This window comes from Macaca mulatta, chromosome 10 (genome assembly GCF_049350105.2).
Source record: "Macaca mulatta isolate MMU2019108-1 chromosome 10, T2T-MMU8v2.0, whole genome shotgun sequence".
Lineage (NCBI taxonomy): Eukaryota > Metazoa > Chordata > Mammalia > Primates > Cercopithecidae > Macaca > Macaca mulatta.
Genome location: NC_133415.1, coordinates 90,213,429 through 90,285,517, shown reverse-complemented (window position 1 = coordinate 90,285,517; position 72,089 = coordinate 90,213,429). Strand labels below are relative to the sequence as shown.

At 55.1% G+C, this 72,089-nt stretch overlaps 1 protein-coding gene across 1 annotated transcript; it reads right to left on the bottom strand.

Annotated features, from left to right (window-relative positions):
* Positions 1-22,059: 22,059 nt before the first annotated feature.
* On the bottom strand, positions 22,060-60,189 carry SRC (SRC proto-oncogene, non-receptor tyrosine kinase; the record flags this gene model as incomplete). The annotated part of the gene is given in 13 exon segments (NM_001261334.1): positions 22,060-24,285; positions 24,576-24,707; positions 24,863-25,016; positions 25,758-25,834; positions 27,094-27,273; positions 29,833-29,988; positions 31,364-31,513; positions 33,419-33,522; positions 33,703-33,801; positions 41,528-41,627; positions 43,275-43,532; positions 44,891-45,058; positions 60,113-60,189. Coding segments are annotated over 11 exon segments (1,611 nt in total). The 3' UTR covers positions 22,060-24,076.
* Positions 60,190-72,089: the final 11,900 nt, after the last annotated feature.

Genomic DNA, 72,089 nt, shown 5'->3' with positions numbered 1-72,089 from the left:
GAGACTCAGACCTACCTGCTCCAAATCCACACTCCATGCCCCTCTCTGATGTCCTCCTGCCCTCTACTGAGCTGGAAGGCTTGGGGAGACACCGAGGCAGAGATGGGGCAGAGCTGGTTCGGGGTCAGAGTGTAGGTTGGGAGCCTCATGAGAGTGCGGGGCTCTTATGGGTCACCCATCCCTCTGCTCACCATTCCCACCCCCACTCCCCGGAGCCTCTCAGCCATACTGTGAGGTCACCACAGGCCAGCGGAGGGGCCCCAGGCGGAGTCCAGGCCTGCAATGACAAAGCCCAGGCCAGGGCAAGGGGGCAGGGAGGACACAGGACTTCAGGGAGATGTTTGGGGTTCAGAATGGCAGGAAGCAGGACACTCCGGCTTGGGTGGCAGAAGCCAGGGGTCAAGCAGGGGTCTGTCCCACTGCGTGCTGACAACAGGTAATTGGTGCTCCCACGACACGGCCCACTTCCCAGCCCCTACGAGGTAGAGCAAGGGGGAAGCTCCTCCGTGGCCAGTCCCCCGGTCCCCTGCCCCCTCATCTCCCAGGCCACACGAGGAAAGCTCCCGGAAACAACCGTTTCCTGCTTCCACTCGCTGCTGGGAGCTACGTCCTCTGCCTACACTGCCCCCCTCCACTCCTTAAGGCTCTGTGCCATTCTTTAGGAACCCAAAGACAAAGGGATGGGGACAGGAAAAGGGACTGGGGGCCACAGGCATGCACCTAGCACAGTCGTCCCTGCATCCCAAAGCGGGCAGAGGAGGAAGGAGAGGGGAGGGAGGGCAGAGAACGCGGGGTCTCTTTCTGTCTCTCTCTCTCCCCGCAACTATTTCTTTCTAGCTTCCCCCCCACACACACACACACACACGCACACACGCGCGTGCGCACTCACACCCACACACACACACACACACACACGCGCGCGCGCACTCACACCCACACGAAGGCAGAGAGGTAAGAGACCCTCAAACACACAGACCTTCCCGACAAAGACATTCAGATGCGCTGACAGACACACAGGGGCGTCCCAAGTGGGGACACTCAAGTGTTTCTGAAGGTATGAATAAGAAAGTAGCGAGTGGGATAGAATCTGCAAAGAAAGAGCGAGGGAAACAGTGCACAGACACAAGGCAGAGATAATGAAAAGCCCCCCAAAATGTCGGCGGCAGCTCCTCTCTTCCTGGGAGGTGGGAGCACCGGGGATTTTTATTTGTCTTCCTCTCCACATTCTTTTTGGTATTTTCCACCTTTTCTACAGGGAACACATATGACATCTGAAACCAAAGGAAAACAATAAATGTCATTTCTGAAAGAGAGGAAATGTTCACGGAGGGGAACAAAGGCTGGCAGGGCTGCAGAGAAGCGGCGAGGGGAGGCGGGAGCACGTGCAGCCTGGCTCACACCCACCCACCCACCGCGCACACACACCCCTCAGCACCCACACTCACACACACCACACACACACACACACACCACACACACACACACACCACACACACACCACACACACACACACCACACACACACCACACACACACACACTCACACACACACACATACAGCCCATTCTTCAGGCTCACAGCAGGAGCAGCGAGAGTGAAATTCCAGAAATCTCCAGGAAAAAGGGTGGAGAAGAGGAAGAAGGAGAGGCAGCCAGGAAGGTTGGAGGTGCAAGGACAGACAGACACACTTGCCCACCCCGGCACAGGCACACCTCAGAGGGACACCAGCAACAGGCACCAGCACCCCTGTTACTCCTGTGGTGCTGGGTGCAATGTTCATGGTTTTTCTTTTTTTTATTATTACAAAGGTAATAAACTTTCTGTGCTCATGGCAGATAATGAAAGACATGATGCTCCATTTTTGAATGAGCAAAAGAACTTATGAATGGGGGTGACCCGGGGGAATAGAGGGAGAGCGAGCTATGAGGAAACCGCAGAGAGGAAGAGAGGGAGACAAAAGTCAGTGGAGGGCCACACACACACACACACACACACGCACACACACACGAGGATGCAGCGAAGGGCAAGATGGCAGTTCACAAAGGCGCAGAGAAAGGGAGGTGGCAGAAAGACAAGCTCACACACAGGCAGAAGGTGTCCAGGGAGCCAGATGTGTGGACACCCTGCCCCCCATATGCACCCCAGGATCTCCGGCAGAGCAGGGACAAAATCCAAGGAACCTTGAGAGACAGCAGGAAGCACGCTCTCCCACAGACACACACGGCCCGGCCCGGCGTCTGCAGAGTGGGGTTTGTGAATAAATGAAAGTGGATGTGTGTGGGAACCCCCAGGGTGAGGGCAGCATGGTGACAAGAAAGGTGCCCAGAGACAGAGGGGTTCAGAGACAGACCAGAGAAACGGTGACAGCCTGAGAAAGGCAGAGTCCCTGAGAGGAACAGAGAGAGGGCCAGGCAGAGCCCAAGGGAAGAAGGGGTGGGCAAGAGTGTGCAAGGTACACACACCTGTGCACAGGGGCCTGGGCTGCAGACCGACCTGGGGCCTACTTCCCGGCCTATACCCAGGGGCCCCTCCTCTTGGGAAATGGAACCCATGGAGGCTTCTATCGTTTTCTCTGTATTTTCTAAACATCCTGTCATGACGATGGAGTGTTACCTTCGCAATCGGGAAAAAAAACGTGTGCCTGGGAAGAAGTAAGAAGATAAAGAAACAAAAATGTCGCAGAGAGTGAATAGAGATGAAGTTACAGAGAACAAGTGAGGGGAGGCCATCAGACGCACACGCACACGCACACAATTCGCACACATGCACATATATACACACAAAAACATACACACATACGCTTGCATACACATGCACACACACAATACACACATGTATACACACATACACACATGCATACACCTACATACACACATATACATACACATGTGTTTGCACACGGGGAAGGAGAAGCAGGGAGGCTGTGGGCAAGGAACAAGGAGGTGCCGGCAAGGTGGGGTAGGCCTCCAAGGCGCTGAACCCCAAACCCCAAATAGGCTGGCACCCACTCAGAAGGAGACTGGGGTGCGTTTGGGAAGACCTGCTGCTGTGTGCAGGCTTCCGGGGTTAGGTTGGGCTGCAGCCGGGTCCCCTTGAACCTACCTCGATCTGGGGGCAAGTCTGGGCTGAGCTGGAGGCTGGGCAGGGAAAGGGTCTCCTAGAGGAAGGTCCCAGAGCCCAGGAGCACAAAGCGGGGCCCCTGGGGGAGGAGGAGGAGTTTGCAGAGGGGGAAGAGGGCACGGGGTACACGGGGACCCAGTCACCAGGCAGAGGACAAAGGCTGAACACAAGGACAAAGCCTTGGAGGAGCAGAAGATCCTGGTTTGAGACACAGAGACAGATAGTGGTAGAGACAGAGGACAGAGGAGGCAGGGGCCAGGCGGGGCCTGGGCGTGGGCACCTGCAGGACTTGGGACGAGCGCCGCTCTGGGTTTCTGACCCTGATGGGAGCAGAAGCAGCGGCCACAAAGGAAGCCAGCAGTGTCCTTACAGAGAGTTGGGGTGGCCGTAGAGAGGGAGGTGGGGATTGAGAGCTGTCGGGGGTGTGGAGGGTGGAGGGGGAGTTCAGGAGTCCTCATGATGGTTTGTGGATGGGGGAGGGACAAGCCAGCCCTGGCCTGGGCAAGTGGGGTGAGGGTGGGACTCTCCAGCTCTGGGACCACAGACCAGGTGTGATGAGAGGGTGGGTTTAGCTCTGTGGTCTCCTGGGGGACATGGGGGATGTGGGGATCCCTCAGGATGGAGTCCCAGGAGCAGTGAGACCACAGCTGGAGGCACAAGTGAGAGGACACGACCCCAGGATGGAGCCCCCCAGGCCCCCAGCAGGGTAGGAGCAGAGGGAGGGGAAGGAGACACACTCACAGACACACATAGACACACACTCAGAGACACACAGACACACAAACACACTCAGACACACAGACACACATAGACACACACACTCAGAGACACACAGACACACACACACACTCAGACACACAGACACACATAGACACACACACTCAGAGACACACAGACACACACACATTCAGGGACACACAGACACACATAGACACACACTCAGAGACACACAGACACACACACACACTCAGACACACAGACACACATAGACACACACACTCAGAGACACACAGACACACACTCAGAGACACACACACATAAACACACAGACACACTCAGAGACACACACAGACACACTCAGAGACAGACACACACACATACACACAGACACACTTAGAGACACACACAGACACACATAGACACATTCACAGACACACAGACACACACAGATACAGACATACACTCAGAGACACACACACAGACACACACAGATGCACAGGAGGCCAGAAGAAGCGGGAGAAGACAGCCTGAGAGAGGAGGAGGAGGAAGGGAAATACGTGGCATGAGCAGAGTCAGACATGGCACATCTGGAAAAATTGAGAAGGGAGGAGAGAGGCCAAGAGATGGAGAGAGAGGGAGAGAAGAGCAGGAGCCGAGAGAGACAGAGAGAGAGGTTGAGAGACAGAGAGAGATGCTGAGAGATGGAGAGGGAGAGACTAAGAGATGGAGAGAGACAGAAAGAGACTGACAGATGGAGAGAGACTGAGAGATGGAGACAGGCTGGGAGATGGAGAGAGAAAGAGAGAGGCTGAGAGATGGAGAGAGACAGAAAGAGGGGGTGAGAGATGGGGAGAGAAAGAGAGGCTGAGAGATGGAGAGAGACAGAGACTGAGACATGGAGAGAGACAGAGAGAGACACTGAGAGATGGAGAGAGACAGAGACTGAGACATGGAGAGAGACAGAGAGAGGCTGAGAGATGGAGAGACACAGCCGGAGAAGAACGGGAGCGGGTGGTGAGTAGCAGGCACTGGGAAGCTGCCCACCACCTCCCTTCCCTCCCTCCCAACCTCTGTCTCTCTGACAGCCAGGGCAGATTTCAGCAACGCCTTAGAGACACAGAACAGGCTGGAGGCAGGGGAAGAGCCAGAGAAACACACGCACACACGCACACACACACGCGCACACACACTCATACATGCGCGCACACACACTCATACATGCGCGCACACACACTCATACATGCGCGCACACACACTCATACATGCGCGCACACACGCGCCCGGCCAGCACACAGGAGCGACTCGAGGGCTGCTGCCTGAAGGAGGGAGTGAATGCAGTGACTCACAGAATGAGCACAAAAGCAAGACCCCACAGAGAGGGGGCAGGCGGGGGTTCTGGTGTGTTGTGTGTGTGTGCCTGTGCGTGTGTGTGTGTGTCTCACATGCTCAAAGAATGACAATGACCTCCAGGGCTAGAGCAGAGAGAAAGCAAAGAGTACAGTGTGGTGAGACAGACGGACGGACAGACAGACTGAGAGAGGGTGCTGGCTGGCACTGTGGCACACACACAGGGCAAAGTATTTGATGCTCCAAAGGAGCAATGAAGCACCTAATGCTCCAGTGGAGGAAGGTGTGGCGGAAAGACAGTCAGACAGACACACACAGTGGGCAGGAAACTGGCCGCGGGACACTCAGAAGAGGAGGGGGAAGACAGAGAGGGAGAGGAGGAGGGGCCGAGGGGCCAGGACACACGGCCCCTTCTCTCATCCCCCACGAGTCCCTGTCTACAGCCGCCTGGGGGGAAGCTGTTCCTGGGTACAGGGGACCCAGAGCCGGGTGACTCACGGCCTGACCTGATGGACAGATGGACACCATCAGCACACAGTGGGGCAGGAGCGTTCCTGGAAGCCCCTTCCCTCAGGAAGCCACGGTGGCAGGGGAGACACTAACTCTGCTTAGGGGTGGGAGGGACGGGGAGGGGCAGGCGGGAACAGTCCCCCAATCTGCAGGGGAGGTGACTTGGAGCCAGATGCCCGATCACCAGGGCAGGTTGGGAAGGGACACCTCATGCAGAGAAAATGATGGCTGCAAGGGCCAGGAGGGGTGAGAATGTGTGTGGGGGCGGGATGCTGTCCGAGATGACAGGCCATCTGGGCGGCTGGTGACAGAGAAGGGGTAAGGCTTGAGAGGCAATGGGGGTTGAGGCGTGCAAGGGTTTGACGCCCAGGCTAAGGCCTGGGATGGAGGGAGCCCAGGAGGGGTTGAAGCAGCCAGGGACACATGGCCAGACATGCTGGAGAGGCAGCCACAGGCTCCATGTGCACACTGGGAAGGGGAGGACAGAGCTAGGCATGGCCTCCCTGGGGACTGGGTGAACGAGAGGGGAAGGATTTCCGCTGCATCCTGGCCAGATAGAGCTCAGAGATTAGATTGTTCATTCAGTCGAGCCCCTTCTACATGCCAGGCACAGTTCCAGGAGCTGGAGACAAGACAGACATGGGCCTGCCCTCATGGGGCTCACAGCATAGTGACAGAGACAATAGCGTGAGAGACTGAAAGTAAGCCAAAAATCAACGTGTAAGAGGATGGCAGGGAGTGATCAGTGTTATGAGGACAAACAGCAGCGTAGGGGGAAAGAGAGTGCCAGAGACCCATTCAAACAGTGTGGCCAGGTAGGACCTCTCTGGGGATGGGCAGTTCAGGCAGCAGGAACGGCCTGTGTATCGAAGGCACGGCAAGGGCAGGGTGACTGCAGCACAAGGCGTGGTGGGGTCTGCAGGCTGCCGAGGAGGGCGCAGGCTAGAGCCAAAGGGCCTTCCCTGAAGGTCGAGTGAGGGCCTTGGATCCACTTCCGAAAGGTGGGGCTCCTGGAGGAAGCTCCTGGAGGGTGAGGACTGAGGAGCATATCAGGACCCTGCCCGGCTCTGCCCAGCCCTGCCCTGTAGGAGTTTGTGGGTGCAGGGCTCAGGTACATCTCAAAAGTTCCAGACAAACTCTCTCAGTGGCAGGAAGGCCACCAGAGGGGTGAGGGTGGGAGCTCCATGGCACAGACACAGGCCTGACTCATGCAGGAAGGGGAAGAAAGCTCCAGAAAGGCTCAGAGGGAGAGAGGGAGGGGCTGGAGAGCTCGGAGCAGCGAGGGAAGGCCCCCCACACCACCAGGGGCTCCCAGATGACGCACACACCAGCCCCACGCGGGGAGAGGGTCTCAGCTGTGCTCTGTGACGCAGGCCGCGCGCCAGGCAAGGCAGTGACAAGCAGACCCTGACAAAGCCCCCAAGAGGGGTCTCAGGGAAGAGGAGGGGGAAACGGACAGAGAGAGGGGAGTCGTGATGCCTCCAGAGCCCCCAGAGAGGGAAAGAAGGACACATGGATGGGATCACCCAGACAGACCCTTGCACTCAGGGAGCTCCCCCAGCTCATCTCTGCACCCAGGAAGGACTGGCCGGCAGCCCCACACACTGAGACAGACACACAGACAGCCCCCCACAAACAGCTGCCATGCTGCAGGCCTCCCTTCACATGGGCAAAACCGGCCAGCCAGAAACCCACTCCAGGACACACAGACCACCACACACACCCCAACACAGAGAAACACACACACACACATCAGATGCCAGGACTGCCCGACAGCAGAATGCATACACACACACATCCCTCGCGGACACAAAGACAGACGGACAGGCAGACCAGATACTCAGCGCCAGCGCTCAGAGACAGACAGACAGACAGGCACAGGCCTGCAGCCCCTCTCTCAGACAGGCTGAAACACCCCCCTGCTGTGGAAAGAGTTGGGCGGAACAACAGGAGGCAGGAGGAAGGAGCGGGGGTCACTAGAAGAGAGAAGTCACAGCTGAGGAGGAGCGTATGAGCCTATGACCTGCAGCCCAGCGGACTCCACTGGCGTCTCCCCACCAGACCAGGGACCGGGGCCGCGGATCTGCCTCTGTATCCCTAAGTCTGCCCCCTGGGGGTGCTGGGTCGTGAGCATCTACCAAAGCCACGACCAAATTTGCCTGCTGTGAGCCAAGTGCAGGCCAGAGCACTGCACGGGCTGCTGCACTGCAGGAAGTGGCAGGTGACAGAGACTCCAAGGAGGGGACTAGAGCACACAGCCCAGGAGGGGACATGAACCCCAAGGCAAGGTACTGGGGTGGAGAGGAAGGGATGGAGCGAGACCCACTGGGAGACCACATGGACAGGACGTGGGCGAGGAGGGAAAGGGGACCAGCCCGGGCTCTGGGCTGGGTGCCGCCAGGTAGTGGGCACATGAGGCAGGACACCCCAGGCTTTGGAGAAAGAGGGGTGGGTGAGTCCATTGTGAGCTGCCCATGGAATGTCCGGAAGGTTGTATGCAGGGAGGCCTGGAACTCAGGGGATGGAGGTGGGGTGGTCCCTACAAAGGGGGAGCTGACGCCCAGAGTGGGGACAGTCACCAGGCGTGATGGGAAGGGAGAAGAGGACGAGGAACAACAGCATGTTAGGAGTCCTCCGGAAGCAGGGCAGGCTCAGGGGACCAACGTCAGATGCTGGAGAAGTCGAGGAAGATGAGAGCAAGGTCATGTCTGCAGGGAGGTAGGCGAGGTGCTGGTGTCAGCCATGTGGGAGGTCCGGCACAAATCGCAGCTGGAGTGAGTGAGAAGGAGGTGCGGACAGAAAGACAGCTCAGGATGGGGAGGGGAGGGATGGGGTGGGGGCTTGAAGCGGGTAACGGGTTGCTCTGCAGTGGGAGAGATGGACCATGATGAGGGGACAGGTCTGGGCTCAGCTCAGAGATCCTGGCTAGAGACCCGATGTTGGCAGCTTATGTGTGGAGCAAAGGGAGTTGGCAGAAGGGAATGGGGGTGATGCCAGGGGCAGGAGGAGGTGGCCAGAGCTGGCATGGAAGCGGACAGGCCGGCACATGCCCAGGGTGAGAGCCAGCCTGCGCCCACCCCTCAGAGACAGTGAGGGGAGGAAGGAGGGGTGGGAGAGCCAGAGAGAGACACAGGGCTGGGCTCCCCTGGAACAATCTCGAAGAAGCCCCCAGGAGTGGGAGAGAAAGGGAGGAAGGCAGAGGTGGGGGGAAGGAGAGCGAGCGGGGAGGTGGTGGGTGAGCAGGGAGGTGGTGGGCAATCGGGGAGACACACACACACACACACACACACTCCTACAGGGACGCACAGAATAGAAGCAGAATTCAATAACAACTTGGAGAGGGAGCGGAGCGGGAGAGAGCAGGCAGGGAGGGTGGCGGGGAGGGAGGTAGGCACACGCGGAGCCGAGCCGTCTTAGGAGGTGTTCAATAACCGCTGATGGAGTGCAGGAACAAAGACGAGGGGCTCCCAGAGGGAAGCAGCAGCTGAGAAAGTGGCAAGATAGACAGACAAAATGTCACGCATACACAGTGAGAAACACCCCGAGCCTCGAGCGGCGGGCGGGAGGGAGCCTGCCCTGGGGCCCGGACGGTCTGTTTCTTGCTCAGGGTGCTGGAGCCACAGGTGCAGACACAGGTGAAATTCATCAAAGCTTTCCATTTCAGATTTATGTGTCTTACGATACGTAAGTGAGATCCCAATTCTTTAAAATGAGAGGAAGAGGATAAAAGGTGGAGGGAAAGATGAATGCGTCAGACAGGGACAGGAACACACACACACACAGGTACCAATGATGCCCAGGGAAGAACAAAACCCGACCAAGTCAGAGGAAAAAGGAAATAAAATGGAACCTGACCAGGAGAGAAAGACCGACTCCTAGACCCCCACATGGAAAAGGAGAGGCCCCTGGGAGACCTGAAATGCAGGTAGGGGATTTACAGGGCAGGAAGGAAATCGCCTTGAGCTAGAAGGGGGCAGAGGAGAGTGGCCAGGGGAACGGCCTGGCAGCGGTGATCTGCTGAGGTGGAGTGAGGCGGCAGGAGGCCCCCTGATAAGGGAAGGAGCCAAGCAAGATGTGGAGCCCAGAACGGGCCTTGAAGGGTTTGGGGCCGGGTGATGGGTGAAGGGCCCAGGAGGCAGCTTTGTTCTCAGGTCTCAGTCCAGAACCCACAAGAGGGGAGAGATGGAGATGAAGGGGAGAAGAGGGTGGGCGCTGAAATGGCCCCGCAGGAGGGTGCAGGGGGGCGGGTGAGAAGAGTGCAGGCCCAGGAAAGGGGTGGGGAGGTAGAAAAGGGCCCACAAATAACCCTTGGACAGACAGATAGATGGTTAGATGGATGGATGGACAGAGCACCCTCTCTTATCCGCAGAGCGAAAGCAAAGCCTCAGAGATGATGCAGAAAGAGACAAGGGGAGGTTTGGGGGAAGTGGAGAGAGAGAGACGGATCCCGGCAGGTGTGCAAGGGTCAAGATGGAGCCAGAGAGAGCAAAGGGGAGAGGAGATCTCTCTCTCTCTCTCCCCTCTACACCAGACACACACACATCACACACCACACACACACCCCACACACCACACACATACCACACACCACACACACACCACACACCACACACACCACACATACACCACACACACCACACACACACACCACATACACCACACACACACACCACACACACCACACACACACACCACATACACCACACATATACCACACACCACACACATACCACACACCACACACACACCACATACACCACACACACACACCACACACACCACACACACCACATACACCACACACATACCACACACCACACACACACCACACACCACACACACCACATACACCACACACATACCACACACCACACACACACCACACACCACACACACCACACACACCACACACATACCACACACACACACACACACCACACACACACCACACACACCACACACACACCACACACACCACACACACACCACACACGTACCACACACCACACACACCACACACCACACACACACCACACACACACCACACACACCACACACACACACCACATACACCACACACACCACATACACCACACACATACCACACACCACACACACACCACACACCACACACACCACATACACCACACACATACCACACACCACACACACACCACACACCACACACACCACACACACACCACACACACCACACACACACCACACACACACCACACACCACACACACCACACACACACCACACACACACCACACACACCACACACACACCACACACCACACACACACCACACACCACACACACCCCACACACACCCCACACACACCCCACACACACCCCACACACCCCACACACACCCCACACACACCACACACCACACACACACCCCACACACCACACACACACACCACATACACCACACACACACCATACACACACCACACACACCACACACATACCACACACCACACACACACCACACACCACACACACCACACACACACACCACACACCACACACACCACACACACACCACACACATACCACACACCACAAACACACCACATACCACACACACCACACACACACCACACACACCACACACACACCACACACACACCACACACCACACACACCACACACACACCACACACACACCACACACACCACACACACACCACACACCACACACACACCACACACCACACACACCCCACACACACCCCACACACACCCCACACACACCCCACACACCCCACACACACCCCACACACACCACACACCACACACACACCCCACACACCACACACACACACCACATACACCACACACACACCATACACACCACACACACCCCCCACACACCACACACACACACCACACACACCACACACACACCCCACACACCACACACACACACCACATACACCACACACACACATCCACACCACACACCACACACACCACACACACACCCCACACACACCACACACACCCCACACACACCACACACACCACACACATACCACACACCACACACATACCACACACCACACACACACACCACATACACCACACACACACCATACACATCACACACCCCCCACACACCACACACACACACCACACACACCACACACACACCCCACACACCACACACACACACCACATACACCACACACACACCACACACACCACACACATACCACACACCACACACACACCACACACCACACACACCACACACACACCACATACACCACACACACCACACACCACACACATACCACACACCACACACATACCACACACCACACACCACACACATACCACACACCACACACACACCACACACCACACACACACCACACACACACCACACACACACACCACACACCACACACACCACACACACCACACACACACACCACACACACCACACACACACACACCACATACACCACACACACACCACACACACACCACACACACACCACACATCCACACCACACACCACACACACCACACACACATCCACACCACACACACCACACACACCACACACACCACACCACACACACACACCACACACACCACACACACACCCCACACACCACACACACACACCACATACACCACACACACACCACACACACCACACACATACCACACACCACACACACACCACACACCACACACACACCACACACACACCACACACACACCACATACACCACACACACACCACATACACCACACACACCACACACCACACACATACCACACACCACACACATACCACACACCACACACCACACACATACCACACACCACACACACACCACACACCACACACACACCACACACACACCACACACACACACCACACACCACACACACCACACACACCACACACACACACCACACACACCACACACACACACACCACATACACCACACACACACCACACACACACCACACACACACCACACATCCACACCACACACCACACACACCACACACACCACACACACACACACCACACATCCACACCACACACACCACACACACCACACCACACACACACACCACACACCACACACACCACACACACCACACACACCACATACACCACACACACACACACACACACCACACATCCACACTACACACACCACATACCACACACACCACACCACACACAACCACACACCACACACACACACCACATACACCACACATACCACACACCACACACACACCACACACCACACACACCACACACACCACACACATACCACACACCACACACACACACCACACACCACACACACACACCACACACACCACACACACCACACACCACCCACACCACACACACCACACACACCACACACACACACCACACACCACACACACACCACACACACCACACACACACACCACATACACCACACACACACCACACACACCACACACATACCACACACCACACACACACCACACACCACACACCACACACACCACACACACACCACACACCACACACCACACACACAACACACACACCACACACACACCACACACACACCACACATCCACACCACACACCACACACACCACACACACCACATACACCACACACACACACCACACATCCACACCACACACCACACACACCACACACACACACCACATACCACACACACACACCACATACACCACACACACCACACACACCACACACATACCACACACCACACACACACCACACACCACACACACCACACACACACCACACATTCACACCACACACCACACACACCACACACACCACACACACACCACACACACACACCACACACACCACACACACCACACACATACCACACACCACACACACACCACACACACCACACACACACCACACACACACACCACACACCACACACACCACACACATCACACCACACACACCACACACCACACACATACACCACACACCACACACACCACATACACCACACACACACACACCACACATCCACACCACACACCACACACACCACACACACACACCACATACACCACATACACCACACACCACACACACACAGGACACACACCACACACACACCACACACAACACACACCACACACACGCACCACACACACACACCACACACACAACACACACTACACAACGCACCACACACACACCACGAACACAACACACACAACACACACACGCACCACACACACACCACACACACCATACACACCATACACACACACCACACACACACCACACATGCCACACACCACACACACACAACACACACCACACACACACCACACATGCCACACACCACACACACACAACACACACCACACACACACCCCACACACACCACACACACCATACACACCACACACACACACACCTGTGTGCACAACTCACAGGAGCTGTTCTGTATGTGTGGACCCAACGAAAATGTAAAGGAAATCACCCCAGGGTGGGAGTGAAGGATCAGGTACGGTGGCAGAGACGATGCCCTGACAGCTTGTCACATACTGGTTCACGTGCACAGACCTATGAGCTCACACACATACAGCCAGGGCAGATTTCAGAGCGCCTTAGAGACTGGCGAGAACAGGTGGGAAGGAGGGAGAAGTGGAGACACGCGCACACACACACACACACACACACACACACACACACAGGCCAGTACACGGGAGAGATGAAGGGGTGTTGATCGAACTGAGGGACAAGTGCAAGGGACTCAAGAATGAACACAAAAGCCAAGGCCTGCAGAAAGGGGGTCAGGCAGGGGCTGCTCTGACCCTCCACACACACACACACACACACACACAGGTATGCACATTCTCTCACACACACACAGAGGCAGGAGCAGCTGCTCCGAGATGAGTGTTTTGGGAAGAGCTGTGAAACTGAAAGAAACAAACCCCCAGCCGATGGCAGCGACCCCCACACTGGAGCAAGGGAGGCAGCTGCTGCCCACGCCAGAATCCCACCGACCTGCAGCCACAATGGGCAGGAGCCTCGGGGAACAATGAGGAGCCAGACCTGTTAGCTGCACATACACATGTGCACGCCTAGGAGGACCCTACGAGTGTGTGTGTGTAGGGGGTGCTTAGGAAACGAATGGGAGATGGAGTCATGGCCAAACCTGTTGGAAAGAGAACAAGAACACAGACACACTCATTCATACACATTCACACGCGCACACTCACACACACTCATACACACAGTCACACACACACAAACACACACTTATGTACACACATACACATGCACTCACACGCACTCAGGCACATACACTCACATGCACACATACACACACACATACACACGTATACTCACACAGGCACATACACTCACATGCACACATATACACATATACACACATACATACACACATCCACATACACACGTATACTCACACATGCACATACACTCACATGCACACATATACACATATACACATATACACACATGCATACACACATCCACACACACACGTATACTCACACAGGCACACTCACATGTACACATACACACACACGTATACTCACACAGGCACATACACTCACATGCACACATACACACACGTATACTCACACAGGCACATACACTCACATGCACACATATACACATATACACACATACATACACACATCCACATACACACGTATACTCACACATGCACATACACTCACATGCACACATATACACATATACACACATGCATACACACATCCACACACACACGTATACTCACACACGCACATACACTCACATGCACACTTTCACACACACACCCCACACACACATACACGACTTTTCAGCCACTTCCTAATGGGAACAACTAATTAGTGCCTGAATGGGTTTGGCTAAAACCAAGAGGCAAAGATAGAAACAAAGAGACAAAGACTCAGACAACAGAGAGAACAAAATAAAACAGAGCCAGAAAAAGACGCAGAGACGGAGCCAAAGACAGGAAAAGAGAGAGAAGGAGACAGAGAACGACCCAGAGAGAGAAGCGCGCCCTGGCCACCGGGGATGCCTCATGGGAACGGCTCAGTCAGGATTTTATGAAGGAGCAAGTGAATGAATGAAAGAAAGAAAGGAGGAGAGGCCTCAATGGGTGGGAGGGGCCTCAGCACAGCCCTCGCTGGATGCAGGCAACAGTAAGGGACCACAGGCCGCGGCCACGCCACACACATGCCATGCTGCACACACACTGCACCACATCCACACCACCCAAACCACACAATACACAACCATGCAACACACGCACCACACACCGCAGACCACACTCACAACTGGACTGCGGTAGAGAAGGTGTGGGGATGGAGGGGACACACGAAGGGTGAGGAAGGGGGGACCCAGACCTGAGCATGCCACGTGCACATGCGTACACACACACTCACTCATACACGGACACACACACACAAATGCAGGCAGCCCAGAGAAAAGACAAAATGCCAGCAAAACCCCAGAGAGGAGAGGGAAGGAGACGGAAGGCCAATACAGGAGAGATAGGTGCCGGCTGTGCACTTGTCATCCTCTCTTGGTGTCTGTCTGTCTATATGTTGGCCTGGCCCTCTCTCTCACTCCATCCCATACACACACACACACACACACACACACGCACACCGTGCTGGGCAGGAGCAGCTGCTGCATGGTGTTCTGGGAAGAACCAAGGGAGAGAGGGAAAACAACCCCACCCATGGCAGTGACCCCAACGCTGGAACAAGGTGGGGCGGGCAGGCAAAGGGTCGGGAGCAGGAAGCATGGCCCACCCTGGAAAGCTCACAGCCTGCAGATCTGGGAGGGCAGGAGACCTGGGGAAAGATGAGGAACCAAGACCCCTGCTCCCTGGCAGACATGCCGACGCACACAGGGACAGGTGTTTGTTGCAGGAATGAATGAATGAATGAATGAATGAATGAGAGGACTCCGGAGAAAGAGACAAACCTGTTATGGTGAAAGAGACGAACACAAGCCAGGCACAGTGGCTCATGCCTGTGATCCCAGCACTTTAGGAGGCTGAGGTGGGTGGATCTCTTGAGCCCGGGAGTTCAAGACCAGCCTGAGCAACATAGTGAGACCCTGTTTCTATTTAAAAAGAAAATAGCCAGGAATGGTTGTGCACGCCTGCAGTCCCAGCTACTCAGGAGACTGAGGTGGGAGGATCACTTGAGCCCAGGAGGTCAAGGCTGCAGTAAGCTGTGATTGCACCACTGCATTCTGGCCTGGCAGATAGAGCAAGACCATGTGTCCAAACAAACAAACAAAAAACATAGACAGATGGACACAGAGATGAAGAGGGAGGATGTGGCATGCGTGCGCGCGCACACACACACGCACACATACATACACACACACGCATCGTCTTGCTTTGATGCACTCACACAAGGACAAACTGCAGGAGCAAAATGAAGACGACAGACACAGAGAGGGCAGAAGGTGGGCAGCATCCACAGCCTGCCCGGCACGGCATTCGCCCAGGCCTGGCAAGACGAGGGACCCAGTGAATCTGTAGCCCAGGCACCATACTTTTGGGACCCCAAGAAAAGATTTCAATTTCTTTTAAAATCAGAAGAAAAATGAACTTTTAACTCAAAGAAAATGTTTCAGTATGTCCTATTAATATATTCATGTTGATACCAATGCTATCGTAACATGTAATTTTTAATTTTCTTTTCTAAGGAAAGGGCAAATGTGCCTAGGCCCACAAAAGTCCAAATGGGACTCCAGGTGGGTGCCCAGCCTGCGACAAGACCAAGGTCAGGACAGATCTCACTGCAGGGAGTATCAGAGACAAGGGAACCCAGCAAAGGGGGTTATCAGGGGGGCTTCCCAGAGGAGGTGGGATTTGCAGGCTGAAGAAAGGAAAGACGTTGGCCAGGCGCGGTGGCTCATGCCTGTAATCCCAGCACTTTGGGAGGCTGAGGCGGGCAGATCACGAGGTCAAAAGATCAAGACCATCCTGGCCGACCAACAGGGTGAAACCCCGTCTCTATTAAAAATACAAAAATTAGCTGAGCGTAGTGGTGCACACTTGTAGTCCCAGCTACTTGGGAGGCTGAGGCAGGAGAATTGCTTGAACTCAGGAGGCGGAGGTTGCAATGAGCCAAGATTGCGCCATTGCACTCCAGCCTGGGCAGCAGAGTGAGCCTCTGACTCAAAAAAAAAAAAAAAGAAAGGAAAGATGTCAGGCAGAGGCACCGTGAGCAACGCCTGCATGGTCGGGATCAGGATGCCACAGGTCAGCCGGAGCCAGGCCAGAACGGCAGGTGAGGGAGACACAGGGCTCTGAGTGGGGCCAGAAGTGGGAAGAGGAAGTGAAAGCCACAGCAGAGTGTAAGTGAGAGACAGCTGAGCCACCCAGGGCACGTGGCTCTGTGCTGGAGGTCCCCCTGCAGACACAGTGGGAGTGGACAGGTGAGTTGAGTTTTCGGAGGTTGCAGGTAAGATGTCCAGGGATGGTTGCCAGGGAAACTGTCCAGGAGGCAAGCCTTGAGGCTGAGGCTGGACCAGGATGGGGAATGAGGAGAAGAACACCCCAGAGGCCAAGTCCAGGGGCCTCTGGGACAGGGGAAGTGAGCAAGCGATTCATGCACAGACACACATGTACACAGATGCACACAAACACTGACATGGCGGCAAGAACAGGAGGGAGGGAGAAGGGGAAGTCAGGTGGGAGGTAGATGGACAGACACAAAGGCACAGAGATCTGGACACATGGACACAGGCACATGTGCCCATACACACAACCTGGGGGTGGAACAATCAAAGAAAGAGATGAGCATTTAATGAGACCACAGCAAGAGGCAGGCGAGAGGCAGAGGCTGACACACAGACGGACAGATGGACACAGCCCCAGGATCCCAGGAGACACGCTCCAAGGGCTGGGTGGGAAAAGCAGCAGAAAGGGGAGGGCTGCGGGGAGTGAGAATCGGGATGGACCTCACAGACGACAAACAGATGGACAAAAAGTTTCTGTGCCTATCGCTCCCTTCCCACCCCCAATTCCAGCCCCTCCGTCTCCATCCCCTTTTCCTGTCTGTCCTGTCTGAATCTCTGAGTCTCTGCTCATCTCTTTTTCTCTCTATGAACCACAGCGTTTCAGAGCCTCCGAGAGAAAAATGGGAAAAGAAGACAGAGATGATAGAAAATGCAGAGAAGAAACTCTGTGTGTGTGTGTGTGTGTGTGTGTGTGTGTGTGTATGCGTGTGTGTGTGCATGTCTGTGCGTGTCTGTGCATGCGTGCACCCAGCATGAAGTCTGGTCTGGAGAATGTAACTAGGGTGGGAGGAAGAGAGGGGATGAGAGAAGCAGAGGATGAACAAAGAGACTTTCGAAGCTCATAGGACGAAGCCTGGGAGGCCACAGGAGCAGGGACACGCATATGCCGCACACCCCTACACACACCACCCACCACACACCCCCTGCACGCACCCTAGAGACATGCCCCAGACTCCAAATGGGAGGGGCGGCGCAGGGGGTGTGAAATGTGGTTGGTTGGTTTGTGTTTTCCTCTATCTTTCCTACTTTGCCAGAAAGAGTATATATTATTTTTTGTCATGGGGGAAACATTTTTTTTTCTCAGAAAGAAAAAAATGCATGCAGAATTAACAGTAAAACCAACTGAAGGCAGAAGAGGAAGGTTGAGGGGACATGGAGCTCTAGGGTAGCATTTCCCCTGGAGACACCTGGACACTACACAGGGCTGAAGGAGGGGACAGTGGGGCCAGGAGACTATGGCCCAGGCAGAGTGGATGACATCTCTTGCCTCTACACTGCATCTCTGTGTGTCTCTCTCTGTCTCCCTTACACACCGAGTACAGTACAAGCCAACTGGATACAGGCCCAGAGTGAGGAGGTCCCAACCAGAGAAGGAGCCAGAGACAGGAGGGGGAGAGAGAGAGCAACTTTCCCACCTGCCTCCCCTGAGTTACCCATGTGGCCAGGCCTGGGATCATCAGGGAGAACGTCACCCAGTCCCTCAAGTGCTTGTTCTAGTGGGCAGGCTGACAACCTCTGCGGATTCCAGGGCATCAGGGAGAGCTCCCAGGGCCGGTGTGTGGCCTCAGAGATGTGCTCTGCAGGATGAATAGGAGTTTGCCAGGTTGTACAGCGGGAAGAAAGGGCATTCCCAGCGGTGAAAACAGCCTGGGCAAAGGCATGGAGGTGTGGGAGGGCCTGGGAAGAGTCAGAGATGGGAAGAGGTGGATGGGGAGAAAAATGTGAGAGGCAGAAAGGGAGGGTGGGGACTAAAGAGAGACAGCATCCAGGCAAAGAGGAAAAGAGACAGAAATTAGCAACAGTGAGACAGAAAGACACATAGAGAAAGAAAAGGAAAATCAACCAGGCGCAGTGACTCACGCCTATAATCGCTACACTTTGGGAGGCCGAGGGGGCAGATCACCTGAGCCCAGGAGCTCAAGACCAGTCTGGGCAACTAGCAAGACCCCGTCTCTACACACACACACACACACACACACACACACACACACACAATTAGCCAGGGTATGAGGGCGCGCACCTGTGGTTCCAGCTACTCGGGAGGCTGAGGCAGGAGAATGGCTTGAGCCCAGGAGGTGGAGGTTGCAGTGAGCCACTGCACTCCAGCCTGGGGACAGAACAAGACTCCATCTCAAAAAAAGGGAGGGAGGGAGGGGAAAGGGAAATAAAAGAAAAGGAAAGAGAAAGAAAGAAAAAAGCAAGGAAGGTGGGGTGTGGGATTTTTAAAACTTACATATTAGGTACAACGTACGCTACTCGGATGACGAGTATACTACAAAATTCACCCGTATATAATTTATCCATGTAACCAAAAACCACTTGTAACCCCAAAAGCTATTGAAATTTTTAAAACTTAAAAAAGAAGAAACAGGAAATTGATGTAAGGCCAGAGAGGGCTGAAGAGGCACTGACAGACAAGAGAGAGGAAGACAGAGAAACGCTCAGACGGACAACGAACAGGAGAGAGGCCCCGCCGTGGCGGGTCCCGCCTGTGCCGGCGCGGGGGGTTGGGGTTGGACCCTGCCACGCCGCGCATGCGCACTCCTGACCTGCCGCGGCAGCACGGGCGAGAGTTTTGTCCCCGGCGTGCTCGCACGTGGCCCTGCGCCCCCGGGCACACGTGGGTCCCGCCGGGAGTGGCCAGCGCTGCGGGTGGGAGCCCAAGCTCACACGGGTCCACACGGGCACGCATGCTGTCACCACCCACATCCACGTGAACCCAGCTGCACACCTCGGTGCCCACACACCCCAGGAGCCCACAGGCTCGTGAACTCCGTGGATCTGTGTTCACACAGTACACACACAGCCAGAGCAAGCGGACCGGCTCACCTCATCCCATTAATGCCCAAGCACACACATCTGGGACACATCTCCATGAGCCCAGGCTCACAGACCACCTAGACAGCTGCTCACACACAAACATCCAAACACCATGTCTGCGAACAGAGCCCACGCACATACTCCCATGAACAGAAAGGCACACGCATCCAGGTACGCTCCCACCAGCAAGCAGAGAACACCTGCCACAACCTCACATCCAGATCATCTCTACTCGCGAGACACGCACACCCACACACACACCCCTGTGATCTCCAGATGCCACCCTGACCCGGACACTATGATTTGTTGAAATTCGTTTTTAATTAAGCAATGTTGCAGCCAGAGTTGACTCCGGTGTACAGAGTTGACTCCGGTGTACAGGTGTGTGATCTGATGTATATTTGTGTAAAATAAATGTGTTCGTATAGACAGTTGCAAATCAACCTTCAAGACTGCGTGCTTTGGTGGTGGGGAAGGAGGGAGGAGGAGAAGGGTCTTTGGGTGTTTCTTCAGCATTTTCAGGACTTTTGTGGATCAATCCAGCACCCCTGCCCTGCACTCCTAGGAAACACGTGAAGAGCACACACAGTGGCATTCTTGTCGTGTATTTGTGATCTCCTATAGGCAGGCCTGACAGCCCCACCCACTCCCCAGTGTCACTGCTACCATCCACCACGGACATTTGAGTCCTGAACTTGTCATGCTCGGGGAAGTCCTGTGATGTGCCTTGTCCTTCTCCCAGGTGCTCACCCCCAAACACAGGTGCAGATGTGCACAAACAGCCACATTCTGCCGTAGCTGTCTCCAGTCTGATCATGTCACCCCTGCCTTGGCCTGAAGCCCTCCAGCTACTAGTACTGCCCAAAGACCCCTCGAGGGGCAGTTTGTTCTCGCATATTCCGCCCCATCTCGCTCTCCAGCACACAGTAGATGTTCAATAAACTGTTGATCAAATTCTGAGGTCTGCTTGTGTTTAATCAGACAATATGCAAAGTATTTACAACCAATTCTGGATACCCCCACCCCCCCATGTCTGGGCCTTGGAATTTGGGACCCCCAGACCCGGCCCAGAGCCAGGGGTCCCCCAGGCCTCTGCATAGTCATCTGAAATCTACAAAACACTGTTAAAAAAAAAAAAAAAAAAAAGGACAGTATTAAGACACCTTACACAAAGGGCCTTAGGCAGTTGGAGAGGGATTTGAGAACTCGCTGGGGTGAGTGAGCCCAGACTTGACTGGAATGGATGGGAGAAGACTTGGGTAATAAACATGTACGAAAGGAAAAGTTGAAATTTCATAGGCAGGCACTGCTTGACCTCCTTCCCCACTGGCAGGGCCTGGCTGGCTCAAGAACCCTTGGCAGTGGGAATGTTATTGCTATGACGAGGGGGCCATGGTGAAATGTACATGTTTGGGGGACGGAGCAGGGGGGGCATTTTTACATGTTAAATATGGACGCACATGGAGACACACACACATGCACACGCACACACACACAGGGACCCTTGGCAAGATGCCACAAACTGTCAGCTGCCCCTTTACACATGGGCACACTGAGGCCCAGGGAGAATCTACCACACACCCTAAGGCTGAACAGAGCCAGAGCCCAGTCTCCTGACGTCCCAGGGCTGGGCTCACCATGGATGTCCTGCCACAGGGCCTGGACTGGAGCTGAGCAGTTGCAGAGGCCATGGCCACATGTGGGGCAGACGCTGCAGCCCAGAGAGAAAGCAGGGGCCACCCATGGTTACACAGCCAGTCCTGGTGCATGGCAGTGGGTAACACGTCCTCTTTCACCCCTGCCTAGGCACTCTTTTCTCTCCTGATGAGTTAAAGGGTGCCAACTTGAGGAGAAGAACAGGGCCAGGAATTGAAATGCCACAGGACAAAGTACAGGGAAGGAGGCCAGGACCAGGGCCTCCTGGACTCTTGGCTCTTCTATGTCTGTTTGATTGCCTCCAGAGCCCCGGGGCTCACTCCCTTTCATGGCCAGCTGGCTCTGAAGGTCAAAAATCACCCACAAGCTGATTGAAGCCTCTCTCTCCACACTTGCACCTTTCACCCTGATTCCCAGCTCAGCCCCACATCTGCCTCCATGCTGTTCCCGACAGCTGGGCTGAGCGGGCAGCGGCAGTGGGAATCTGCCGTCTCGAATGCATCCTCAGACCCCTTGTCTCCTGGACTGTCCCAGTCTTTCCATGATTCCTCTGACGAACTGTTGGTTCCTGAGGAAGACAGAGGGAGCACCAGGTTCCAAGCCCACCTCCACTCTGAACTGCTCCGTGGCCTTGGGCATGTCACATCCCCTCTCTCGACTGCCTCCCCATGGGTGAAATGGGGGCAAGGAAGTGATGATCTCAAAGGGTCCATCAGGTCTAAGGAGGGCAGGGTTTGAGGGGGTACTCATCCCACCCACCCACCATCATCAGGTCAGGCGAGGCCTCGTGCTGCCCAGCCTGGGAGCAGCGGCAGAGGGTCTGTCTCGGCAGCCTCCGCCTACAGGTGTTTCCAGAACGGATGGCGAGGGGCAGGGTGGCAGGCAGGCAGGGCCAGGGCCCTCTTTGGAAAGGCTCTTTGGCCAGCTCTCGACATAGACCGGCGGTGGCACAGAAGTGGGGAAGGAGTTCAGTGAGTGGAGTAGGCTGAGGCTGGAAAAGGGCACCCTCAGCCCCGGACCCAGCCCTTCTCCCGGTTCTTCTTCCAGAGACCCACAGAGCTCCAGGAGGGAGTGCGGGGAGGAGCGTGCGGCTACAGCGGGAGCCGGACAGAGTCACTGTGCTGGTCTCGCACGCCTGCCGCCCTCTCGGGCCACCCTAGGTCCAGAAGCCCCTTCCATGCCACCAAAGAGGGAGGGGCCTCGCCCCTGACAATTCAGCCCCACAGAGAGAGGACCAACAGCAGGCAGGCAGAGCGAGGCAAGCCCCGAGACAGGGGCCACCCAGCCCAGAATCCAAGCCGAGAAGCCGGTCTGGGCCCGCCTGCACCTAGAGGTTCTCCCCGGGCTGGTACTGGGGCTCGGTGGACGTGAAGTAGTCCTCCAGGAAGGCCTGCAGGTACTCGAAGGTGGGCCGCTCCTCAGGCTCCTTCCGCCAGCACTGGCACATGAGGTCGTGCAGGGACTCGGGACACTCCGGTGGGCAGGGCATCCGGTAGCCCCGTTCCACCTGGTCCAGCACCTCGCGGTTCACCATCCCTGTGGGCAGAGCAAGGCATGGGGAGCCCGGCTCCAGTGAGGAAAGTGGGGTGGGGGAAGCTGATGGGGAGGACAGCGAGGGCTTCCTGCCTAGGACAGGTTGAGTGTGACCATAGGTAGGTCCTGTCCCCGAAGCTGAGAGCATGGACCATCGGGAGAGCCTAACATCAGATGCTCAACTTCTTTGTTGTACGGATGGGGAAACGGGCTCAGCAGGAGTCATGACTTGCCCAAGGCCACCAGGGCAGACGGGTATGGGGACTAGAGACGGGCCATGAGGACCTTCTTACCAGGGTAGGGCACCCGTCCCTTTGTGGTGAGCTCAGTCAGCAGGATCCCAAAGGACCACACGTCCGACTTGATGGTGAAGCGGCCATACAGGGCAGCTTCCGGAGCTGTCCACTTGATGGGGAATTTGGCACCTGCAGGAATGAGAAAGGTCGGGGCAGCTCTGACCTCCTGTCACAACCACTCTGGTAGATAAGCACCATGAGGAATGACAGATGAGGAAACAGACTCGGAGCGGGACGTGACCTGTCCCAGGCCAAGCGCAGCATACCACACAGTCCCTGCTCACCTTGCCGGGCCGTGTACTCATTGTCTTCGATGAGCCGAGCCAGCCCGAAGTCAGCCACTTTGCACACCAGGTTCTCTCCCACCAGGATGTTGGCTGCACGAAGATCCCGGTGGACGTAGTTCATCCGCTCCACGTATGCCATGCCTGAGGCGATCTGCAGGTGGAACCGCGGGAGCCCGGCTCAGGTGCCACCCATGCCCTCCCAGGGCCACATAGCACCCCGGGGCTGGAAAGCCAACCACCCCTTCCCCACCCTCCCCACACTTCTTCAGGCAAGTGAGGTCAGTTCACAGTAAATGCTGTTGGCATCGAAAGCAGGAGCAGTGCTCTGCGGGAATAGGGAGCACAGGGCAGAGGGTAGAGGGCAAAGGTCAAAGGGAGGCACAAGATTAGATGCAGCCAGGAAAGCGAGGTGACCATGGAAAGAGGCCCCAGCGGACCCAGACACAGATGAGTGCCAGGTCCTGCCTGCTGCCCAAGTCTCTCTGAGCCTGTTTTCTCATCCGTCCAGTGGGAATAACAGCCAATCCTCGTCACTCCCGGTCGTGATGAGGATTAAATGAAAAAAAACACTTGTTGAGCACTGCCTGCAGCCAGCGCGAACACATGTCTGCTGAGCGCTACATGACCTTTATACAGACGACAACTGAGGCCCGAGGTCCCACAGTAAGTCAGTGACCCCTGGTGCCCAGGTAAGGGCTTTCTGTTGCCCAGAATCACCACTCAGGGCATCTGTAAGCAGACCTGGTAAATACGTGCAGCAAGATCAATGAGTGTGGAGGCAATCAAGGTAGGCTTCTTGGAGGGGGCACTCAAGAGGCCAGAAATGGCTGCACCAGATGGGATTGGGTGCTTGAGGACCAAGGGTGTGGGGAGGCGGGAAGGGCTGACTCACCTGAGCAGCCATGTCCACCAGCTGAGGTAGCCGCAGGTACTTGCCCGTCTCCCCCTTGAGAAAGTCCAGCAAACTCCCTGGGCAGAGAGAGATCCAGCTCCAGCTCCTGCCCTGTCCCTCTGCCAGGATGCAGTGATTCCCAAAACCCGTCCTCCCAGGTGGCTGGCCTTGCTTTAACCAGCACAGCAAGGCCTCACTCAGTGCTTCTCACTCAAAAGGCAAGCAGGACGGGAAACAACCAGAAGTCCACCTCCAGGTGAACAGGTAAACTGTACTAATGCAGACAGCAGAGTCCTGCTCAGCGACAACAGGAACAAACCGCTGGGAGACACAACAGGGATGCATTTCAGGCCGAGCGTGGTGGCTCCTGCCTGCAATCCCAGCACTGTGGGAGGCCGAGGCGGGAAGATCACTTGAGCCCAGTAGTTTGAGACCAGCCTGAGCTACACAGTAAGACTCTGTCTGTACAAAAAATACCAAAAAAAAAAAAAAAAGTAGCTGGGCAGGGTGGTGTGCACCTGTAGTCCCAGCTACTTGAGAGGCTGAGATGGGAAGATCAATTAAGCCTGGGAGATCAAGGCTGCAGTGAGCTATGATCACACCACTGCACTCTAGCCTGGGCAACATAGCGAGACCTCATCTCAAAAAATAAAAAATTAAAATTAAAAAAGTAAAAAAAGGATGCATCCCAGATGTAAAAGATGTAATAAATTCTAGAATAAATAAAACAAATCTATAATGACAGAAAGCAGATCAGTGGGTGCATGGGTTTGGGGCTGGACGGTACTGTCTGCAAAGGGCACAAGGAACTTTCTGGGTGATGGAGATGTTACATAATTTCATTATGGTTAGGGGCACACAGTAAATCCACTTGTTAAAACTCACTGAACTGAACACTTAAAAGGGGTATATTTTATCATATGTAAACTATACCTTCAAAAAGTGGAATTTTGAAAACTAACTAATTAGTTTAAAAATTACTATGGCTCACACCTGTAATCCCAACACTTTGGGAGGTGGAGGTGGGAGGATTGCTTGAGCCCAAGAGTTCGAGACCAGCCTGGGCAACATAGTGTCCCATCTCTACAAAAAATAAAAAATTAGCTGGGCCTGGTGACACACACCTGTGGTCCCAGCTACTTGGGGGGCTGAGATGGGAGGATGGCTTGAGCCTGGAAGGTTGAGGCTGAAGTGAGCTACGACTGTACCACTGCACTCCGGCCCAGGAGACCCAGGATTTGGCTCTACCGCATTTCATCTTTGAAGATGCCCATTCTAGACATGAGGGGAAACGAGGCTCATGCCCCCTGCCCCTGCCCGGCCGCCCAGGCCTCACCCTTGCTCATGTACTCTGTGACGATGTAAATGGGCTCCTCCGAAACCACAGCATACAACTGCACCAGCTTCTCATGCCTCAGCTTCTTCATGACCTGGGCCTCCTGCAGGAAGGCCTCTGGAGACATCGTGCCAGGCTTCAGGGTTTTGATGGCCACCCTGGTGGTGCCGTTCCAGGTCCCTGTTGAGGAGGGATGCAGGCTGCCTCAGTGGAGCCCCTCAACTCCTACTGCACAGGGATCCAGGATCTGCTCGCCTGGGTGTTGGTGTCAGCTGTGGCCTCCACAGCCATGTGACAAACCCAGTCAAAGCCTGGGCCCTTTCTGAGCCTCAGTCTCCCCATCTGTACAATGGGTACAATGGCAGGGTGCTCCTCACAGGATTGTTACTAGGATTAAATGCTCAAGAACCAGTAGCTGTTGTCGGGACTGTGATTGATTGATTGATTGATTGATTGATTGATTTTTTGAGACAGAGTCTCGCTCTGTCGCCCAGGCTGGAGTGCAGTGGCACGAACTTGGCTCACTGCAAGCTCCGCCTCCCAGCTTCACACCATTCTCCTGTCTCAGCCTCCTGAATGGCTGGGACTATAGGCGCCTGCCACCACGCCCGGCTAATTTTTTTGTATTTTTAGTAGAGACGGGGTTTCACGGTGTTAGCCAGGATGGTCTCGAACCACCCGCCTTGGCCTCCCAAAGTGCTGGGATTACAGGCGTGAGCCACCGCGCCCAGCCTGGACTGTGATTATTAAGAATGTCCAGGCTGGGCGTGGTAGCTCACGCCTGTAATCCCAGCACTTTATGGAGTCGAGGCGTGTGGATCATTTGAGGTCAGGAGTTCAAGACCAGCCTGGCCAACATGGTGAAACCCTGTCTTCACTAAAAATACAAAAATTAGCCAGGCGGTAGTGGTGTGTGCCTGTAATACTGGGTACTTGGGAGGCTGAGGTAGGAGAATGGCTTGAGCCTGGAAGGTGGAGGGTGCAGTGAGCCGAAATCACGCCACTGCACTCCAGCCTGGGTGATAGAGTGAGAGCCTATCTATAAGTCCTTAAAAGCAGCTTATTAGCATGACAGATAGGGGACCAAGGTTCCAACTCAACCGGTGTCACTCCTGGGTTGGTCATGTTCCCTCTGGCAGGACTTTGAACGTGCCTCATGTGTTAGCATGCAATATGTACTGGTGGAGGCCAGGGGTGACGTGGAGCTGGCCCAAGGACTGCGGAGGCTGCTGCCAGAACAAGAGGTCACCTCTGGAGCCCACCCATCCCAAAAAGTGAGACACTGTCCTAAGCATGAGGGTTTGGGGGTCAGGCTGGCCAGAGCCTGACTCCCACCTTCACCTCCAGCCAGCAGAGAGACAATGGGAGAGTCAGTTCCCCTCTCTAAGCCTCAGTTATCTCATCTGGAAAATGGGGATTCCACAGTGTCTATTGGTGGAGCTGTTTGAGGACTGAATGAGATTTTAACCACTGGGCCAGCCCCACCGTGAGGGCTCAGTAAGTAATGCGGTTATCGTTTCACTACTATCTGCTTTTCTAACTGGGGGCTCTGGGGGAAGCTGTATTCTAGACCAGCATGTTTAATCCAGGTTCTTGTGCCAGCAGGACTCAAGGTTCCTTTGCTGTGTGACCTTGGGCCCATTCCTCCCAGTCACTGGGCCTCTCTCCGAGGGTTAGGGCTCAGGCCCACCTCTGTGGTCCTCCTGGCTCAAGCCATCTGCATGTGGCACTTCATGAGTCGACCTGGAGCACCCAGGGAGGAAGTGAGGCCCTTCCCAGGGTCATCACCACTCACCGAAGCCAGAAATGAGTTTTGCAGCCACCAGAATGGCTGACGCTGTGCATTCACCCAGGTTTCGCTCAAGTCCTCACTTTGTGGCTGTGCTCACACCCTGGCTTCTCACCCCTCTCCCCTCTCACCAGCTCAAAGCCCACGCCTCCCCCTTCCAGACGGCCTGACCTCCAGCCTCCAGGCCTCTGTCCCTGCAGTGCCTTCCACCCAGGAGGCCTCTCTGCTGTCCTCCATCAGGACTCTGGAGGGTGGAGAGTGGAGGCAGTGGGACTGAGCGGAGATGCGGCTCAGATGAAACCACCTTGAAAACAGCACACCGTGATCCCCGCTAGCACCATGGGCTTACGGGCTTACAAGTGCTGTCCCACCTCCACCCTGGCCTCTGGTCCCTCTGTGTGAGCAGAAAGCAACCGGTGGACAAGGGGCCTGGGTTTTGTCAGGGCTGCACGGTTCTTATGCTTTGCTGTTTCTCCAGGGTTAGACAGGAAATCACTAACAGGCTCAGACCATGCCAGAACTAAGCTTCCCAGCACCTCCTCCCACGAGCCAGGCTTCTCTCTCCATGGCTAACAGCTGGTGTGTGGACAATGCACTGGGCCAGGGCCTCCACAGCCTCCCATAGGTCCCACTGTCACCAGCCCCATTCATAGTCAGGAAGACTGAGACTCCGAGTGAGGCCACCGGGCCCAGCCTACACAGCAGGTCTGTGCAATGCCCAGCCCTGTGCGGATCTTGGAATCAGGTGCTATGGTTTACACGGTCTGGGGCACAGCACTTGGGGGGCCACATCCCAACTCGGTGCCAGCCACCGCTGGGGGGCTCCAGATTTACAACAGGGCCCCGTCGTCCAGCAGAGGCAGCTAAAGGCAAAGGGACCAACAGAGCCCAGAGCTGCCACACGGGGTGGGGGATGGATGCCTCTCCCGAGGGCAGGGGCCAGGCCTTACCCATCCACACCTCGCCAAAGCAGCCCTGGCCCAGCTTGACCTCCAGCCGCAGCGACTCCCGAGGGATCTCCCAGGCATCCTTGGCGAGGCCCTGAGTCTGAGGCTTGGATGTGGGGCACACAGTGGTGAGGCGGTGGCACAGGCCATCGGCGTGTTCTGAGGAGGAGGCAAGAGGAGCAGTTAGGGGGGGCTTCTGCCCTGGGGCCTCCCTGCCCCTCAGTGTGTGTCACCCTACATGCCAGATGCACGCAGATTTCAGGAGACACCCAGGGCACCCTCAAAGCCAGGCATCTACATCTATGTGCACACAGTCCCACCCCCACACAGGCCCACAATGCTTTATGCATCTGCTGAGTCAGTCATTCAGCAGACAGTAGGGGGTGCCAGGGACCCTGCGGGGAACAAGTCCAGGGAATCTACCCTCAGGAACTCGGAGTCCAGGGAGGAGCCTCAATTCCCTAATCACCTCCCAGGACCACAGACATGAATGTGACTGGAGGAGAGCTGTTCGCGCAACAGCAGGAGGGTCCTGGGAGGCTTCCTGGAGGAAGCAGCAACTGAGCTTGGATGTGCAGGAGGGTGAGGGGTTAAGCAGGGAAGAGCCCTCCAGGCAGGGGCACAGCCAGAGCAAAGGCTCTGAGGAAAGAATAGCTGCAGGGCTGAAGAAGCAGAGGCAAAAGGAGCTGCAGGGAGCAGGTGGGGAAGGGCGGCACCAGGCGGAGGTGGGGAGGCAGCTGGGATTAGACCACTCGGGGGCTGGTGGGGGTCTTTATCCCAAGATTCCAAGACAGCCCCTGGAGAGTTCTGATCTGAGGGAACGGGGTTCAGCATGAGCCACACAGCGGTGGCCAAAGAGACAAGAGCATGGTGGGTGATCCCAGAGGAAGTCAGGAGGCCGAGCTGAGAGGAGGAGGAGACTTGGGGTGGGAAGTGGACGAACACCTGCACACAGAGGCCACGCGTGCCACAGACACATGGGCACACAGGCACCCATAGGCACCCACAGGCCCCGACACTGCAGTCAGCTCCAGACGCCCAGGTGGGTGGGCTACAGCACTGCGCCCACGCCCGAGCCCTCACCCAGCACGCAAGCCCCGCGAGCTCCCTCTGCCGCTCTCTCCGTCTCTGCTGCAATCGATCTGGCCGCCCCCTCCTCCTCTCCCAGCAACCGGTTCAGACCGGTCCTAGGGCTACATAGACAAACGACACCAGCCTCCGTCCCCTCCCTTCCAGCTCACTCTTGGGCTCCTCAGGGCAGCCCCCTCCATACCAGCCAGCTGCAGAGCAGGAGCAGGGAGAGACGGGGACTGGGAGGAGCGGGTCGGGGGAAAGAAGAGGAAGAAGAAGGAGACGGAGGAAAGTAGGGAAAACGGAGGAGAGAGGAAGGGAAGGGGGAGGGAGAAAGTGGGGAGGGGAGCAGGAAACCTGGCATCACAGGATAACAGAAGACCCCACCCTTCTAGGCTCCAAAGCCCCTCCCCAGGGTCTGCAGCTGAGGCTCTGCCCCCCCCGCCCTCCGAGGCTGGCTCACTGGAGTAGTAGGCCACCAGCTGCTGCAGGCTGTTGAACTGGGTGCGGGAGGTGATGTAGAAGCCGCCGCTGTCCAGCTTGCGGATCTTGTAGTGCTTCACGTTGAGGCCCTTGGCGTTGTCGAAGTCGGACACTGAGAGGCAGTAGGCACCTGCGGGGCACAGAGGGGAGCCGTGACCGCCACGCCCTCTCTCCCGCAGGCCGCAGCACTCAGCGCTGCTCTGGACACCGTTCTGTGCCTGCCTGACATTGGAGGGAAGGGAGGCCCAGGCGGGGCCCCCGGCCCACCCTGTCTCTCAACAGCCAGCCCCGGGGCAGCCACAGAGGTAGGGCCAAGGGACCCAAGAGACACTTGATTGGAACGTCCTGCCACGCACCCTTGGCCCCAGCAAGACCCCCATATCTCAGGTGGGCATCCTAGCTATGGAACTTGGAGGGGTTGCTGGCTCTCTCTGGGCCTCAGTTTCCTCCTCTGCACAATGCGGGTGCTCCCAGGGCTGCTGGGGAGATTCCATGCCACCACATATAAAAGGGCCAGGCACACAGTAGGCACTCAATAACTGTTTGCTGGGAGCCTGTGAGTGGCTCCCTGTTGCTGTGTGGCCCTGGCCTAACTGCTTTCCCTCTCTGGATCGGCTCACGGGGGCACTGTCCGTGTCCCCCCCCCACCTCCTTTCTGAAGACAGGCCCAGGGTCAGGCGGGAGGGGGTGGTTGGCAGAGGCTGGCTGTCGTGGGCAGGAGACCACTGGCTGGGTGTGGCCTGAAGGCTGCCTGGGTCAAGCAGGGCCAGCCCTGGTGCCTCCCCTCTTTCTCTTGAGCCTAGAAAAGCTTTTGGCCAGAAAAGTTTCCTCCCATCCAGCAGGCCCAGGTAGCACCAGAGGCCAAGAGACGCCCAAATGGCATCAGGGAACAAGGCTGAGCCCTGGAGGCAAGGGCAGAGGCTCCAGCGGCCAGGAACCACCTTCCCAGGAGCCTGGCCAGGCAGTGCATAGGCATGGGGGAAGCCCAGCCCTCCTAGCCCACAGACCTCCCCTTTGCAATCTTCAGGAGGAGGTTATGATCCCAGCGTACAGAAGAAATGAGGTCCAGAGAGGTGAGTGGCCAGCCTGGGGTCACCCGGCAAGCCAGAGACAGGGCTGGGGCTCAAACCCACACCCGAGGACTCAAAACCTGCCTTGGGCGACCGTGATTTTCTACGGACGGCCTGGCTGGTGCATGTGGAAGCCACAGGCCTGAGACTGAAGCCAACCCTGGCCATATGTGCATACACATACAGGCATGCCCGTGCCCAGTGGCCACATGCTCATACAGGTACACGCTCCCCAGGCCCTCGGGCACCAGACAAACCACAACAGTCCATTCCCACACAGCGACACACAGACAATTCCACCCCACATGCACACACACACACACGCCCAGACGTACACACAGCATGCACACCCGCACACGGCCGCACAACTGTACGTAAATGCACGGCTCGACATGGATGCTCTGCTCCCCATCTCCCGCTGAGCCCCAGGCCCACAGGAAGCAGCCCAGCTTGGTTGCCATGGTGATGGGCGCCTGCAACCCACTCTCAGAGGGGCTGGAGAGAAAGGGGATGGTCTTCATTCTCTGGCTCAGGGGAGGGACATGAGAGGGGCAGGGATCAGGACTGCGGTTGGGGGAGGGCAAAGCCAGCCTCCAGAATCCAGTGCAGCCCAGGGACCCCTGGGGAAGGGGAAGAAGCAGGGCTCTTTGTAGCAGCACCTACCCTGGGAACAAGCCTGTTACTGTGTGACACTCAGAAAAACCTCCAGACAACCTATGCCCATCTTTCATTTGAGAAAACTGAGGCCAGAGAGGCTAAGCCTCATCTTTCTCTGGACATCTGGCCACCGCAGGTTACTCAGCGTTCCTCAAATGCACCTCCCTGACTTTGATCCTGCCGTTACCTCCACCTGGAAGGCTCTTCCCTCCCTACTCCACAAACCAAACTCCTGCTCATTCCTCAACACTCAGCTCAAACCACTCACAGAAGACTCAGTATCCATTGGCCAACGAGAGTGCTCGTACCTTTTGTGGTCTCACTTTCTCGCACGAGGAAGGTCCCTCTCGGGTTCTCCGCATTGAGCAGTAACCGCTCTGACTCCCGTCTGGTGATCTTGCCAAAATACCACCTGGGAGTGGGAGGACGGAGGATGTTGCTGACTGTCCGGGCTTCTGCCCACTCATAGCACTTCTCCCTGGATATGGCTGGGGCGCTGGGCAGCCAGACCTCCCACCCCAGCCCAGGAGAGGTGCTCTGCACCGGCAGTGTCCAGGGACGACGGGTAGAGGCAGCCAGAGACAGTACTCACTCCTCGGCCTGGATGGAGTCGGAGGGCGCCACGTAGTTGCTGGGAATGTAGCCTGTCTGTCCCGTGCTGAGCGAGTGGGCCAGCCACCAGTCTCCCTCTCTGAGCAGGGACAGAAGGAGGGAGAAAAGGAGAAAGGAGCCGTCAGCCACAAGCCCAGCACCCACCATCCTCCTAGGTGCTGTGCTCAGGGCTCTAGTGGCTGAGGGAGGCCCAGGGAGGTGGTGGGGCCAGCATGAGTCCCCGCAGCATGCCAGGTCCAGCTGGCCTGGAACTCCTCCCCTCCCTGGCCCAGACGCCTTTCTGCCGAAGCTGGATCAGATGGACTTTGTCTAGGACCAGGGCAGGACTGGCCTTAGTCATCTGAGGCTCAAATCCACAGGGGAGGAGTCCCGGGACAGGAAGAAAGTCGCTTCCTTTCAGATGTACCAAGACATCTCAAGATGAGGAGAGCTGCCTTGGGAGGGAGGGAGGGAGCCCCCTGTCTCTGCGGGCAAGCAAGGTTGTAATAGAAGAGACTCCTGCCTGAGAGAAAGTCAAGTGAGACTTGAAAGTGTCCCCATGCTCTGAGATTCGGAAGCCTGCTCCTGGGAGCTGGTGAGACCTGGGTGGAGGCAAGCAGGGCCCTTCTGGGACCCAGTGACCATCCAGGCCCCAACCCTGCAAACGAGAGCAAGGCTTGCCTCTGTCCCAAATCACGGGTCACACCTAAAGGGCTCCTCAGTTGAAAACTACAGGCCCCCTCCTCCAGCCTACCCATCTGCAGGGGGAAACTGAGGCCAGAGGGGGCTGGGACTTGCCCAAAGTCACACAGTGAGCCCTGTCAGAGGGGGTGAGGTGGCAGAGCCCCGATGCCCAGGGCACTTCTATGCGAAAGTGAGGAAAAGGGGGGGGGGCGGGTGATGGGGAAGGGGCAGGAGGAGCTCCCGGCGTGGTTGGGTCCCCTGGGCCTGGGTGGGAGCGGGGAGGGGCGGAAGTACCTTTGCAGCCATCTGAATGTGAACCAGGTCTGGCTGGAGCGGGGGTCCAGAGACACAGAGGAGGGAGGAGAGAGCGAGAGCCCAACAGGAGAGAAGAGGCAGAGATGGGGGTGGTGAGAGGCGGAGAGTGGCAGAAAGAGCAGGGGAGAGAGCGGGAGAGCCAGGCGGTGCTGGGGACAGGGGACGAGGGGGCAGCCACAGAGGCCTCACATCCAAAGCAACCAAGGGGACAGGGACAGGGTCCACAGGGAGTGAGGAGAGGTCAATGGGCAGGGAGACCTGGGAACTAGGGTCCAGCCCCCTCTCATTCCCACTGTACAGCTGGGAAGACTGAGGCCAGAGAAGCAAAGGCCTCTTTGCTCAAGGTCACACAGCCAGGCCGGGGCTCCTGACTCCCAGACAGAAGGAGTGCTCCCTACAGGGTGCAACAGGGCTTGACAGCTTGCTGGGCTCTTCTCAATCCAAGGCCACTTTTGCACTTCACCACGACCCTGAGAAGACACGCTGCAGGCAGGGTGGCCCCCACCCACCACCAGGGCCCAGAGAGAGAAAGGCCCTTGCCTACAGTCACACAATCTGAACTTGAACCTGGATCCCTGGCTCCCAGTTCTTCTGAGCTGCCCCTGGCCATATTCTTCAGCCCATATAGAAGATGGAGAAGTTGAGGCCAGGAGGGAGCAGAGCTTGGCGAGCTCTCCAGGGACCTGTCAGAGGACAGGTGAGCACCTGAGACCCTGGGGTTCTGCCAGAAGTGAGCCAGAGGGTGTGGTGTCCCCTCCTGATGGAGTGAGGCGAGGGCGTGTGACTGGGGCTGTGTGGCCTGTCTCGGCTCTGTGATGGCTGGACACACACTCAGGCAGGGAAGTAAGCTATGTGGGGTTACTGGAGGGAGGACCCTGGAGTAAGGGGGCAAGATCCACCTCAAGGAAAGAAGCCTTTGGATGTCCCAAATCCCCACCTACCTCCTTGTTGTATACCCACCCGGGGTGTCCACACTTGTCTCTCCCACTGACCCTCAAGGCCACCCTGCAAGGGAGGAAGGCAGGGCCCCCAGATGAAGAAACTGTGGCTCAGAAGTGTCAAGGGATCAGCGCAGGGGCACACAGCACCCAGGCCAGAGTAGCCCAGCACTTTATTTATTTATTTATTTGAGATGGAGTCTTGCTTTATCGCCCAGGCTGGAGTGCAACAGCGTGATCTCGGCTCACTGCAACCTTCACCTCCTGGGTTCAAGCGATTCTCCTGCCTCAGCCTCTCAAGTAGCTGGGATTACAGGCGAGCGCCATCAAGCCCAGCTATTTTTTGTATTTTTAGTAGAGACGAGGTTTCACCATGTTGGCCAGGCTGGTCTCGAACTCCTGACCTCAAGTGATCTGCCTGCCTCGGCCTCCAAAAGTGCTGGGATTACAGGCGTGAGCCACCACCCCCGGCCAGCACTTTCTTTAGAGAGTTGGGGAAACTGAGGGACAGAGAGGTGCAGGGACTTGCCCAAAGCTACAAAGCAAGGACTCAAATCACAGAAAACAGCTCTCTGAGACCTTTCAGTTCAAAGCCTCCATTTACCAATGGGGGAAAACGAGGCACAGACAGGCCAGTGATTTGCCACACGGTCAATCAACGGCAGAGCAAGAGTGGGAAGCAGTGCCCCTGACTGTCCACAGCCAGGCACAGTAGACCTCCCCAGGCCCCAGAGAGGCTGAGACCTTTGGGAAAGTCAGTGGCAGATGAAAGAGGAGGCTGCAGGGCTGGGGCAGAGGACAGGTCACAGTGGGAAGGGGCCAAAGTCTAAGGCCAGATGCTAAAAATTGAGGCCGTTTGACAAAGCTACCGTCTGCAGGCTGGTCAGCCTCTGGGGAGCCTCCAGTCACCCACTCAGAGTGAAAGGCTGGCAGGAGGCCTATGATCGGAGGCCAGCCAAGCAGGGCCCAAGAACGAGAGGAGCGCAGCTGACACTACCCAGATTTCAGTAAGCAGGGTTCTCACTCCCCAGAGTCAGCCCACCTGTGAGTCTGGGGTTTCATGGTCCAGTCCGGGGGTTTCATTTCACAGGGGACAGGGAGAGAGATGAGATGCACTCCAGTTTTACTGAAGGACCCAAGATCCAGTCTCAGCCTGGCCCCTGATTTAGAGGGGTCTGAGGGCATGAGCTCCAGTGCTGGGCTGCCCTAGACACCATCCCAGCTCACCACTTGCTGGCTGTGTGACCTTGGCCCCTCCACACCACACTCACCAGTCTCAGTTTCCTCATTTGCAGGGTTAGCCATGTCTCCCTCCCAGGATATAAAATGCCAGAACAGACAGTGCACGGTGGCTCATGCCTGTAATCTCAACACTTTGGGAGACCGAGGTAGATGGATCACTTGAAGTCAGGAGTTCGAGACCAGCCTGGCAACATGGCGAAACCCCTTCTCTAATAAAAATATAAAAATTAGCTGGGCGTGGTGGTGTACATCTGTAATCTCAGTTACTTGGGAAGCTGAGGCAGGAGAATCACTTGAACCCAGGAGGCAGGGATTGCAGTGAGCCAAGATCGCACCACTGCACTCCAGCCTGGGTCACAGAGCAAGACTCGGTCTCAAAAAAAAAAAAAAAAAAAAAGCTGTATCAGAGCCCAGCACAACATGCATCAGTTGTTAGATCTGGATTTAGCTAAAAAATAAAACTAGAAACAACTAAATCGATATTTCCACAGTGCCCCTTCCTACTCCCCAAAACCAAAGCAGCACAGTTTTAAAAACCAAAGCAGCACAGTCCTGGTCTCCAACAAAGATTTGCTGTGTGACCTTGGGCAAGTACCCTGCCCTCTCTGGGTCTTAGTTTCCTCATATGTAAAAAGGAGACAATATTCACAGAATCTCCCTTGCAGGCAAAGTGTGTAAACAGTGAGCGTCAAGCTGGGCTCAGAGTAAACTGAGATAATGACCGTGATGATCATCTGAGCCTCAGTTTGCCCACCTGTGAAATGGAGGTATCAATCCCCATCTTCCCACGTCAGGGGCTTGGGAGGCTCAAACCTGCCTCTGGTGGCTACGGTCGTCAGTCACAGCAGCATCAAGCCATCAGGGTGAGGAGTTCTACTGCATCCAGCACCTTCCCTGGGGCCTGGTCCTCATAAGGCGGGCAGCAAGCAGGGAAGGAAGGGAATCGCGCATTCCTGCCCGACCCCTTGCCTTCCCACCCGTGGCTAGAAGAGGGGCCAAGAGCCCCAGAGCTGTGATTTTTCACAACTGCTGGTCATCAGCTGTGTGGCCCTTAAGCAACTGACCTCACCTCTCTGAGCCCCAGGATCCTCTTTTGGGGCCCTAATCCTTGGGTTCCAGCCAGGGTGGCATGTGGCTCAGGGGCACGGCAGCTTTGGAACCCAGGACATGTGCCAGCGTGGGCACTGACATTCGCTCCCTTGGGCTGTTGGGACTGGTTGGGAGGGCTCTGCGGATGGCCGCTGAGCTGGTGCACCACGGCTGAGGCTGGCCGGGCGGGCAGTGGGCAGGAGGCCAAGTTTCCAAGCCCCAAGGCCTGGGGCACATGGTCTGTGGGGTGAGGGAGGAGCGAGGCAGGGGTGAAGCCAGCACAGGTCTCTGGAGGAGAGCATGAAGGCAGGGCCCCGAGGCTCTGGACTCCCGAGGTGCCCCCTGCCGCCATGAGCAGGGCAAGGAGGCAGAGGCCGGTTGAGGCGCTGTTGCCCGGAAGCGCCGGCCAGAAAACTCCCAAAAGAAGCTCCTGGAATTTGGGTGGGAGGAAGGGGCAGTTCAGGGAGCAACCGAGAATCAGACCCAGAGGAGTCCTGACTCCTGAGACTCGGATGTCAGGTCAGGGAGCTTGAGGCAGTCAGACGTCAGCCCCAGAGGGCTTCCTCATGCCCAGGGCCACACGGTACCCAGAACACCAGGACCCAGGGCCACGTGGCACCAAGATCCATGGTGGGGGGTCTCTGGGTCTGCTACTGTGAGGACTCCCACTTAGCCAGACCCCATCCACAGACAGGTTCCTCCTCTCTCTCTACTGCCCTGACAGCCAGCTCAGCCCCCACACATGCCTGGGCCCCATACTAAATTCAGAAAGTCCCTCACTCTTACAGGGTGGGGGAGGCGCTACACAGTAATAGGCCCTGAGCACTGATGGCGGAAGGATGTGCATGTAGGCGGGACCCGGGTGAGGTGGGAGACTCGAACACCTAAATTCAGGTGGCCCATCTCCTACCAAGCCCCGCCCCCAAATCCCTTTCCCTCTCCTCTTCTACTAATACCAGCCCCCACCTACATCCCACTCCTTCACTTCTTTTTTTTTTTTTTTTGAGACAGTCTTGCTCTGTCACTCAGGCTGGAGTGCAGTAGCATGATCACGGCTCACTGCAGCCTTGAACTCCTGGCTCAAGCGATCCTCCCACCTCAGGCTCCTGAATAGCTGGGACAACCGGCACGCACCACCACACCTAGCTAATTTAATTTTATATTTTGTAGAGGCCAGATCTCCCTATGTTGCCCAGGCTGGTCTCAAACTTCTCGGTTCAAGCGATCCTCCTGCCTCAGCCTCCCAAAGCGCTGGGATTACATTTGTGAGCCACCGCGCTCAGCCACCATCTCTGACGTCTAAGTGAAGGAACATTGGAGCACTGTGATATGAGGAGGGGCTCCCAATCCACCCACCCCCATCTCCCAGTCTACCCAGGGTCTTCCCTGAATGAGATTCCATCACTTCCAGGCCTCCTGGCAGCCCCAGCCTCCTGGCCAAACCTCCCCCAGCGCACCCCCCCCAGAAGGCAAGAAGAGTGGAGGGAAAGGGCTGGAAAAAGGCAAGCATGGGGCTGCCCTCTGACTCCAGGTGAAAAAGGCAGAACCAAAGTTATCCAAGCCCTTCCTGCCTCCACACCTCTGCCCCAGCTGTCACCCAGTCTGAGACGCTTGGTAGAGACTCCACCAGGACTTCAAAGCCATCCTGCTGGCGCCCCTCCCCTGCACAGGCCCCTCCCGCCTGTGGCCTCTGCTGCACCTCCACTGAGCCTTTCTGAAAGGACCATGGGTCGGAGGGCCAGCCTAGTCTTCCAGCTCTGCCACTACTAGCCATGTGACCTTGGGCAAGTCATTTCACCTCTCTGGGCCTCAGCTTCCTCATCTGTAAAATGGTGCAAGTAAGACTTCCCATTTCTCAAGGCTATGGTGATGCATAAATAAAATAATGCGACTTCAAGCACTCAGCAGGCTCACATAGAGAGCACAAGAAATGGTGACTTTGTCACTGCTGTTCATTCATCCTGTTCACCATCACCTGCTGGGCACCCGCCACTGTGCTGAGTTACAGGTGCTATGGGGACCCAGAAGTGAGGTGCACCAGAGAGCTGCCCTCCAGCAGCTCCCAGTTTAGGGGGGAAGCAGACACAAACAGCTGGTGACAATAAGAAAACTGTAGCTTCGCACCAGGACTCTGCCATGCAAGGGGGGAGGGGGAGCTGGGAGAGCCCCTCCCCTCCACGCACCCCCCCTCCCCCGCCGCCAAGAGCAGCTTGAGGAGGGCAGAAAGTTGCTGCTTCAGTTCCAGTCCTGGCTTTGCTACTTGGCAGCTGTGTGACCTTGGACAAGGACCTTCACATCGCTGAGCCTCAGTTTCCTCATCTGCAAAATGGAGACAGCCCCTCCCCGATCACTTCAACCCTGGCTAGACTGCAGAGAGGAGTCAATACGAGGACACGGGTGGAGACGACTGGCATGGCAACTGGCACCTCTGTTCCCTTTTGCCCCCTGAGAAGGCAGTCCTGCACTGATCTTGAGCCATGAACAGGAGTTCTCCAGGCAGACACCGGAGAAAGGGCATTTCAGGCAAAGGGAAGAGCATGCGCAAGGCAAGTAAGTGGGGTATGAGCAAGCCAGACACGCTCGGGGCAGTGGAAACCCCCAACTTCCTTAGCCAGGCCTTCGAGGACACCCAGGGATCGATTCTCCTCCGCCCTCTAGAACCTCTCTGCCTCTCACACCCGCGAAGGCGTCAGCCCCCTCCAGCCCGGCCCCCTCCCGCAAGCTGCCCTTCCACCACTGCCACCTGCCAGAGAACTTCACTGGCTTTCCTTTGAGGCCCTTGACCCTCCCAATCCCTGTGGTCATCACCAGAGACAGGCCCACAGCAGGGGCTCCAGGAGCTGACTCTGGGCTCGTCCACTGCCTGACTCTTGGCCTGGACTGGGGCCATGGGCTGTCTCCCTGGCCACATGCTGGCTCCAGGAGGGCGTGGCCAAGGCCTTCTCCACCCAGGCCATCCCAGTCACAGCACTGGGTCCTGCATGCAGCGGACACTTGGGTGGGCTGACGGGGCAGAATGGGAGGGTGAGTGAGTAGGAAGGTGGATGGGGAGGAGGTGTGCAGGAGAGTGCAACGGAGGGGTCCCTGATCACAGCCTGGGGTTAAGGTCCAGGACCTAATCAATTGGTGGGGGGGAGAGGAGAAGCTGGGAGGTGAGGAGCAGCCAAGAGAGCCAGAGATCACAGGCAGGGAGTGGAAGCACATGCAGACAGCAGCCCCCACCCCCCGCAAAGCACCCTGCCCAGCCCGCCGCCCACAGAGCATGTACACACCTGACATCCACCTTCCTCCTAAGGGCCAGCAAGAGAGAAGCAGAGAGAGGGAGAAGCTGAGAGAGGGCTGGAGGGAGCAAGCAAGAGCCAGGGATTGGGAGGAGTTCTCCACGGCTGGGGGAGCGACAGCAGGTGCTGCCCAGGGCGAGAGTGCAGCAAGCGCCCGGCTCCGCACTGCCCTGGGCTCCGCACTGCGCTGCCCTGATGCCAGATCCTGCATGAGCCCCTGCCCGCTTTGAAGTCCCACCACCCAGCCCTGACGGGCAGTAGGGAAGGGGGCACTCACGTGTTGTTGACAATCTGGAGCCGCTCGCCTTTCTTGAAGGACAGGTCTGTCTCCGTCCTAGACTCATAGTCATAGAGGGCCACAAAGGTGGTCACTCCACCTGCAGAGAGGGGTGGGGTGTGTCAGAATGGTGGAGCCACACCCAGGGAAGGCGTGGGCAGGAGGGCCCTGTGCCCAGGAGGAGTGGGGATTTGTCTCCCACACACCACAAGCGCCCAGCCCAAAGACACGGTCAGGTTCAGTGAAGATGGGCCTGTGCATGTGTCCACTGCATCCGTGTGTCTGCGCATCCCTGCAAGGGCATGTGGGAGCGGGAACATCCCTTCCTGTCCGTGTCCGCCCCCGGGGTTTTGGGCAGTGCTGGGTCCTGGCTTATCTGTTTGGTGCCTGTCTTACTCTAGGACCAGAAGTCCCCAATAACAAGCATCTTTGTTTTGTTTCCAGAGCCAGGCACATAGTAGGTGCTCAAGAAAGAGCTGTAGGCTGAACAAAGCAGTGAATGAAGAACACTGCCCCAGGGAGACTTGCTCTCTCTCCGTAAAGTGTGTCACTCTGGGCGCTCCTGGTGTCCAGGAAGATTCGGCTCCAAGTAACTGTCCCCTCAAAAAGGCCCCCGTACCCCCTTCCACCATTTTAAGCTACAGCCTCCACCTCCACACATCCCCCAGCCCTCCCTCCCTGCCTGTTTTGTGTCTTGGCCGCTGCGCCACTTCTAACGCCCTCCACAAGCTGCCCTGTGCTTCCTTCCCCCAGGTGGGTTCCGTCTGCCCAGCAGAGGAGCCCCGGCCGGTAGTAGGAGCTCCATATATACTTCTTGAACAAATGAATGGTGTGTCTGTGGATCTGTTTCTCTCTCGGGCGTGCGTCTGCATCTGAGGGGTCCAGCCCTGTCCGTGTGTCTCTGAGTGTTCGCATGTTCTCGATGCACCCGTGTGCATCTGTCGTCTGGGCGGCCACGATGGTGACTTCCAGCTGAGCATGTGTCTGTGTCTTGTGTGTGTCTTTGAATGCGCGTCTGACGGCATGCGCGTGTGTCTTCATCTACAAGTGTGACGTCACCTGTGCATGTATGTGAGTTTGTATCTGGGTACATCTGCGTTGGGGATGTGTCCGCGGGTGTCTGTGACCCTGTCTCCACTCCGCATGTGTGCGTGTCCCGGGCAGGGGTGTAGCCGTGTGTGTGGCCCAGCGTGTGAGTGTGGAGAGAGTGCACGGGTCTGAGTGAAGTCTGCGTGGACTGTCTGGGGCACGGCCGCGGCTCTCCAAGCGGCCCTCTCCGGGGCTGCGGTGACCGCAGAGCGCCAGCAGAGGGCGCAGGGGCGCATCCTGGCGCGGGCCCAGCCGGGGCCGCCCGGTGCCCAGTTCCCCGGGCGACCCCTCCGCCGCACGTGGGCCACGGGTCCCGACTCATTTCTGGGCGGACCGGGGCAACGAAAAAGGCCTGGGCGCCAGGCAGCAGCTTCAGGCCCGGTCCCCGCGCCGCCCCTCTCTCTGAGCCTCAGCGTTCCACTAGGTTCCCTTCACCAGACCTCGCGTCCTCTGCGCCTGCTCCACCCCAAAGGCCGCGGCGGCGGCGCGGAGCGCTTCACAGTGGGTACTGCCCTCCCGCACACCCAAGTCACCTAGGGGCGCTTCTCCTGGCTAGAGTAAGGGCCTGCGCAGAGGAGGCGACCCCGGGCACACAGCCCCGCCGCCTCCCCGCCGTGGCCCCAGGAGGGCGAGGACCCAGCGCCGCCCGCGCACTGACCGGCCAGCGGGCCCGCCCTCTGCGGGGAGGTGACGGTGTCCGAGGAGTTGAAGCCTCCGAACAGCTTGGGCTCGGCGGCCGCGGGGGCGAAGGCCGCGCTGGGGCCGCGGTGGCCGTCGGCCGAGGCTGGCTTGCTGGGGGTCTGGGAGGCGGGGAAAGCGCCCCCGCCAGCGCCATGCGCGTTCTCGGCGGGCTCCAGGCTGCGGCGCCGCTGGCTGGCATCCTTGGGCTTGCTCTTGTTGCTGCCCATGGTCCTGGCTGGAAAGAGAGGAGACACTGGAACAGGTAGGGTTGCCGGGGCCCCTTGGCCGGCCTCCCTCCCACCCATCCCACAGATGGGGAAAACGAGGCCCAAAGAGAGGCACCAGGGCCCGGCACGGTGGCTCACGCCTGTAATTCCAGCACTTTGGGAAGTCGAGGCGGGCGGATCACTTGAGGTCAGGAGTTCGAGACCAGCCTGGCCAACATACAGAAACCCCGTCTCTACTAAAAAAAGAATCCAAAAATTAGCCGGGCATGGTGGCACGCGCCTGTAGTCCCAGCTACTCAGGAGAACCGCTGAACAGGGGAGGCAGAGGCTGCAGTGAGCCCAGATCCTGCCACTGCACTCCAGCCTGGGCGTCAGAGGAAGCCTCCGTCTCAAAAAAAAAGAAAAAGAAAAAAAGAAAAAACCGGGGGGACGGGGGCACCAGCCTCTTTGGGAGAGTTAGCCTCTCAAAACCTCGATGGCTTCATCTGTAAAATGAGCGTAAGGATGGCATCCATCCACAAAGGGCCTCCTCGGTCCAGGGCCAGGAACGGAATAAATGCCTCATAATCAGAAGCCCTGACCTTACCTACCCACCTCCCCCTGAGTCACTGTTTCCCTCCCTCCTGGCAGGGACAGTATCTGAGCCACGCCTATGTCCCGGGCACCTAGCACATGGAGGGGGCTCACTGAGGGTTTGTTGAATGAATATGTGGCTGATGGGAATTGCCTAATGCTGGGGAAAGGTGCTAAAAGTGGCAGTCAAGGCCGTACAGTGGGAGGTTTGAAGCAGAGATGACTGGCAGCTAACTCCAGCCACAGGGCCTTCGTGCATACCATTCCCACTGCCCAGATGCTCTTGCCTGGCCACTTCATCGGGGTAACTGGTGCTTCCTTCCGTTCTCAACTCAAAAGTCCCCTCCTTGGGAAGTGTCCCCCAAACCCTTTCACTGGGTCCCCCTGACTTCTGTCTCTCTTTGATAACATGTGGTCCTGTTTTGTTTTTGTTGTTTGAATTCATGTGGTTATGTGACTACTGTCATGGGCTTTTGTTCATCTTGTTCACTGCTGTGCTACCAGTGCCTAGCATGGGGTGTGGCACACAGTAGGTGCTCAGTAAACAGTTGAACGAATGAATTACTATTTAAGAGCTAAGGGACTTTAGAGCCAGAAACCTGGGAGCTCCAGAGAGAGGGAAACACAGAATAAACCAAGTTGAATACTCCCCCTGACACCCACAGTCCTGCCACCACCCTCTGCCTCCCACTTCCCCATCCGCAGGCCCTGGACCCTGGCTGGTCCCAGCTCCCACTCAGACTGGCCTGGGTCTCCCCACCCATCTTGAACCCTGATAGGGCCATCATCTCACCTGGTAGAAGGCAGGGGCTGTCCCAGAGGACCTGGGAGGCAGCCTGGAGTCTTGGCACGAACACCAGGTGTGAAGTCAGGGGTCTCGAACTAGAAGCCCTCCTCCACCTCTCCCCACTGTGTGTCCCTAGGCAAGTGACTTCCCCTCTCTGAGCCTCAGTGTCCTCATCTGCAAAGCAGGGATAAAGCAGACATCTCAGCACTGTTTTGAGGATGTCGTTAGAAAGAGAAATCCCAATGGCGTCCACTCTCCAATCACTGTCCATCAGACTGTGGCTCTGGCCCAGTGCTGAGTCTCCTAGACCTAAAGTACCCTTCAACCCTCCCAAAGCTCTTTCAACCCTCTCAAAGCAAGAGTGAGGCAGGGTATGGCATGGCGCTGAGCGTGGCTCTGGAGCTAGGCTCTCCACGTCCAGATCCTGGCTCTAACCCTAAATAACTATGTGACCTTAGGCATGTGACTTCACTTCTCTCTATGCCCTGTTTTCCCATCTATAACGATGGGGTCATTGTGGTAAGTGCATGAGGCACTGTAGAGTGCTAGGGGCATAGCAGGTCACCCTGCACCTCAGCCGTTATTGATATTGTGTGATCCTGGACACACCAGGGAGGTGGGTTCCAATTATTCTCTGGGGAGGCAGATGGCCTGGGAATTAGTCCAGAATTTCCTCTGAGAACCCATGAGTGGGGAAAACACCCACTGGCTGGGTCCTCAGGCAAGACTGTTTGCCCTGAGCACCCAGTCCAGCTATGAGACGCCCCCTGCCTGTGTGAACTTCAGCCTGTCCCCTGTTTCCGCGGGGCCTCCGGCTACCCAGCTGCACAATGGGGATATGGCTTGCATGCTCCTTGGGGACCACCCAGCTCTGAGAATGTGGGGTTGGGGAGGCCCTGGGGAGACCTGCTCAACAGCCCAAGGGTTTACCACGGTCTCCTGAGGGACACGTCAATGAACCTGGGGATAGGGAAAGTCAGTTTCTATGGCAACCCATTCCATTGAGGTCACGGTGCCCATCAGCACTCACCCAGCTGGTGTCCCGCAGGACCTGCTGACCTGGTTACCTGCAGCCCGAGGCTTTATGGGGGCCCAACCAGCCCACCTCCTAGCCACTTGCTTCTTGGTGCAGCATTTATAGTACCTACTAGCAGGCCCTGTGCTCCTCACTATAGGGGGACATAGAGACGAATTAGCCAGGTCCTGCCTCAGGACCCCAAAGTGGGGGACTTGTTTATGTGACCTTGAGAGGAAGTAAAAAATTTTTTTAAAAATTTTATGTAGGAAGAACTATCTAAGAGCCTGAATTTTCTTCAGAATAAAATAAATGTTGAGGAGTGAGCTCCCTGTCACTGGAGGTAATCAAAGACAGGAGAATGGGTACTTGGCTGCTATGCCATGAAGGGAGACAGAAAGCCAGGGCTAGACCTTGAGGGCCCTTCCAGTATCAAGGATACATGTCCCCTCTTGGAAGGGGACAAGAAGAAAAGACACAGCCCCTGACCCCTGCACTCTTACATGAACACGAAGACCACTCCCCACTGGGGCACTCAGAAAAAGCATAACAAGGACCTTTAAGACGAAGCTAAGGGGACCTGAGCCACCAAGTACAATGTTTGTTGCTTTGTGGGACAGTTTTTTTGGTCTTGGTGCTTGGTCCTGGTGTTTGTGGAGAGGCAGACGGTCGAGGTTAAGAGCTGGAGTGCTGGACGGACTCCCTGGTTTGAATCCTGGCCTGCCGCCCTTCGCCTCAGTTTTCCTCTCTATCGATCGGAGATAACACCCGTGTCAGGGCTGCTGGGAGAATCCGTGAGGGAAGTACACGGAACACGCTCAGGATGGCGCAGAACGTTGCCAGGCCTCCGTAAATGGTAACTTTTATCATTCAGAGTGGACTCTTTGGGAACTACCGGAAGATTTAAAAAAAGAAGAAAAAGAAAAGAAAATGCCCCAGAATTCTGCCCCTACAAGACAACCACCTGGGTGTGGTGGTGCATTTCCTTTCAGCTTCACAGCAACGCAAGACTCAACAAACTGGGGTCCACCCAGTAACCTCCACTGTGCACCTGCGACTGGCAGGGCCAGGCAGGATCCATCTCCAGGCCCCCAGAGACCGGGATGGGCCTGACACCCACTAGGTGCTCTGGAAATATTTGCAGAATAGACAAAAGACTAAATGAGCATGGATGTATAATTTGCATCCTGTTTTGTTCCTGCAATGCCGCACTGAAAAGACTAAATATCATTCCATGGTATTCAAACACTCCCAGAGCTCAGACCTTGAATTGGACCTTGCTCTAAGTACTTTGCAAACATTGACTCATCGGCTCCTCATGATAATCTAGGAGGTAAATACTAATCACGTCTTTATCTTACTGTTGAGGACATTAAGACACAGAGAGGTTGAAGAACTTGCCTGAGGTCGCACAGCATGGGTGAGTGAAAAGGGGCCAGGGAACTACACTGGGCAGGTGGGAATCAGGGGCTGCTCACCGGGTCTGGTGGGGAAACTCACGAGCCACACCTCCTACCTCCGGGGACTCTCTCTCACAAAGCAGCCAGATGGCCTTGGCAGAGGCGTGAGAGAATAAAGCAGCCCGCCCCAGTCCAAGAGAAAGCCTGAGAAAGCTCCAAGCAGAACGTGCTTGAGCAAGAATGGCCCACTGAGGGTCATGCGGGTAGCATTGTGGCCCCCACTTTCCAGATGAGGAAACTGAGGCCTGAGATACCCAGAGGAGATTCTACACTGCCGCCTCCCTCTTTTCACTTAGTGTGTGAGTGTGTTCGGAGCATCTTCTCAGGCCACTTTGAGCTCTCTCATTCTTTTTTTTTTTTTTTTTTTTTTTTGAGATGGAGTCTCACTCTGTTGCCGAGGCTGGGGTGCAATGGTATGATCTCGGCTCGCTGCAACATTCGCCTCCCGGGTTCAAGCAATTCTACTGCCTCAGCCTCCTGAGTAGCTGTGATTACAGGTGCCCGCCACCACTCACAGCTAATTCTGGTTTTTTTAGTAGAGACGGGGTTTCACCATGTTGGTCAGGCCAGTCTCAAACTCCTGACCTCGTGATCCACCTGCCTCGGCCTCCCAAAGTTCTGGGATTACAGGCGTGAGCCACCGCGTCTGGCCATGCCTCGCTAATTTTTTTTGTATTTTTAGTAGAGATGGGGTTTTACCATGTTGGCCCGGCTGGTCTTGAAAGCTGCACAGCTATTCACTCGATGACTCAGTGAGGGTGGGAGTTAGTCTCGGGGGGCTGCTTCCATGCTGTGGGACCTCAGGAGAGACCACCCTCTTCCCTGACGCAGAGCTCTGTCCTTGGGCTTCCTGATTCTGTGGCCCAACCGACAAGTCACCATGAGTTGCTCCTTGGAGGGGGGCCAACCTCCCCTCATCTCTTCCGCCACTTGCAGCCTCCAAGGTAGAGATAGACCCTTGCGGGGGTCAAGGGGAAGCAGTGGGGGCCCTGTACTGGGGCTGCCTGAGGTTCCCAGGGAAAGGTGGCCCCTTTCCTTTGGGAAGTCACTCCTCACCGCGGGCTCTGGACTCCTCAGCAGACAGGGCCTGCTCTATGCCTCGCTCCCTCACGAGGTGCCGGGTTGCTGCCATACGAACTTTTCCCTCAGTGTTCCCAGTGCCTTGAGCTCAGCAGGTCCCCAAGTGGCCAAGCACCTCCCGCTAAGCCTGCATCCCCCCCACCCCCATCCCCATCACTGACTCAGCGACACCACTGCACGTCCCATCCCAGTCATTCCCCAGGTGTTCGCAGAGCACCTGCCATGTGCCAAGCCCTGTGCGGGGCTCTGCCTGTGGGGAGCCCTGGGGCAGCTCCTGAATCTTCCTCAAGCGCATCCCTCCCTGCCACGCTGTCTATCTCCAGTCCTTCAGGCCAGGGCCCTGTGGTCCTGGGCCTGGACACAGCAGTGTGGGTCCCTCCAGCCCACCCTCCCCCCGCAGCCAGAGGCGGCTCCGTAAACCTCACAGACAGCTGGGCCTCCCCCGCCTAAAACTCTCCACGGAAAGCCACTAACAACCTACGTGTTCCTCAGAGAGGGGCTGGTTAAATAAAGGGGCTGCAGTCACCAAGTGCACAGCAGTGCAGCCATTATAAAGAATGAGAGCTGAGAGTGGCCTGAGAAGAAGCCCCAACACACTGTTTCAGTGAAAAGAAGGCGGTGGCAGTGTAGAATCTCCTCCTCTCCCCGCCCTGTGCGGGGCTCGGCACATGGCAGGTGCTCTGCGAACACCTGGGGAATGACTGGGATGGGACGTGCAGTGGTGTCGCTGAGTCAGTGATGGGGATGGGGATGGGGGGGATGCAGGCTTAGCGGGAGGTGCTTGGCCACTTGGGGACCTGCTGAGCTCAAGGCACTGGGAACACTGAGGGAAAAGTTCGTGTGGCAGCAACCCGGCACCTCGTGAGGGAGTGAGGCATAGAGCAGGCCCTGTCTGCTGAGGAGTCCAGAGCCCGCGGTGAGGAGTGACCTCAGTTTCCTCCTCTGGAAAAGGGTTGTCAGCAATCAAACATGATAATGCAGGCAATGGGCTTAGTGTGGTGTCTGGCCTGTAGCAAACATGAGCTGCTATTATCTCTGTAAAGAAGATTGCGCCTGGGCAACATAGTGAGACCCTATGTCTATAGAAAATTAAAAATTAGCCTGTAGTCCCAGCTACTTGGGAGGCTGAGGTGGGGGGATCACTTGAGCCCTGGAGTTTGAGGCTGCAGTGAGCTGTCATCACGCCACTACACTCCAGCCTGGGTGAGAGAACGAGACCCTGTCTCAAAAAGAAAAAAAAAGAAGAAGAAGAAGAAAGAAAGGAAATTGCACACATACATGCACTCTGCCTGGGCGACAGAGTGAGACCATGTCTCAAAAAAAAAAAAAAAAAGTAGAATTGGATTGTTTGTAACACAAAGGAATGATAGATGCTTGAGGTGACGGATACCCTACTTCCCCTGATGTGATTATTACATAGTGTATGCCTGTATCAATATATCTCATGTACCCCATAAATATGTACACCTACTATGTACCCATACAAATTAAAAATTTAAAAAAACTTTTAAAAAAGAAAGCTCTGGAAGGATTCCAAATTCATCACAATGTTTCATCTCAAAAGTGTGGGATGGGGAGAGGAAAATCCCTTTTCACTTTACACCCTGTATCAGTTGACATTTAGAAATGACTTTGTCATGATTTTCTAAAATGAGAATTTTTTTTAAATATTCAAGAGCTTCCCATCATAACCCTGTGGATGAGGCCTAAAGCCATCACCTGGGTCACACGGCCCTGCAGCTGGTGTTGCTGCCATCTCCCACAGCGTGTCCCATCCTCCCACAGCATGTCCCATCCTCCCACGGCGTGTCCCATCCTCCCACGGCGTGTCCCATCCTCCCACGGCATTTCCCGTCCTCCCACGGCGTGTCCCGTCCTCCCAGGGCGTGTCCCGTCCTCCCACGGCGTGTCCCATCCTCCCACGGCGTGTCCCAGCCTCCCACGGCGTGTCCCATCATCCCACGGCGTGTCTCATCCTCCCACGGCGTGTCCCAGCCTCCCAGAGCGTGTCCCCTCCTCCCATGGCGTGTCCCATCCTCCCATGGCATGTCCCAGCCTCCCAGAGCATGTCCCAGCCTCCCACAGTGATCTGCCCAACCACAGGGCACCACACACTCTCTCTCACCTCCTGGCTCACAGATGCTCAGACCACACTGCTGTTCAGCCACTACACACCAGCCCCTTCCTTCCTGACACTGAAGAACATCATCTCCACCTCTTCTAAGGGTGGAGAGCAGGCCAGGAGCTTAGGAGCTGAGAGTGAGGACTCCAGTCAAACCTGGGTTCGAGTCCTGGCTGCACTTCTTAGTAGCTACATTTTCTTGCGCAAGTCACTTTGCCTGTGAGTTTCCTGCCCTTTAAAATGGGGTTAGAAACCTAACAACCGAAAAGTACGAGTGAGAGTCCATGCGGCAGGAAAAGAATAAGTGCACGATAAACAGCACACGATGTTGTTTACTGTTGTTATGATCATTCCAGGGAATAAGAGGAGGCAGTGGCAGGGCCTTGAACACCAAGCACAAGGCTGGGCACTTCAGCGCTTTACACACGGCTGGTTCTTAATTGTCCCAACAGCACAACGAAGCAGGGACTGTAACTGCACCCATTTTACAGATGGTTCAGAGAAACTAAAACCTTGTCCAAGGCCACACAGCAAGTCAGTGCAGCAGAGCTGGGATGCTCACGGTTCAGGAGAGAGGTGTCAGAACCTACCTCTGGTGCCCCGCCCACCGTGCCAATGACCCCACAGCCCAAAGCAACACGGGGGTCAGAGGGCAACCTATGACCTCATCGCCCACATCTTAGACCCTCCAGGGAAGCAAAAGCATCACAGAGCAGTCAAAAACTACAGGTGGAGCCGGGCGCAATGGCTCATGCCTGTAATCCCAGCACTTTGGGAGGCCAAGGCGGGTGGATCACCTGAGGTCAGGAGTTTGAGACCAGCCTGGCCAACATGGTGAAACCCCGTCTCTACTAAACATACAAAATGAGCTAGGCATGGTGGCGCACGCCTGTAATCCCAGCTACTTGATAGGCTGAGGTAGGAGAATCACTTGAACCAGGGAGGTGGGGGTTGCAGTGAGCAGACATTATGCCATTGCACTCCAGCCTGGGCAACAAGAGCAAAACTCCATCTCAAAAAAAAAAAAAAAAAAAAATTCAGGTGGCCTGGGACCACAATGCCAGGTTCAGATGCCAGCTTGCAACTTCCTAGCCATGCAGCCTCGGGAAATGGGAACTGGTGTGATTTTTCCTACATAATTTGGGGCTCACTGTGAGGAAAGCATGGCATCATATTTGTAAAGTACCTGGCACATAGAAAGTGCTCAATATCTAATTAGCAATTATTATGATTTCTGTGGAAGATCTTGTTCAGACACTTGCTCTCTTTTGCAGTCAATTTCATAGTTAGGCCTCCAAAATGCCTACTATATGCGCCATGCCCTGTGCATGGTCCTGGCGGGGCTTGTCTGGTGGAGTTGATTAGGAGCCAAGGCCTACAAATGCCACTTTACAGGGAAAGAACCCAGAAAAGACAAGGATATCACTATGGACTGAATGCGTTTCCCCCACCCCAGATTCACATGTTGAAGCCCTAATCCCCAGTGTGATGGTGTTTGGAGGTCAGCCTTGGGAGGTGATTAGGTTCAGATGAGTCATAAGGATGGAGTCCTTATGATGGGATTAGTGCCCTTACGAGAAGAGGAGACCAGAGCCCTGTCTCTCTCTGCCATGTGAGGACACATTAAGAAGGTGGCCGTTTGCAAACCAGGAAGACAGTCCTCACCAGACACTGAATCTGCTGCCACCTTGATATTGGACTCTCCAGCCTTCAGAGCTGTGAGAAATAAATGTTCATGGTTTAAGCTGCCCAGTCTATGGTATTTTGTTATAGCAGCCTGAATGAACTAAGATACAAGTCCATCAGTTAACCCCACTCTAAGATACTTGTCAATACAATTAGCTTAGAAAAAGAAGGCTGGGTGTGGTGGCTCACACCTGTAATCCCAGCACTTTGGGAGGCTGAGGCAGACGGATTGCTGGGACCCATGAGTTTTCCTGGGCAACATGGTAAAACATCATCTCTACAAAAAAACACAAAAATTTGGCCAGGTGTGTTGGCTCACGCATGAAATCCCAATACCTTGTGAGGCGGAGGCAGGAGGATCGTATGAGACTAAGGGGTTTCAGACTAGCCTGGGCAGCATGGTGAAACCCCGTTTCTACAAAAAATACACTAAAGAAATTAGCCAGGCATGATGGCATGCACCTGTAGTCCCAGCTACTCAGGAGGCTGAAGTGAGAGAATCGCCTGAGTCTGGAAAGTTGAGGCGGCAGTGAGCTATTACCGCACCAGTGCACTCCAGCCTGAGCAACAGAGTGAGACTGTCTCAAAAAAAAGGAAAGAGGCCGGGCGCCGTGGCTCATGCCTGTAATCCCAGCACTTTGGGAGGTCGAGGCAGGTGGATCACCTGAGGTCAGGAGTTCGAGATCAGCCTAGCCAACATGGTGAAATCCCATCTCTACTAAAAATACAAAAATTAGGCGTGGTGGTGCACACCTGTAATCTCAGCTACTTGAGAGGCTGAGGCAGGAGAATCATGTGAACCCAGGAGGCAGCGGTTGCAGTGAGCGGAGATCATGGCACTACACTCCAGCCTGGGTGACAGAGTGAGACTCTGTCTCAAAAAAAAAAAAAAAAAAAAAAGAAGACTAGAAAAAGAAATTGAAGAATAAAATGGAATTAGAAAAGAGAAAGTAAGAGTATTATTATTGGCCAGGTGCGGTGGCTCACACCCGTAATCCCAACACTTTGGGAGGCAGAGGTAGGTGGATCACCTGAAGTTGGGAATTCGAGATCAGCCTGGCCAACATGGTAAAACCCCGTCTCTACTAAAAGTACAAAAATTAGCTGGTGTGGTGGCACATGCCTGTAATCCCAACTACTCTGGGGGCTGAGACAGGAGAATCGCTTGAACCCAGGAGGCAGAGGTTGCAGTGAGCCAAGATTGCGCCACTGCACTCCAGCCTGCGCAACAGGGCAAGACTCTGTCTCAAAAACAACACCAAAAAAGAGTATTATTATAGTATTTGGTATAGGTATAGATCTGGGAAATCCAAGATAACCTACTGCAAAACTATTAAACCAAAAGCAAATTAAGTAAAGTGGCAGGGAATTAAGTTAACATTCCCAAATCAATTATGTGTATATACACCAATTGCAATTAGAAAATAAAATGAAAGAAAGCTTAGCATTATAAAAATATTGGCCAGGTGCAGTAGCTCATGCCTGTAATTCCAGCACTTTGGGAGGCCGAGGTGGGCGAATCACAAGGTCAGGAGTTCGAGACCACCCTGGCCAATATGGCGAAACCCTGTCTCTAGTAAAAATACAAAAATTAGCAGGGTATGGTGGTGCGTGCCTGTAGTCCTAGCTACTCGGGAGGCTGAGGCAGAAGAATCACTTGAACCCGGGAGGTGGAGGTTGCAGTGAGCCAAGATAATGCCACTGCACTCCAGCCTGGGCGACAGTGCAAGACTCTGTCAAAAAAAAATTATTCATAAATCAATCTAAAAGTTCAATGTGATCCCAATTAAAAAAACCCAACAAGATTTTTTTTTTAACTAGGCAAGTCAATTTCTAAATTTGTAAGTAAAAATATTGAATAAGAGTAGCCAGAGAATTCTTAAAAAGAAGAGTAATGAGGGAGAAACAGCCCAACCAGACAGTAAACCTTACTACAAAGATACAGTAATTAAAACTGTGTGCTATTGGCACATCAGTAAATCAGGGGAACAGAATAGAGATTCCAAAAGTTGTCCTGAAACATACAGGAATTTACTATATAATGAAGATGGCAGTTTGTACCAGTGAGAAAAAGGTGGATGATTTTTAAGATGGAGTTAGGACCAACAGTCTGACATCAGAAAACAAAGCTGGATCTCAGTCTCACTATATATGCCAATAAATTACAAATCAATCAGATTTAAACCACAAAATACTCAAACCATAAAGCTCTAAAAAGGGGAGGAGCCAGGTGCGGTGGCTCACACCTGTAATCCCAACACTTTGGGAGGCCAAGGCAGGAGAGCTGCTTGAGTCCAGGAGTTTGAGACCAGCCTGAACAACACGGCAAAATCTCATATCCACAAAATATGTGTGTGTGTGTGTGTGTATGTGTGTGTGTGTAAAGGGGGAAAGATAATAAATTTTCTTATCTCTGAATGGGGAAAGCATTCCTAAACATGACATAAGACCTGGAAATCATTCTTTATTTTTTTATTTTTATTTTTATTTTTTTTGAGACGGAGTCTCGCTCTGTCGCCCAGGCTGGAGGGCAGTGGCCGGATCTCAGCTCACTGCAAGCTCCGCCTCCCGAGTTTACGCCATTCTCCTGCCTCAGCCTCCTGAGTAGCTGGGACTACAGGGGCCTACCACCTTGCCCGGCTAGTTTTTTGTATTTTTTAGTAGAGACGGGGTTTCACCATTTTAGCCGGGATGGTCTCGATCTCCTGACCTCGTGATCCGCCCGTCTCGGCCTCCCAAAGTGCTGGGATTACAGGCTTGAGCCACTGCGCCCGGCCAGAAATCATTCTTTAAATGATAAATCACTCTATATAAAAACTGAAACGGTTGTGTAGCTCAACAGTAAACAAGTTCAAAGGACAAACAACAAACTAAGAAAAATAATTGCAACTCTATGATAGGTAAGGGTGTTTTTTTTCTTAGCATGTATATAATAAGCTCCCATAAAATAAGAAAAACGACAACATATAGTTTGAAGAAAAAGCCAACAAATGGCTCACAAACATATGACAAGATGCTCAACCTCACTCATAAGATAAATGCAAATTCAAATCATACCAGCCACCCAACAACAGCAGATACACGTTCTTCTCGAGTGCACATGGAACATTCTCCGGGACAGACCATATGCTACACCATAAAACAAGGCTCAATAAATTTAAAAGGAGTGAAATCATACAAAGTATGTTTCCAACCACAATAGAATGAAGTAAGAAATCAATAACAGAAAGAAATTTGGAAAATTAAAATATGTGAAAACTAAACAACACGTTCCTCAATAACCAGTGAGTCAAAGAATAAATCACCAAAAAGCTTAGAAAATACTTAGAGATGAAAGAAAATGAAGATGCAACATATCCAAATGTAAGGATGTGGTAAAAGAGAACTTAAAGGGAAATTTCTAGCTGTAAAATCCTATATTAAAAAAAAAAAAACCGTCTAGATGTGGTGTCTCATGCCTGTAATCCCAGCACTTTGGGAGGCTGGGGCAGATGGATCGCTTGAGCTCAGGAGTTCGAGACTAGCGTGAGCAACACAGTGAAACCCCTGTCTCTAAAAAATAAAAAAATTTAAAAAATCATCAGGCGTGCTGGCACCTGCCAGTAGTCCCAGCTACTCGGGAGGCTGAGGCGGGAGGACTGCTTGAGCCCTGGAGTTCAGAACTGCAATGAGCCATGATCATGCCACTTACACTCCAGCCTGGGCAACAGAGTGAGGCCCTGTCTCAAAAAATAAACATAGGCCAAGTGCAGTGGCTCACGCCTGTAATCCCAGCACTTTAGGAGGCCGAGGGGGACGGATTACCTGAGGTCAGGAGTTTGAGACCGGCCTGGCCAACATGGTGAAATACCATCTCTACTAAAAATACAAAAATCAGCAGGGCGTGGTGGCGGATGCCTATAATCCCAGCTACTCGGGAGGCTGAGGCAGGAGAACTGCTTGAACCCCGGAGGCAGAGGTTGCAGTGAGCCGAGATTATACCATTGCACTCCAGCCTGGACAACAAGAGTGAAATTCTGTCTCAAAAATAAATAAATAAATAAAAATAAAAAGGAGAAAGATTTCAAATCAATAACCTAAACTTCTACCTTAAGATACTGGGAAAAGAAGAGCAAACTAAATCTAAAGCTAGTACAAGGAAGGAAAGAATACAGATTAGAGCACAAATTAATGAAATCAAAAATAAAAAGCAATAGGGAAAATCAACAAAACCAAAAGGTGATTCTTTGAAAAGATCAACAAAATTGACAAATCTTTAGCTAGATTGAACAAGAAAAAAAGGGAAGACTCAAATGACTAAACTCAGGAATGAAAGGGAAGACATTATTACTAACCTTAAAGAACCAAAGATTATAAGAGACTACTGTGAATAATTCTATGTCAGTAAACTAGATAACTTAGATGAAATTCCTAGAAATAAACACAAATTATCAAAAATTAGAAGAAATAGGCTGGGTGCGGTGGCTCACGCCTGTAATCCCAGCACTTTGGGAGGCCGAGGCGGGCGGATCACCTGAGTTCAGGAGTTCAACACCAGCCTGGCCCACATGGTGAAACCCTGTCTCCACTAAAAATGAAAAACCAGCCGGGCGTGGTGGCACATGCCTGTAATCCCAGCTACTCGGGAGGCTGACACAGGAGAATTGCTTGAACCCAGGAGGCGGAGGTTGAGGTGGGCCGAGATAGTGCCATTGCACTCCAGCCTGGGCAACAAGAATGAAACTCCATCTCAAAAAAAAAAAAAAAGAAGAAGAAGAAGAAGAAGAAGAAATAGAAAATTCGAATAAATCTAAAGCAATAAGGAGATGGAATTATTAATTTTAAATTTTCTCACAGAAGCAGCCCAGGCCCAGATAGCTGGACTGGTGAATTCTACCAAATATTTGAAGAAGAAATAATACCAGTTCTTCTCTAGGAAATACTTCCCAACTCATTTTCTGAAGCCGGTATTACCCGATCCCATAACCACACAAAGACATCACAAGAAAAGAAAATTACAGACCAGTAACTTTTATGAAAATGAATATATGTATTACATACATATAAATATTCTACAAAATACTAGAAAACTGGATCCAGCAACAAAAAACTTTTGTTTTCCAAAGAACAACATCAAGAAAGTAAAAGGACAACCCACAGAATAGGAGAAAATATTTGTAAATCATATACTTGTATCTACAATATATAAATATCTCTTACAGTGGCTCATGCATGTAATCCCAGTGCTTTGGAAGCCAAGACAGGAGGATCTCTTGAGGCCAGGAGCTTGAGACCAGCCTCGGAAACATAGTGAGACCCCTACTAAAAATTAAAAAAAAAAATTAGCCGGGCGTGGTGTTGCATGCCTGTGGTCCTATCTACTCAGGAGGCTGAGATGGGAGGATTGCTTGAGCCCAGGAATTTGAGGTTACAGTCAGCTATGATCACACCATTGCACTCCAGCCTGAGTGGCAGAGTAAGATCCTATCTCTACAAAATTAAAAAAAAATTAAGCCAGGCATGGTGGCACACGCTTATAGTCCTAGCTACTTGGAAGGCTGAGGCAGGGGGATCACTTGAGGCCAGGACTTCTAGACTAGCCTGGGCAACATAGTGAGACCTTGTTGCTAAGACAAAAAAAAAATAGATTACATTAATAATAAAAGTAGGCAAAGAACTTGAATAGACATTCCTCCAAAGAAGATATACAAGTGGCCAATAAGCACATGAAAAGATGCTTAATGTCACTAGTAATTAGGGAAATAAAAATCAAAACGGCTGAGTACAGTGGCACATGCCTGTAAACCCAGCACTTTGGGAGGCCGAGGTGCGAGGATCATTTGAGCCCAGGAGTTCAAGACTAGCCTGGGCAACACGGTGAGACCCTATCTCTACAAACTAAAAAAAAAAAAAAAAGGGCCTGAGCCAGGTGTGGTGGCACACACTTTTGGTCCCAGCTGCTCAGGAGGCTGAGATGAGAGGATTGTTAGAGCCCAAGAGTTTGAGGCTGCAGTGAGCCTCGGCAACAGACTGAGACCCTGTCCAAAAAAAAAAAAAATCAGAACCACCATGAGATGCCACTTCACAGACACTAGGACGGATGACTAGAATCTAAAAGACAAATGTTGGCAAGGATGTGGAGAAACTGGAACCCTCAGACATTGCTGATGGGAATGTAAAATGGTGCAGCTGCTTTGCAAAACAATCTGGCAGTTCCTCAGAAAGTTAAACATGGAATTACCATATGATCTAGCAATTCTACTCGTAGGTACACACTCAAGAGAAATGAAAAACATATGTCTACACAAAAACTTGCACATGAATGTCCAGAACAGTATTACCCGTAATAGCCAGAAAGCCCAAATGTCCATCAACTGATGAATGGATAAATAAAATATGGTATATCCATATGATAGAATATTATTTGGCAAGAAAAAAAGAATGAAATATTGATCCATGCTACAACATGAGTGAATCTTGAAAACATTATGCTAAGTGAAAGAAGTCAGCCGCAAAAGAGTACACTTGAATGATTTCATTTCTATTAAATGCCCAGAATAGGCAAATCTATAGAAACAGAAACTAGATTAGTTGCCGCCTAGGTCTAGGGGAGGGAAGTTTAGGGGGAAGTGGGGAGTAACTGTAATGGGTAAAGTTTCTTTGTAGGGTAATGAAAATGTTCTAAATTTGACTGTGGTGACGATTGTACAACTCTGTGACTCTACTAAAAACCACCGAATTGTATACTTTAAATAGATAAATTGTATGCTATGTGAATTTTATCTCAGTAAAGCTGTGATACACATTTTTCAAATAAACTACACTGGGGGCCACTGTTCACCTATCAGCTCGGCAAATTGCACTTATGCAATTTATCCCCAAATTTGGTAACATCCTATGCTGGTGAGAGTGAGGAGAACAGAGGGTGTGGGGACACCAGCGCAATCTCTCTGAAGGACAATTTGGCAATACCTATCACAATTACACACCCACTGACCCTGCAGTGTGGAATTAATCCTAAAAGAACACACAAACACAAGGCATATGATTGAGGATATTCATTTGTGGAATTGCCTAGAACAAGCAAAAGACTGGAAACAACCAAAATATCTGTCCTTAGTTAAGTACAGTGTGACCACCGTACATGCAGTGGAATACTACGCAACCATGAACAAGAAAAATGCAGCACAAATAAATGACCTCTGAGGTACACTGTCAAGAGAAAAAAGTCAGTTGAGGACAGGGTAGACTGTGTGCTATCATTTATCTAAAAAAGAGAAAAAAATTTCCGGCTGGGGGTGATGGCTCACACCTATAATCCCAGTACTTTGGGAGGCTAAGACAGGAGGACTGCTTGAGCCCAGACATTCAAGACCAGCCTAGGCAACATAGTGAGACTCTGCTTCTACAAAAAAATAAATAATTAGCTGGGTGTGGTGCATTTCCCTGCAGTCCCAGCTCCTTGGGACGCTGAGGTGGGAGGATCGTTTGAGCCCAGGAGTTCGAGGCCTCAGTAAGCATGATTGTGACACTGCACTACAGCCTGGGCAACAGAGTAAGACCCTAAGAAAAAAACAAAATTCTTTGCAAATGTGTAATATTGAGTCAAGTGCGGAAGCTAAAAATATCAACACCTGGCATTCCCATCATTATTGAAATTCACATTATGCTAAAAAAATTGTTAATATACATGCTTATATATGCCTGGATCTCCCTGGAAGGATACACCAGAAATTTTTTCAAGTGGTTGACTCTGGCAAGGAGACCTGGGTGTGAGAGAGACTTACTTTTCCCTGTCGTGTGTGTGTGTATGTGTGTGTGTGTGTGTGTGTGTGTGTGTGTGTGATGTTTTTTCTTTCCTTTTTAAAGAAAAAACACAAACTTACCTGGTTTCAAATCCTGGCTCTGTCTCTCATAGCTGGCCAAGTTGCTTCACTTCTCTGAGCCTCTGTTCTCTGTTCTGTAAAGGGAGGGATAATAGGATTAATATCCACCTTGCAAGGCTGGTGTGGAAGATGAAATAAGACAGCACAAGCTCAGGGCCCCCCCCCCGCTGCCTGGCTCCTAGTAAGTGCACAGTCCCTGTTTGCCATTCATCTGTAACTATGGACACTGCAGTGCACTGTAACAGGGACCACCAGAGAGCCTCAGAGCAAGTGTTCCAAGGACCAGCATCCCCTCTGGCTGGGAGAAACTGGGAAAGGCTTCCTGGGGGAGGCAGCATTTGCGAAGGGCTTCGAGGACAAGAAGGATTTCCACAAGTAGAGATGAATGGGGGCCACATTCTTGGCAAAGGGGGCCACACAAGCAAAAGGCCAGGAGTGGGAAAGCCCTGGACAGTCACTCAATGGTGCACTGCCAGGCTCCTCCAACAAGGCTTAGCTGAGCACCTACTGATGCCATAGTGGGAAAGACAGTCAAAAGCCATGTAGCTGGGCTGGCCGAGGGAGGAACTACAGAAAGTATCGTGACAGGGATAACGAGGGGCCAGGTCCACAGGCTCATAGAGCAGGCCGGGAAATGGAGGCTCAGAAAGGGAGAGGGGCCATCCAAGATCACACAGCAGGTTCCCAATTTCTGAACATAGCCTCTCTCAGCTTCACCCTCTCCTTGTCCTCTAGACCTGGAGAAGAGAAAGTCCAGAGGGGTCCTCCGGCCATGCCCTCATCAGGGGGTGGACACAGAGGCCAAATAAACCAGGGGCCCCACAAGGAGGAGGGATGGTTGATCCTCAGAGGATAACAACAGCTACAGCGTCACCATCACGGTGTTGCTGGGTGGCGCGCACCATGCTTAGGAACTCAGTGAACCACCCCAGCCCTCTGTGGCGGGCCCTGATTTGCAGATGAGGAAACTGAAGCACAGAGAGGTGGAGCTGCTTGCCTGATGTCACACAGCTCATAAGACACAGCACTGGGAGGCAAACCCAGACTATCTGGGTTCCACCGTCTCGTACCCCAGAGCCCATTCCTTAAAGGAGGCCCCAGCAGGGCATCCTATCAGTGATCACATCCGCTCAGAAGGGCCCAGGGTGGAAGCTGTTCTCAGCCAGTCCTGGAATGCCTCCTGATAACAGTGCCCCAGTGGCGGGGGAAAGGTGGGAGGCGGGCCAGGGAAGAGCAGCAGTGGGTGTAGTGTCAGGCCTGTGCGGGGATGAAGGGGGAAGGCGGCGGGCAGGGACTTGGCCCTTTGGCAGCCATCCTCTCTCTGACGGGAGAGCAGAAGGGCTTGTCAGGCACCTGCCCAAGCCAGGTGGGGGCATCATGGTTAAGGGGACCCTGCTGCCACCACAGGAGGACTCTGGGCACATGGACTGAAGTTTCCTTCAGTACCATGGAGATGCCCATAGTCACCCTCAGGTAGTTGCAAAGGCTAACAGGTGAATCCACGCCAAGACCTGGGCACACAGGCCATGCCCCATGAACAGAGGTCCCTGCTGTGCCCCTAACCTTAGATTCTCACTGGTACTGTTCAGACTTCTATTCTCACCAAGACCCTGCTACACAGCAACAACCTGCCCCTCTTTCCAGATGGGGGCACAGAGAGGGACTCAGAGAAGCCAAGTGAGATGCCTGGGGCCCGTCGAAGACAGCAGATGGCCAGCTGATGCCCCAGGCCAGTGTGGGCACTGCTCCCCAAGGCCACTCTCCCAGCTGGAAATTACCCTAGGGACTAAGCAGAGCCCCATGGCTGGCCCATTTTCCAAAAGGGGAAATGGAAAGCCAGACAGGGAAAGTGGCTGGCCCAAGGCCACAGAGCTAGGAATAGGGCAGGAATAGGGCAGGGAGCAGCCACCAGGGCCCAGGCCACTACAACAACCTTGGGGGTCAGGGCACCCTGCCAGCACTGGCCGCATCCAGAGACAGCAAGGCTGAGGCTGGGAGAAGTATGAGGGGGCGCAGCCTGCCCATTTCACAGATGGGCACCGCCTTCCTCCAAGCTCAACACCCTCTTCCTGTCCCTCACACTGGAGTGGAAGCTCCCCGTGGGCAGGGATCTTCCCCTGCTTCTCTTTTTCCTTCCCGCTATCAAAAGAACGACCTGCTCGGCTGGGCGCGGTGGCTCACGCCTGTAATCCCAGCACTCTGGGAGGCCGAGACAGGCGGATCACGAGGTCAAAAAATCGAGACCATCCTGGCTAACACAGTGAAACCCCGTCTCTACTACAAATACAAAAATTAGCCGGGCGTGGTGGCAGGCGCCTGTAGTCCCAGCTACATGGGAGGCTGAGGCAAGAGAATGGCGTGAACCCGGGAGGCGGAGCTTGCAGTGAGTGGAGATCCCACCACTGCACTCCAGCCTGGGAGACAGAGCGAGACTCCGTCTCAAAAAAAAAAAGAATGACCTGCTCACCCGCAGTGTTTTTCTACAAGTGTAGAAATGCAGAAAGGCACAGGCTTCACAGCAAGGGATACGAACACTGACAGCAGCGGTGGCTGATATTCATGCATCACCTGCCATGCGCCACACTCATCACCCCATCGCACAGATGAGGAAACCGAAGCACAGACAGGTTAAATGGTGTGCCTGAGATCCCAACTCTTAGCAGCCAAGTGACAACCCCTAACCCTCCGCATGTCTTCCTAACCAGGACGGCCACCCAGGGCCCTGGAAACACCCAAAGGAAGGAGCCTGGGCTCCTCCTGGCAAAACCCAATGTTACCAGCTGCTCTGGTCCAGGCCAGGGGTGGAATGGGGTGTGCTGGCGGGAGTGCAGAAACCCATGCTTCTCCCCATCAGCTTTTCCCCCTCACATCCTTCCGCCTGGAGTTCACGCTCCCCTCCAAAGCTGCCAGCAGCCTGTAGCAAGCTGTGGCCACACTCGTTTCACACACAAGGCCATGGGGGCTCCAGGAGGCTGCCCCAGCAAGAAGGCAGACAGCCAGGATGCCAACCAGATCTGAGGGACACCAGAGCCCACCCTCCCCTACCTCCCCTGCGAGGAGCACAGCAAGGGCAGCCCAGGAGGGAGCCTGGGTGCAGAGGCACAGGCGGACCAGAGTGCCAGGTGGGCAGGGCCTTGTCCAGAGCGAGGTCTGGCCAGAGTGGGTTCCGGTGTAACTGGGTCACTGCTGGCCCTTGGCCTAGGCACGAGGGGGCCCAGGGGAGACCCCCAGAGGGATATGTTCAGCAATGCAAGTCACGAAGGCCTGCAAAACTGAGAGCAGGGCCAGGAAGCTTTTCTCAGGCCCCTGGGAGCTGGAGGTCAGGGCACAGTGGCCCTTCCCCCAGTGTCTTCTCAGGGACAGTCATCTCCAGCTCCAAAGGGCCTGAGGGGCAAGAGGAGACACTTAAACCATGGTGGCCTTCCCAGAGGAGGGGGTATCTCAGCTGAGGCCCAAAGGCTAGGCGGTTTGTGAAGAGAGGGTGGTGAGTGTGACCCAGGTAGGTGGGACGGCTTTGACAGGGCCTGCAGCTGCGACCGCTTAGAGAAAGGTGAGGCAGCTATGTCCATTTCAGTCCTGCAGCCTCAGTCTCCTCAGCAGCAAAATGGGGGAAAGACAGACACACGGGGGTGGCTCCTTCTTCCCTATACCCACTTCCCACCATCTCTCCCTCCTCCAGGCTCCCATGCCCCGGAGTGAGGTCACTGAGAAGGAGACAGTATCTAGGGACTGGTGAGTTGGAGGAGTGAGGAGGCTTCACAGACCTCCCCACCCCACTCCAGGTACCATCCCTATCTATCTGTCTATCAGCAGGCAGCCCCGTCTCGGGGTGGGTAGGGCAGCTCACAAGGCCCGGAGGTCACAGCCCCAACCCCCGGGAGCCTTTGTGGGCCCTTCTCCTTGGCAGATGAGGAGGCTAAAGCTGAGAGGGGGCTGCCAGCCCTTGGTCACACAACAAGGCCAAGGCCTGCCCTGAAATAAGGGTGTGGGCTGGGGGCAATGGCACTGAGGATAAGATTCTGGGGGCACCAGGCCCCAAAGCACTGAGCTGAGGAGAAACTGGAAGAGGAGACAAAGCCTTGGGGCCGGCCTGCTGAGGGCTAACCACCACGTAGCTGAGTGAAGGCTTCCATCAGAATCACTGTGTGCCGGGAGCAGCGGCTTGCGCCTGTAATCCCAGTGACTCGGGAGGCCAAGATGGGAGGATCGCTTGAGGCCAAGAGTTTGAGACCAGCCTGGGCAACAAGGCGAGACCCCCATCTCCACAAAAAAATAGAAAAAAAATGTAACCGGTCATAGTGGTACCCAAGAGTTCCAGCTACTCGGGAAGCCGAGGTGGGAGGATGGCTTGCAACCAGGAGTTTGAGGCTGCAGTGAGCTACGATTACACCACTGCATTCCAACCTGGGCGACCTTGTCTCAGAAAAAAATAAAAGAAGAAGAAGAAGAGCTAACCTGGGCTTCAGCACCTCTACCCGCGCACAGAGGACCCGGCACCTCTACCCGCACACAGAGACCCCCGGCACCTCTACCCGCACACAGAGACCCCCGACATCTCTACCCGCACACAGAGACCCCCGGCACCTCTACCCGCACACAGAGACCCCCGACATCTCTACCCGCACACAGACCCCCCACCTCTACCCGCACACAGAGGACCCGACATCTCTATCCGCGCACAGAGACCCCCGGCACCTCTACCCGCACACAGAGACCCCCGGCACCTCTACCCGCGCACAGAGACCCCCGGCACCTCTACCCGCACACAGAGGACCCCCGACATCTCTACCCGCACACAGAGGACCCGGCACCTCTACCCGCACACAGAGACCCCCGGCACCTCTACCCGCACACAGAGGACCCCCGGCACCTCTACCCGCACACAGAGGACCCCCGACATCTCTACCCGCACACAGAGGACCCCCGACATCTCTACCCGCACACAGAGGACCCGGCACCTCTACCCGCACACAGAGGACCCCCGGCACCTCTACCCGCACACAGAGACCCCCGGCACCTCTACCCGCACACAGAGACCCCCGACATCTCTACCCGCACACAGACCCCCCACCTCTACCCGCACACAGAGGACCCGACATCTCTATCCGCGCACAGAGACCCCCGACATCTCTACCCGCACACAGAGACCCCCGGCACCTCTACCCGCACACAGAGGACCCCCGACATCTCTACCCGCACACAGAGGACCCGGCACCTCTACCCGCACACAGAGACCCCCGGCACCTCTACCCGCACACAGAGACCCCCGGCACCTCTACCCGCACACAGAGACCCCCGACATCTCTACCCGCACACAGAGACCCCCGGCACCTCTACCCGCACACAGAGACCCCCGACATCTCTACCCGCACACAGAGACCCCCGGCACCTCTACCCGCACACAGAGGACCCCCGACATCTCTACCCGCACACAGAGGACCCGGCACCTCTACCTGCACACAGAGACCCCCGGCACCTCTACCCGCACACAGAGGACCCCCGGCACCTCTACCCGCACACAGAGGACCCCCGACATCTCTACCCGCACACAGAGACCCCCGGCACCTCTACCCGCACACAGAGACCCCCGACATCTCTACCCGCACACAGAGACCCCCGGCACCTCTACCCGCGCACAGAGACCCGACACCTCTACCCGCACACAGAGACCCCCGGCACCTCTACCCCCACACAGAGACCCCCGGCACCTCTACCCGCGCACAGAGACCCGACACCTCTACCCGCACACAGAGGACCCGGCACCTCTACCCGCACACAGAGACCCCCGACACCTCTACCCGCACACAGAGACCCCCGGCACCTCTACCCGCACACAGAGACCCCCGGCACCTCTACCCGCACACAGAGACCCCCGGCACCTCTACCCGCACACAGAGACCCCCGGCACCTCTACCCGCACACAGAGACCCCCGGCACCTCTACCCGCACACAGAGGACCCGGCACCTCTACCCGCACACAGAGGACCCGGCACCTCTACCCGCACACAGAGGACCCGACATCTCTATCCGCGCACAGAGACCCCCGGCACCTCTACCCGCACACAGAGACCCCCGACATCTCTACCCGCACACAGAGACCCCCGGCACCTCTACCCGCACACAGAGGACCCAGGATCTCTACCCGCACACAGAGGACCCGGCACCTCTACCCGCACACAGAGGACCCAGGATCTCTACCCGCACACAGAGGACCCAGCACCTCTACCCGCACACAGAGACCCCCGGCACCTCTACCCGCGCACAGAGGACCCGACATCTCTATCCGCGCACAGAGACCCCCGGCACCTCTACCCGCACACAGAGGACCCCCGGCACCTCTGCCCGCACACAGAGGACCCGACATCTCTACCCGCACACAGAGACCCCCGGCACCTCTGCCCGCACACAGAGGACCCGACATCTCTATCCGCGCACAGAGACCCCCGGCACCTCTACCCGCACACAGAGGACCCGGCACCTCTACCCGCACACAGAGGACCCGGCACCTCTACCCGCACACAGAGACCCCCGACATCTCTACCCGCACACAGAGGACCCGGCACCTCTACCCGCACACAGAGGACCCGGCACCTCTACCCGCACACAGAGGACCCCCGGCACCTCTACCCGCACACAGAGGACCCGGCACCTCTACCCGCACACAGAGACCCCCGGCACCTCTACCCGCACACAGAGACCCCCGGCACCTCTACCCGCACACAGAGACCCCCGACATCTCTACCCGCACACAGAGGACCCAGGATCTCTACCCGCACACAGAGGACCCGGCACCTCTACCCGCACACAGAGGACCCAGGATCTCTACCCGCACACAGAGGACCCGGCACCTCTACCCGCACACAGAGGACCCGGCACCTCTACCCGCGCACAGAGGACCCGGCACCTCTACCCGCACACAGAGGCCGTCAGCAGCACCCCCACCCCTGCACAGCGTCAGGAAAGGACCACAGGGAACACTGAGGTGGCAAGTTTTGCTCTCTCCCAGTGGTAAGTCATCTCTCCCAGAGCCCCCAGCTGCCCCACCCCGATGGCTGATGGCTGATGTGCTTTGTGGAGATGGCCGCCAGCCGGCCCCTGCCCACAGCACCCGCTGTTCCCTGCCAGCTGCTCTGGGAACACACAGTGCCCCCTCCTCCACGCCCACACCCATGCAGTATCTCCCTCCAGGGACACTGGTGGGCAGGAGCGCCTAGTGGCCAGGCCCCTCCACACAACCCAGTCTGAGCTCCAAACCCACCCCCCGGCCCCGTTCAAGCCTGCAGGTGGCCTACCCCTGGCAGTGTGGTCACAGGAAGGTCAGCCTCCCTTTACTCATCCATGAAATGGGGTCCTGGCAGGTCTCAGAGGAAGGAGAGGGCATCCGAGACTAAGGCCGGGGACGGTGATCGTAAGATTATAAAAACGCTCTACACTCCAGCCTGGTGATCACAGGACCAAGGTCAAACTGGGGTGGAGGGGGCCTGCCACAAGCTCCCATCCCTTGACCCTCCCTTAAACTCCTAACTACCCTCTAGCCTCCAAGCCTTTGCACATGCTCTTCCCTCTCCTAAGCTCCACCACCCACCTCCCCTTTCCCTGCCCCCCATGAACTACAGTGCACCCTTTGGGCCTGACCACAGGCAGTGTCTGACCTTGCCTGCCCCCCCACAAGCTGAGAGAGGGACCCCCACCCTTTTCTGGGCTCACATAGCCTCCACCACATAGGGATTAAGAGCTAGACTGCCAGGATTCAAAACTCAGCTCTGGCCCTTCCTTGCTGTGTGACCTTGGGAAAGTTACTCCACCTCTCTGTGGCTCCACTTCCTCTCATAAAATAGTGATAAACATCATCTACTTCAAAGGACTGTTGTGAGGATTAAATATGTTTGTATCTGTGAAGCACACAGGACTGGGCCCAGACCCTAGCAAGTGTGCCCTAAGTGTTTGCTATCAGTCAAAATAGTAGGAGTAGCTATTCCTTGTTGAGCACCTATGTGCTGGGCCTGTGCTAGGAGTCCTACTTGAATGATCTCACAATAGCATGACAGTGGTGGCTATTACCAACCTCACTTTATGGCAAGGAGGGGAAGCCCAGAGACATCAGTGGCACCATCAGAGTATATCTGGGAGAGGAGGGGACTTTTGCTGATATTAAGAAGTTAGCCATTAGGCGGTGGCTCACGCCTGTAATCCATCACTTTGGGAGGCAGAGGCAGGAGGAGCACTTGAGTCAGGAATTGACTCAGGAATGACCAGTCTGGGTAACATAGAGAGACCTCATCGCTACAAATTAAAAATTTTAAGAACTTGCCAGGTGTGGTGGTATGCACCTGTAGTCCCAGTTACTCAGGAGGCTGAGGTGGAAGGATCGCTCAAGCCCAGGAGCTTGAGGCTGCAGTGGGCTGAGATCGCACCACTGCACTCCAGCCTCATTGACAGAGTGAGACCCTGTCTCACAAAAACAAAACAAAACAAAACAAAAAACAGAGAGAGAGAAAGAAATGGTTAACTTATTTTATATGGACTATAGTTGTATGGCTACTTTTTTTTTTTTTTTTTTTTTGAGACGGAGTCTCACGCTGTTGCCCAGGCTGGAGTGCAGTGGCGCGATCTCGGCTCACTGCAAGCTCCGCCTCCTGGGTTCACGCCATTCTCCTGCCTCAGCCTCCTGAGTAGCTGGGACTACAGGCGCCCGCCACCGTGCCCGGCTAATTTTTTGTATTTTTTTTTTAATAGAGACGGGGTTTCACTGTGGTCTCGATCTCCTGACCTTGTGATCCGCCCACCTCGGCCTCCCAAAGTGCTGGGATTACAGGCTTGAGCCACCGCGCCCGGCCCTGGCTACTTTTTAAACACAAGAGTCCTTGTCTTTTAGAGATACACACTGAAATATTTTACATATGAAATATGATGCCTGTGATTTGCTCTAAAACGACACAAGATAGGATGGGATAGAACAGGTGTGGAGGAGGCGGGACTGGCCACGGGTAGTGGTGCTTGGCTCAGCGATGGGTTCATGGGTCTCATTATATGAACATGCCTCCAACATAGAATGGGAAAAGCAAGACTAACTAAGAAAAAAAAATGCTTGGACCCTTAACCCTCCCAACAACTACCCCTTCCTTGCTGTGTGACCTTAGGAAAGTTACTGACTTTACTGAGAGAACCGCCACCCCCCAGACTAATGCAGCAGCCACCTCACTGGTCCACCCGCCACCACCCTCACCCCCTAGTCTGCTTTTCACACAGCAACTAGGTGCACCCAGAACCCTCGTGTGACCCCATCTGGCTCCAAGTCCAAAGCCTGCATTTTAGATGGCTCAGGGGCCCCCCCGATCTGCCCTCCTCTCCCTCCATTCTTCCCCTGTTCTTCCCCTTCCTCACTCTGTACCCTGGCCCCCTTCAGTTTCACCAGCACTCCAGGCTCTCCCCTGCCTCGGGGTCTCCGCACTGGCTGTTCCCTCCCCAAGGAGCTGCATGGCTCCTTCCTCCCCTCCTTTGTTGTGAGCTTCTTTGAGGTGTGAGGCCTTCCCTGGCCACCATCTAATTGCGACCCATCCTCCACGAGCCCGCCAGCAGGCCCACCCGCTTCCCTGCATTATGGATTCGTGGCCCTTACCCCCTTCTTATGGGCTATGTGTGCAGTTTCCTTATTTGTTGTGTTTTTCTGTCTCCCCCTCTAGAATGTGAGTTTTGCAAAAGCAGGGATCTTTGGTTGTTTCCTTGCTATCTGCAGCCTGTAGAACATTGTTGAGCACAGAAAATATTTGTGGGATGGACAGACAGACCGATGGGCCCCACCCAGGGCCCCACAGGAATAAGAGGTGGCAGGCCTCGGCCCCAGATCTGTCCAGTCTCACAGTCTATGCCCCGCCACTGTGCCCTTCTGCTGCCGGCCTGGTCCATCTCTGGGGCAGAGCTTCTGCCCACCCTGGCTTACACAGGGCATAAGCAAGTCTGAGACAACTCTAGGCCCTGATCCCCGCCCAGCACAGCCCAGGCCGGGAACTGAGGTCCCAGGGGATGTTTGCTGAGTGAGCAAAGAGTGAGTGAAGAGTGAGCAAGGGGCCGTGCGCGGGCCAGGGCAGCCGGAACATGTCTGGTCCCGTGTCCGCGGCGCGAACATGCTCAGGGACAGTAGGCTCAAACCGGCTCTGCCAGTGGGGCTGGGGTGGAGACGGCAGGCTGGGGCGGACACCGACAGAGATGGAGGGGTGCACTGGGGATGGGGCCTGCAACCCAGAAAGGGCAGAGGCCCAGCAGTGGGGCCAGGAGCTCCTACCAACTCACACCCTGTAGAGTACAACTGTCCCAGCCCCGGCCGCTCTTCAGCTTCCTCCCAGGCAAAAAAGGGGCTTCTTTCAGACCCCAGCCCCTGGCCTGCACCGTAGGGGCCTGTATCCCTTCCCACCGGGGCCTGTGCAGGGCCTGGAAGCCCTCCAAGGAAGCATACTGCCTGGAAGTGGGTAGCGCCTGAACAGGGCAAGGAGAGGTGAGCCCTGGGCTGCGCAGAGACCGCCCGGCACGGAAACCCTGATCCGTCCCAAGGTGCTGGGGGGCCTCGAGCGCATCCACAAGCCCTTCTGGACTCTGTTTCCCGGTGTGGAAAGTGGCGTTGGGATGGATTCCAGGACTGTGAATCCCAAAGTGCTGAGTTACCTGTAAGAGGCCACTCAGCCCTCCAGCCCCTCCCCGAAGCCCAGCTCTGGGATGACCACGGCCAGAGCCCGGGCGCACACACAGGCCCTTACTCCCCACAAAAACAACAGTAATCACAATCCTCACTCACTACTGAACACATTGCGCATGCAGGGCATCGGGCCAGCACTTCACACTCAGCCTCGTCGGCTCCTCCTGCCAGCACTGCGAGGTAGGGACCGTTACTGTGCCCATTTCACAGGAAGGGAAGCTGAGGCCCAATTCACATGGCAAGTTGGAGTTCAGGCCTCCTGGCCCCATCCCCAAGGTCACACTGTGCAGCCTCCATCTCCCTGAGACAGGTACTGTCCCAGGTATGCTCTGAAGTCGCTGGCTGGCGTTTAGGGGACAGAGTCCATATTCCCCAAGTCCATAGCTCCCCTTGGTCCTGGGGAGGCTGAGACCCACCCCTGCCCCTCTGTGTAACCCAGGCCATGGGTGTGCCACTCACAGTCTCAGTATTTTCACCTGTAAAATGGGTAGAATCCTGCCAGCTTCACCTAAGGTACATCCAGTATCGGAAGCTGCAGGACCCAGAGGACTTGGGCCAGCGCTCAGGGCCAGGTGGGGAAGCCCTGGGGCTGTGTAGCTCCAGATGCATGTGGGCAGGGCGGCCCACATGGACCAGAAGCCCACCGTTGTCTGTGAGGGGATGCTGCCCTTCACCACCAGCTGCCCAAAAGAGGAACGATGATTCCTCTTGTCCCGCTGTTCCCCAGCTCCAAGCCCTGTCAGTTTCACCTCCAACACACTCTGAATCCACTTCCCTCCCTCCCACCATGACCACATCCTCAGCCAGACCCAGCCTCCTCCTCTCAGGCTGGCTAATATGGAGCAGGGAACCCTTCTGAGATGTCTGAACCCTTCGCTCCTGCTTAATACCACCCACAGTACCCACACTCCTGACACAAAGGCCGAAGTCGTCACAGAGGCCTCCAGGGCCCTCAGTGGCCTCCACCAACCCCATCCCTCCCCTCACTCTATTCCATCCACACCGGCCGCCTGCCCCTTCCCTGAGAAGCTAGCATACTCCTGCCTCAGAGCCTTTGCACCTGCTATTCCCGCACCGGCAGCACACTCCACCCGCACCTACACTTGCCTCCCTTGTGAGCCTGAGCCCACACACAGGCCCTTACTCCCCACAAAAACAACAGTAATCAAAATCCTCACTAACGACTGAACACATCGCATATGCAGGGCATCGGGTCCCCAGCAGGAAGAGATACAGTCCCCTACAGTGCATCGGGAGGCTCACTCAACTCTCTTGCCTCCTTCAGGT